The following is a 67,068-nucleotide window of genomic DNA, read 5'->3' as shown; positions in this document are numbered from 1 at the left end:
CATAACCACCTTGGATTTGACAAAGGGGTATTGGCAGATCCCCATGGCACAGGAAGCCAAGGAGAAGACGGCGTTTTCTACACCAGATGGATGTTTCCAGTATGTCCGGATGCCGTTTGGCCTACAGGGAGCTCCGGCGACCTTCCAGAGGGCTATGGATAGAATCCTTGCACCCCATAAGGCATACGCTGCTGCGTACCTGGATGATATCGTCATCTTTAGCCCGGATTGGGAGAGTCATTTGGAAAAGGTCCAAGCAGTGTTTGATGCTATAAGAGAGGCCGGTTTTACAATAAACCCGAAGAAGTGTGCCTTGGGTAAAGAAGAAGCTAAGTACCTTGGATACATAGTGGGTCGTGGAGAAATAAAACTCCAAATCAGTAAAGTGGAGGCAATTCAAACATGGCCAAAACCAGTTTCCAAGAAGCAAGTTAAAGCCTTCCTGGGTATCGTGGGATATTACAGGAGGTTCATCCCAAACTTCGCCACGATGGCTGCGCCTCTGACTGACCTGCTAAAAGGGACAAAATCAGTAATGGTTAAGTGGTCCGAAGAAACAGAGTCAGCCTTCCAAGGAATGAAAGAGGCTTTGTGTAAGCAACCCGTTCTGATGGCCCCAAACTTCAAAAAAGAGTTTATTATTCAGACAGATGCCTCAGATGGGGTGGGAGCAGTCCTTTCCCAGGAGCTACATGGGGAGGAGCATCCTGTCCTCTATCTGAGTAGGAAGTTGTCCTCGTCTGAAAAGAACTACTCAGTCGTTGAGAAGGAGTGCTTGGCCATAAAATGGGCGGTGGACACATTACGGTACTATCTGCTGGGGCGTAAATTTAGATTGATATCCGACCATGCCCCACTTAGGTGGATGAGGGAAACGAAGGGTAGAAATGCTAGGGTCACCCGTTGGTTCTTAGCCCTGCAGGACTTCTGTTTCCATGTGGAACATAGGGCCGGAAAGCTGCACGGTAATGCTGATGCCCTGTCAAGAATCCCTTATCTAGTGGGGGAAAGTGCCAAGCCCCATGGCTTTAGGCAGAGGGGGGAGGTATGTAGCATGGCTAAAGGGTGTCTAATCGACGGGAGATATGTGTCGCATAGATGGCTTGCCGCTGTGATGTAGCCATAGCTACCTATATGTCTGTCAGGACCTGTGGTGATGTCACAACCACATGCCTGATCATGTGATGGGTTCTGGGTGTGGTTAGACCTATAAAAGAAAGCCTAATACTTAACACAGTGGATATGTGTGGAGCTGCTAGGCTCCTGAGTGTGTTAAAGTTCCAGGTCTGAGCCTGGTGGACTGGACACTTTGTTTTTCCTTTTCCTGAACTAAAGGCTATTTGTTTGCTGTTATTTTGCCACATGGTTTATGATGTAATAAACCTATGAACTTTTTAAAGGAACGTGCCTCCTGAAGTGTCAGCCATCGCACCTGAGTGAGTGAAACTCCTACACTATCCACGTGCTTGAACACATATACCACCCTCAGCACACATTTCACCACACATACACCAACCTTGCCACATAAAAGTCGAAACACAAAAGTCACCTCTCAAAACTCGCCACGTGCAAAATTCGCCACATGTAAAACTCGCCACATGCAAAACTAGGCTCATGCAAAACTCGCCACACGTGCAAAACTCAATTCATGGAAAACTCGCCACAGGCAAAACTTGCACACGTGGAAAAATTGCCACATACACAAAAGTTGCAACACATGCAAAAGTTGCCTCACACAAAACTTGCACATACTCAAAATGTACAACAAATGTACCGTATAGGAAATACGGCAGCTGTCAGTTACATGACCTGTCTATTATGTGTATGCGTGAGCTAATATATACTGCCAGGGGGGAGGGCTTCCTGTTGGCTGGGGATTTATCAGGCTGCCAATATAGCTTACAAATACTGAGGTAAAAATACTGACCAAATAATGTGTGAACGAGGTCTAATACAGGAGTAGATGACACACAGATATATACCATATACAGGAGGAGATGACATACAGTTACATACTATATACAGGGGAGATGACACACAGGTATATACTATATACAGGAGGAGATGACATACAGGTATATACTATATACAGGAGGAGATGACATACAGGTATATACTTTATACAGGAGGAGATGACATACAGGTATGTACTACATACAGGAGGAGATGACACAGGTATATACTATATACAGGAGGAGATGACATACAGGTATATACTATATAAAAGAGGAGCTGACACATAAGTATATACAGGAGGAGATGACATACAGCAGGAATATACTATATACAGGGGAGATGATATACAGGCATATACTATATACAGGAGATGACATACAGGTATATGCTATATATAGGAGGAGATGACATACAGGTATATACTATATACAGAAGAGATGACCTACAGGTATATACTATACACAGGAGGAGATGACATACAGCAGGTATATACTATTTACAGGGGAGATGACATACAGGTATATACTATATACAGGGGAGATGACATACAGGTATATACTATATACAGGAGGAGATGACCTACAGGTACATACTATATACAGGAGATGACATACAGGTGTATACTACATATAAGAGAGATGACAAACATGTATATACTGAGGGGAAAATGTGAGGTGAAAATGAGAGGTGTGAGGTGAAAATGAAAAGGTGTGAGTGCAAAATGAGAGGAGTGAGGGAAAATAGTGGAGTGATCAGAAAATGACAGATGTGAGGTCGAAATGACAAGTGTTAGGGGGAATGAGAAGAGTGAGAGGGGAATGAGAGGAGTGAGGGGGAAAATAAGAGGAGTGAGGGGGAAAATGAGAGGTGGAGGGAGAAAATGAGAGATGTGAGGGGGGAAATGAAAGATGTGAGGGGGAAAATGAGAGGCGTGATGGGAAAATAAGAGAAGTGAGGTGCTATAACTAACCACAGACATTTACTATGCCCAGGCAATGCCGGGCTCTTCAGCCAGTATATACAGTATATACTAGCTGTTTCCAGCCAGCTAACGCTCGGCATGCTCATTGCTATCTAATTAATGCTGCTAGTGATTAAACTAAAGTAAATCATGACAACATTCAATAGCGCTTACGCAGGTGGTAAATTATCTTAAAATGAAGTTAATAACATTAATAATAATTAAAAATCAGAATAATACTAATACATTTTATTCACAGTGTAAAATCAAAAGCAAACTGGATTCATGTGGTAATGTGTGGGGACAGAGCCTCATGTGGTAATTTGTTGGGACGCAGCCTCATGTGGTAATGTGTGAGGACAGAGCTTCATGTGGTAATGTGTGGGGACGCAGCCTCATGTGGTAATGTGTGAGGACGGAGCCTCATGTGGTAATGTGTGGGGATGGAGCCTCGTGTGGTAATGTGGAGGGACGGAGCCTCGTAAAGTAATGTGTGGGGACAGAGCCTCGTGTGGTAATGTGTGGGGACAGAGCCTCGTGTGGTAATGTGTGGGTACGGAGCCTCGTGTGGTAATGTGGGGGGCGGGATTATGTGTGGTAATATGGTGGGGGGGCGGGATTATGTGTGGTAATGTGGTGGGGGGCGGGATTATGTGTGGTAATGTGGTGGGGGGCGGGATTATGTGTGGTAATGTGGTGGGGGGGTGGGATTATGTGTGGTAATGTGGTGGGGGGCGGGATTATGTTTGGTAATGTGGTGGGGGGCGGGATTATGTGTGGTAATGTGGTAGGGGGACGGGATTATGTGTGGTAATGTGGTGGGGGGATGGGATTATGTGTGGTAATGTGGTGGGGGGACGGGATTATGTGTGGTAATGTGGTGTGGGGGGCGGGATTATGTGTGGTAATGTGGTGGGGGGGCGGGATTATGTGTGGTAATGTGGTGGGGGGCGGGATTATGTGTGGTAATGTGGGGGGCGGGATTATGTGTGGTAATGTGGGGGGGCGGGATTATGTGTGGTAATGTGGTGGGGGGCAGGATTATGTGTGGCAATGTGGTGGGGGGGCGGGATTGTGTGGTAATGTGGTGGGGGGCGGGATTATGTGTGGTAATGTGGTGTGGGGGGCGGGATTATGTGTGGTAATGTGGTGGGGGATTATGTGTGGTAATGTGGGGTCGGGATTATGTGTGGTAATGTGGTGGGGGGTGGGATTATGTGTGGTAATGTGGTGGGGGCAGGATTATGTGTGGTAATGTGGTGGGGGGCGGGATTATGTGTGGTAATGTGGTGGGGGGCAGGATTATGTATGGCAATGTGGTGGGGGGGCGGGATTGTGTGTGGTAATGTCGTGGGGGGCGGGATTGTGTGTGGTAATGTGGAGAGATAACAGAAAAGCAGGTAATTCCATTGTCGGGTTCTTTAAAATCATTGCAGAAGCCGACAGGATATGACACATGATTTTTAGATGTCCCTGACTAATAATGTTAGTAGTGTGTGTGTGCAAAATGTTGGAACTGTAGGTGTTAAATTAAAGGAATAATTCACGGAAAAAAATGGTGTGGGCTCCCGCGCAATTTTCTCCGCCAGAGAGGGAAAGCCAGAGAGGGCAGATATTAATAGCCTAGAGAGGGACCATGGTTATTTTCCCCTCCCCTGGCTAAAAAAAATCTGCCCCCAGCCACACCAGAAAAGGCGCATCTGTAAGATGCGCCTATTCCAGCACTTAGCCTCTCTCCCCATTTCCCAGTAGTGGTGGCATATGGGGTAATAAGGGGTTAATGTCACCATGCTATTGTAAAGTGGGAAAGTTTCTGAACATTTTCCCATGCTGTCAGTTCACCACGGGTCAGGCGGGGAGTCTGCCAACCTCAGTGACTATCGCTGACGTCACTGAGGCTGCGCAGACTCCCCACCTGACCTGTGGTGAACTGACAGCGTGGGAAAATGTTCAGAAACTTTCCCATGCTACAGAGTTCATGTCCGATCAGGCGGGGAGGCTGTGCAGGCAGCTTTTAATTCATTCCGGCCGGCAGCACTAGCACTGCTCCCGGTTGTAAACTATTTAACCCCTTGAGATGGACTGCAGGGTGGGACTTGACTGTACAGTGGACAGGCATGGGATATTGTTGCTTTTTTATTTTGGATTTTTTTTTACAGAAGAATGAGGGCTTCGCTTGGATTGAGAGTGTAATAAAGATGTTAAACCTATGTGTTTCATTATTTCATTAAAAGACTTTATTCTTAATGGGTTTGTATTTTTATCCCTTTCATACTATTCAGTTAATAATAAATAGGTGTCTTATTGACACCTCTCCATTATTAACCAGGCTTAATGTCACCTTACATTAACAAGCTGACATTAACCCCTTATTACCCTATATGCCAATGCTACAGGGAAATGGGAAGAGAGAGGGTAAGTGCCGGAATAGGCGCATCTTCCAGATGTGCCTTTTCTGAGGTGGCTGGGGATAGATTTTTTTAGCCAGGGGGGGCAATAACCATGGCCCCTCTCTAGGCTATTAATATCTGCCCTCAGTCACTGGCTTTCTCTCTGTGGCGGAGAGCATTGCACGGGAGCCCACGCCAATTTTTTCCGTGAATTAATACTTTAATTTAACATCTACAGCTCCAAAATTTTACACACACACACACACACACACACACACACACACACACACACACACACACACACACACACACACACACACACACACACACACACTATTATTAGTGAGGGACATATAGAAATCTAACGGATATGCAATGGTTTACTGTATGTAAACCATGTCTCATATGCTGTCAGGTTCTGCAATGATTTTACAGAACCCAACAATTGAATTATCGGCTATTCTGCTAGCTAGCTCTCTATGAAATATAAAGATATATATATATATATATATGTCACTGACATATATACTGCATATATTGTAGCGTAGCTAAAGGTTGGATAGTCGACGGGAGGTATGTATCACAGAGAAGGCTTGTCGCTGTGATGTAACCCGGAGTGTTTTCTTTAATGCACATAAAGTAATAAGGCATTGTTTGGTATATTTGGGTCCGGGTTACGGGTAACTATGAGAGATGGGCGGGTCTGGCTACCCATATACCTCACCCCTGGGTAAGGGGCATAACCATGCCTATCTATGTTTGTTTCAGGACCTGTGGTGATGTCAGAACCACATGTCTAATCATGTGACAGGTACCTGGGTGTGGTTTCAGGCTACATAATGGAGGGGTGTTTGGCACATGCTGGTGAGTGTTTGGAAGTCTGTCAGAGTGGACACACTTCCATGTGTCTTGGCTGGACACTGCAGAGTGGCCTGTGTGTTAGACGGTTCCAAGTGGGGACAGACGTCCTGGAAGCACACAGAGACCATATTTAGGCTGGAGAGCCTACGTGCTGGACATGGCACAGCCTGTATGCCTACAGGTCTGAGAGAGAGCGGAGCTCTACTATGGACACTGACAGGGCCGGCGTCAGCACACAGCGTACCCGGGCAAGGGCCGGGGCCCTGGCGAGATGGGGGGGCCCATTTATGGTAGTAACGGTTGGTACACTCACACACTCCACACAGACGCACTTCCGTTATGCGCTCCTGGGGGGGCCCGCTGACGCTGTTCTGTTGTGTGACACAGTGTGACAGTCTCCCAGCCAGGACTCAGAGGTGCAGCACATCCATCTTCTACGCCCCGCTGCGCAGCTGCAGGAATACTCACCTCCGGGAGCGGGACCGTCACCATGGATACGCTCGCAGAGTCACTTCCGGGCCGTCTGTCCTGTCACTTCCGGTCGGGTGAGCGCTCAGAGAAGAGATCTGTCGTCCACGTCCTCCGCCGTCTGTCCAGGTGTCCAGCGGCAGTGCCAAGCAGAAAGACAAGCAGGAGGCAGCAGGAGCAGCACTGCAGTCAGGTGCACGGACGGTGCGACCCGGTCCCTGTCTTGCTGGGAGGGAGAGTGGATTGGTTGTCCCTGGCAGCCAATCATATTTTATTTTATGTCTTCCCAGTCGAGGTTTGACGATGTAAACTGGCACCTGATTGGCTGTTAGCCACTTCTTGTCTCTATGTCTGTGTTAGTACATGTGCTGGGACTTTTAGTTCCCCAGTAGCTTTAGTAAACAAACGTTCCTACTTTTGCAGCCACATGGACACCTATGGAGCTATTGCAGGAATAGATAGTCCCTTGTCAGCGTCGCTCTGTGTTACGTTGTAATGTTATGGCAGTACAGCGCTGCACATGATCGCATTATCACTGAGGCCAGTGATTGGCTGCAGCGGTATTGTTGGTTTTCGCTGCTGCAATGATGTGTGCGGTGGGGTTATTACATGAGTAGGGAGGGTTTTTCTCAATCTGTTTTTTATGTTTTTGCCTAAATTGATTATTTTTTCAAACAGTTAAAGGCAGTAATAAAGAGGGGTCCAACTGGCAGCCTGACTGCTGGTTCCTGCTACCTGAACCAGGGGCTGCACCCATCAGACCCCCAGCTCTGTGATATCAGCCGGGTACCCTGAAATACAGCGGCATTCCAGAGTGGTCATACATGTGACATGCTGCCTAGCCCAAGAGGCCAGTCCCTAGCGGCTTCTCTAAGCCCTGCTTCCCAGGACTATAAGCCTAGGGGAGTGGGCTCCTGGACTAGTTACCCGTGCGGCCTGTTATACGCCAGCTTTTACATGTATGTTCTCTGTGTCAGGTGAGAGCTCGGAGAAGAGATCTGTCGTCCACGTCCTCCACCGTGCAGGTGTCCAGCGGCAGTGCAGGCGCAGCGCCAAGCAGAAAGACGAGCAGGAGGCAGCAGGAGCAGCACTGCAGTCAGGTGCACGGACGGTGCGACCCGGTCCCTGTCTGTCCCTGTGTCCACAACGGAAGCAAGTAATGGCGAAGTGTGAGTCTTCCCAAGTTCCAAGTTCCTGGTGGTCCCAAGGCATTGCGGGGGCGATGCAGCCTGCTGTGAGCCTGGGAGTCACAGTGGATCATCATGCCTGGTCTCTGCTCTGTGCAACTTTTCTCTGTCTGGGACTTGTGCAGTGTGCAACAATATGGTATGTTAGCGATGGTGGGACTTGTGGTCCTAGACTGTCTGTATATACAAAATGGCTGGCTGAGTCATATACTAGGAACGTGGGCTGTGTTATACTACGTCACGGCCCGGGCCTGTGCTATATACTACGTGGGTGGCTGTGCTATATACTGTGTGGGTGGCTGTGCTATATACTGCGTGGGTGGCTGTGCTATATACTGCGTGGGTGGCTGTGCTATATACTGCATGGGCTGTGTTATATACTGCGTGGGCTGTTATATACTGCGTGGGCTGTGTTATATACTGCGTGCTGGGCTGTGCTATATACTGCGTGCCGGGCTGTGCTATATGCTGCGTGCCGGGCTGTGCTATATGCTGCGTGCCGGGCTGTGCTATATGCTGTGTGCCGGGCTGTGCTATACGCTGCGTGCTGGGCTGTGTTATACGCTGCGTGCCGGACTGTGTTATACGCTGCGTGGGCTGTGCTATATTTCTCTGCTGTATCTGCATCATGAATCGTGGTATGTGCTAGGGTACTGTCACACAGTGCCATTTTAATCGCTACGACGGTACGATTCGTGACGTTCTAGCGATATCCATACGATATCGCTGTGTCTGACACGCAGCAGCGATCAGGGACCCTGCTGAGAATCGTACGTCGTAGCAGATCGTATGGAACTTTCTTTCGTCGCTTGATCACCCGCTGACATCGCTGGATCGTTGTGTGTGACACCGATCCAGCGATGTGTTCGCTTGTAACCAGGGTAAACATCGGGTAACTAAGCGCAGGGCCGCGCTTAGTAACCCGATGTTTACCCTGGTTACCAGCGTAAACGTAAAAAAAACAAACAGTACATACTCACATTCCGGTGTCTGTCCTCCGGCGTCTCAGCTTCTCTGCACTGTGAGCGCCTGCCAGCCGGAAAGCGAGCACAGCGGTGACGTCTGACGTCACCGCTGTGCTTTCCGGCTATGGCGCTTACACAGTGGAGAGAAGCAGAACGCCGGGGGACAGACACCGGAATGTGAGTATGTATTGTTTGTTTTTTTTACGTTTACGCTGGTAACCAGGGTAAACATCGGGTTACTAAGCGCGGCCCTGCGCTTAGTAACCCGATGTTTACCCTGGTTACCCGGGGACTTAGGCATCGCTCCAGCTCCGTGATTGCACAGTGTGACCGCAGTCTACGACGCTGGAGCGATAATCATACGACGCTGCGACGTCACGAATCGTGCCGTCGTAGCGATCAAAATTGCACTGTGAGACAGTACCCTTAAAGAGGGGGCCCACTGAGACTCTTTCGCCCGGGGCCCTCAAAAACCTGGAGCCGGCCCTGGACACTGAGGACTTATCCATCTGATGTAAGACTGTTTACCTTTGTTTTGCTGACTTAAATGGTTTATGGAGTGAATAAACCTACATGAACGCAGAAGAGAATGTGCCTCCTGTTTCCTCCTACGCACCTGAGCGAGTGAACCCCTACAATATAAATATATATACTGTGTGTATATATATATATATACACACACCTATACTATGTGTAGACATTTATTTTATCTATTCTATTCTAACCTGTTAGTGTGATTTTACTGTACAACGCACTGAATTACCGGCTTTTCTATAGAACACTGGTGCGTATTTCTCGCAAGTCACACTGATGGTCCGTGTGGTTTGCGAGTTTTTCTCGCACCCATAGACTTTCATTGGCGATTCTCAGCCGATATACGGTGACGATTGCAGCATGCTGCGATTTCCCTCGCACGTATAATACGGCCGAGAAAACAACGGATGATGGGAGCTTCCCCATAGATTAACATTGGTCCGAGTGCTGTGCAATTTTTTGTCGCAAAGCACTCATCCGTATTCCTCTCTAGTGTGACTCCGGCCTAAGGAAAGGTATGACTTGCTGTGCACACATGACTTTAATTTGTGGGTAATGCCTGTTTTTGAAGTGATGTATCACTCCTGTTGCAGTTTTGTAAGAAGAGTGTGCAATATTCCTGAGTGGCTTGGAACTGCTCCCTTCCTCCCCCGCATCCATTATTTGTTTCTGTGCTGTCACTGTGTCAGCACTGGAAATGAGTGAAATTGAATTCTCAAATTTAAAAAAAATTGATGGATGGATATGTGAGAATGTGCAATATCCTCTCTCCTCCGATCCATGGGCCATTCTACATTTTATGTTCATTCATAAACTGCCATTCGATTTATCTGTAGTGTGATTTTTTTTTTTTCCTTTTTCACAATTGATTTTCTAATGAAAAAATTCTACTCTAGTTATGACTCTCACATGTCTCTCCTGCACAACGTGTTACATGGTGGCTTTCTGTTCTACCCTCTCTTGTAACCAAATCCCTGCTATTCCATTTACATTAAAGTATTTTTATTTATTTTTTTTGGGGGGAGGGAAATTTGTCGAGACTATGAATTAATCCCCTATTAGTTTTTAATGATACTGCATTCATGGCAATATTTTTTTTATTTTTAACAGTTTGTGGCTAGACGCTGGATCCCCTCTGGATGAAGACCTATACGATGAAGTTCGATTTATTTATTTTTTTTATTTACAAGTCTTGTTTGATTTTATATTTGTTCTTCCCCCTGAATACATAGTAAAGCGGAGGCTGTAAATAATTCTTTACTTGCAGTGGGGTATGATGCAAGACAAAGTGCAATTCCTGGGCCACCTGGTGGTGGAATCTGGGTATTGCAGGCTGCTAATTATTGCAATGTAGCCAGACTGATTGCAGGGAAGTTACTGTGCCTGTTTGTTTAATGATACAATAACGGGGTGCTCAACGCATGTGTAACATTAAGGTAAGCATGTCTCCTAACTTTGAAGAATAGAAAAGAGGGGACACAAATTGTGGTGCACGCCACCGTCGCCACGCACCCTCCCGAAATTATTTTACACCAAGTCCCTTCCCTCATCTCCCTCAGTCCTTTATATATTGTATGTGCCCATACAGATATTACTCCTAGTGAAGCACATTGGAGTGCCCACACAGTATTCTGCTCCCCCTCAGTGCCCACCTGAGATTAGAATGTCCCCACAGTACAATTCCGCTCCCACCACCCGTCACAAACAGTATGGTGCCTCCACAATGTCCTTCACATACAATATCATGCCCTCTACTGTGTCCCCACCCCAATATGAAGATGCCCTCCATACAAGCAAGCGTCCTGTCACATCTGTGCTGGTCTTTGCTGCCCTGTCATGTGACCTGAGTGTCATATGTCCTCATGGAACAGTGGAGCAGGGATGTGATGGCTCTCTGCTCCACCACTGTATTCAATGGTGCCTGTCTCCATAGGGTATAGATATAGTGGAAGTCCTGATATTATACCCCCTGACCCACCAGTTCACAAAATTAATTATTGTCTCTCTTAATCCAGGGTTGTTGGGAAGTAAGACTACCTTCCTACGATGAGTTTTGGGGATTTTTTTTATGCTGTATATTTTAAAAAAAAATTCAATTAACCTATTTAACTTAATGGGTGCAGACAATCTGTATCATCAAAAACTCATCATGGGAACGTAGCCTAAGAGGCAAGAAACACAAAGGAAGTCTGAGGTCTAATTCATGGGGAGAGTGTTTAAAGGGTTGTTTGGTCTAAAATAAGTCACTTTGTATGACTGCAGACTTTTGAAACCCCCCAAAACACGCACAGTGCGTTGCGATGATTCGTTGGCTTCTGAGCCGGGAACAGCGGCTGTGATGTATGCGATATACATGCTCCTGGGCAGAAGCCATCTAGTGGGCGTGGCCTTACCCCATACAAGGGTATGGAACGAGGCCAAGCCCACTGGACAGCGACACCCACCGGACTGCTTCTGTTCGGGCGTATGCAGGGGTGGATTAAGGGTAGCCAGGGCCCCAGGCTGTTCAGACACTATGGGCCCCCCGGTCAGGTGACGGGGTCATGTGATGGGGTCGTGTGATGGGGTCATGTGACGGGGTCATCATATACCTGAACCAGATTATTCCAGAAAAATAGTTGCTGCGTGAATCTATAACCTGTCAAACATCCATTGATCTAGTCAATTTACCCTTCAGTTAGGAAGGAAAAAAAACAAATAAAAAAACACAATACTATCACCATAAGTGCCAGTATTCACAGGAGATCTGTACTTAGTATGCAGTGTCTGTGTAGAGGTAATACAGTGATCACTGGTGACATTGTACACAGGACCTCTGTATATAGTATACAGTGTATAGTGTCAGTGTATAGGTAACACTGACTCACCAGTGACGTCTCTAGGTGAAGTCCTTCACCTTTCATCCAGCACAGACCGCCATCACTTCATCCAGCCAGGACTCGTCTCTGCAGGAAATAACAGAGTTATCTCGAGCTCCGCTTGCAGAACACATTACATAATTTTTCCCAACTTCTACATTACACCACATGAAGAAAAAGAGGCAACATAGTATCACTCTACACAGTAACAGGACCACCACCGCATTTAAAACAGTGTCCTCAAAAACTAAAATAAATACATCACTGCAGTAATAATATCCCTTAATTAGCCCCTATGGTAATAATAATATCCCCCATCCTGGCCCCATGTATCTCATTCCTGGGGTCAGGAATCCCCCATCCAGCCCTCATGAGTATCCATTCTGTCCCATATGATCTCCCCATCTTGCCTCATCAGTCTCCATCGTATACATCCTGCCCCATGATCCTGCACGATCTGTCTCCAATCCTGCCCCATGTCTTTCATTCTGCCCAGTGTCTCCAATCATGCCCCGTATCTACATTCTGCCCATGTTTCCATTGCTGCCCCATCTGTCTCCAGTCCTGCCCCTGGTGTGTCCAGCATCTCTGCCCCCAGTGTCCAGCATCTCTGCCCCCAATGTCCAGCATCTCTGCCCCCAATGTCCAGCATCCTGCCCCCAGTGTGTCCAGCATCCTGCCCCAGTGTGTTCAGCATAGTGCCCCCAGTGTGTCCAGCAATCTTCCCCAGTTTCTCCAGCATATTGCCCCCAGTGTGTCCAGCATTCTGTCCCAGTGTGTCCAGCATTCTGCCCCAGTGTGTCCAGCATATTGCCCCCAGTTTGTCCAGCATTCTGCCCCCAGTGTGTCCAATATATTGCCCCCAGTGTGTCCAGCATATTGCCCCCAGTGTGTCCAGCAATCTGCCCCAGTGTCTCCAGCATATTGCCCCCAGTGTGTCCAGCATTCTGCCCCAGTGTGTCCAGCATTCTGCCCCAGTGTGTCCAGCATATTGCCCCCCAGTGTCTTCAGCAATCTGCCCCAGTGTGTCCAGCATTCTGCCCCCAGTGTCCAGCATCTCTGCCCCCAATGTCCAGCATCTCTGCCCCCAATGTCCAGCATCCTGCCCCCAGTGTGTCCAGCATCCTGCCCCAGTGTGTTCAGCATAGTGCCCCCAGTGTGTCCAGCAATCTTCCCCAGTTTCTCCAGCATATTGCCCCCAGTGTGTCCAGCATTCTGTCCCAGTGTGTCCAGCATTCTGCCCCAGTGTGTCCAGCATATTGCCCCCAGTTTGTCCAGCATTCTGCCCCCAGTGTGTCCAATATATTGCCCCCAGTGTGTCCAGCATATTGCCCCCAGTGTGTCCAGCAATCTGCCCCAGTGTCTCCAGCATATTGCCCCCAGTGTGTCCAGCATTCTGCCCCAGTGTGTCCAGCATTCTGCCCCAGTGTGTCCAGCATATTGCCCCCCAGTGTCTTCAGCAATCTGCCCCAGTGTGTCCAGCATTCTGCCCCAGTGTGTCCAGCATTCTGCCCCAGTGTGTCCAGCATATTGTCCCCAGTGTGTCCAGCATATTGTCCCCAGTGTGTCCAGCATACTTCCCCCAGTGTGTCCAGCATTCTGCCCCAGTGTGTCCAGCATTCTGCCCCAGTGTGTCCAGCATATTGTCCCCAGTGTGTCCAGCATATTGTCCCCAGTGTGTCCAGCATACTGCCCCCAGTGTGTCCAGCATTCTGCCTCAGTGTGTCCAGCATATTGCCCTCAGTGTGTCCAGCATATTGCCCCCAGTGTGTCCAGCATCCTGCCCCCAGTGTGTCCAGCATCCTGCCCCCAGTGTGTCCAGCATATTGCCCCCATTGTTTCCAGCATTCTGCCCCCAGTGTGTCCAGCATATTGCCCCCAGTGTGTCCAGCATATTGCCCCCAGTGTGTCCAGCATCTCTGCCCCCAGTGTCCAGCATTCTGGCCCGGGCCCCCCAGATTGCCGTTCACAATAAAAAAAAGACAAAAAACCTAGTTCTCCTCACCTGTCCACACTCTTTCGGCGAAGCTCCCTCCAGCAGCGTGCACTGGCCGGCGACTGACAATGACATCAGACGCCGGCGACGTGCGTGCTGCGGCTGACCTCAGCTGCCAGCCTCCAATTGGCCCGCACATCAATAGTGTTAAACTGCCGCAGCACCGGTAGGGGACCGGTGAGTAGATGAGACGGGGCCTGATGCGGGCCCCCTCTGCTCACCGGGCCCATGCGCCAGTCAGGGCAGGAATGCCCTGATGGCGGCAGTCAATCTGAGCGGTAGCCCAGGGCCCCCCCCACACCACTGGGCCCTGGGCTACCGCCCAGATTGACCTCATTATAATCCGCCACTGGGGGTATGCAAATTGCATAAATTACCACCACTGTTCCCGGCTCAGAAACCAGTGAATCCTGGCAGCCCACAGGGCATGTTCTGGGGGGAATCATAAGTCTGCAGTCACACAGACCAGATAACCCCTTTTAAGATTCATTCAGTGACTATGAAATCTGCAGTGCATTGTCTATTTTTATTAAATGTGAGTTGTGCAGTCTACATAGCACTGAGAATATTCAAGAAAAAAGTATTCAAATATGAAATATTATAACGATCGTCATTCATTAGACCAGTTTTGCAGATTACAATTTTTTTTCCTCTCTACCTCTATTATAACATGCAAAAACACAGCCGTTCACTTTGAAGTATATATTGCCAAGAACTGCAGATCGGCCCTTATTACCTGCAACAGGATCTAAGCTGCAGTACCCAAGAAAGGCCACTGCACAGTGAACAGCGCTATGATTTTTGGCTCCGTTCAGTTTACACTCCGTCACCATCATAGACAATAACAGCTGATCGGTGGATGTGGCGGGCTACGGTTCCTTCCCCATATAGTTATGTACTGACGGTGACTGACCTAATGGTGGGCCATCACTATCTTAAGCCCTGAAATGCTTTTAAAAAATAGAATACAAATAAAGAGCAGCACTTAACCTTTAATTAGTGGCGTGGCGAGTTTGTTTTTGTCGTATCTCCACAAGTATGGAAAGTAGATGACCTTCTGTTTCAGAAGCTTCCTAGCTCGGGCGGCCCTCCCTACTCTGCATTGCGAGACGCAGCGTTGACTACACGGACCACAGCGAGGGGCGTGCAACTAATATTGTAAGTATTTTGGCGCAACTTACTGACCGTTAAAGTACTTTTCCAGTATGTAATTTTATGCTATTCATCAAAACAAAACAAGAGTAAGAAAACAAAAAAGTTCCCTTTTCATAGACCAGCTCAATCCCAGTGTAAACTATGCAGAGAATGTGCGGGCTGCGGACCTAAAACATGTCCAGTATGCGGCACCTAATGAAAGTCTACGCCATACCAATCTCACATATTCAATGTTTACACACATTTTAGCACCTACAGAGGCTGCTGTATTATTTTTTTTTGTCATCTATATTTCATACTAATTATATTCAGTAATCATCTTTTAAAGAGAACCTGTCAGGCCCCCCGTGCCCCTATAACCACCAGCAGTTGTGTCTACATAACTCTATACCCTGCCTAACAGTCCATTTATTACATTACACACATAAACAGATGTTTAGAAAAAGTATTTCTAAAGTCCGTTTATGATATGTAAATGAGGCCTTAGACTAGTCGAGAGGGCATTAGTGTCCCCACCAGACTAGTCGTCCCAGTTAGCATGTTATCAAAAACACAGAGGCGTGATGACATGAATTACAAGCGCTGGCATAATTTCCAGCGTTATACATCCCTTACGCATGGACGCAGCTTCTTTCCCTCATTGCATTGATCCTCTGAAGGAAGGTAGCGGTTCACTGCTGAAACGCGTAGTGGTTTGATAAAAGGTTTGTTTACCACTAATCCATTGCAGTGTGCTGCATAGCCATAGCGCTCCTTAAATTGACCACACACATATTTTTTCCCTAAAACGTTTACATTCCCCCTGAGGGATTGTGGCTGGAGCAGCTTGGAGCCATAGAGAGCATCTCCAGGCAATAGGACCTGAAGTGACGTCACATCCTGTGACGTGGCATCACATGACTGAATCTTGTTCCCATGTGACCAGACCAGGAAGCACAAGAGCGGTCCCGGAGCAACAGAGCAGGAGTGCACGGAGGTGCTCGCTACCGAATTTGTGCTGGGGTGCACAACCCTTCCAAGTGAGAGGCTAATCCCCCCCACCTTTCATTGAAATATCCCCATTAAACCACCTGGTGCTTCTCATGCTGCGCTCTTCCATGTTTATTGCTTTAGAGTAGTGTTGCTTGCCTTTGGAGGTTAGTAGGTCATTGGTGACTTTAATCAGGGCAGTTTCAGTTTAGTGATGTGGTTTAAAGCCAGAATGTAAGTGGTCGAAGAGGGAGCAGGAGGAGAGGTGTGAGGACAGTTCAAGATGGACATTTTGTTCAAGTATTTTTTAGGCATAGGGAGAAGTGATATGGGGCGATAGCTAGATACAGAGGATGGGTCAGGAGAGGCCTTTTTGAGGATAGGTGTGATTGAGGAATGTTTGAAGCATGAGGGAAAATACTACTTGTTAGTGACAGGTTGAAGAGATGGGTTAGGGTTGGGATGAAGACTGTGGTGAGGTTTGGGATGTGGGATGGTATCGAGTCAAGTGCACAGGTGGTGAGATGTCATCTTGAGAGTAGAGTGGAAAGTTGATCTTCTGTAATGGTGGAGAAGTTGGTTTTGGAGGACTGAGTAGTTATGAGAAGGGGCTGTGGGGTTTGTAGGCCAAAGCTTTCTCTGATGTTATCAATCTTCTGCTTGAAGAATGAGGCAAAGTCTTCAGCTGAGATGAGTGGAGAGGGAGGTGCTGGGGACGGAGTAGGGAATTGAAAGTGTTGAATAGCTGTTTAGAGTTGTGAGATAGGGAGGATTTGAAAGATAAGAAATAGGTTTGCTTTGTTGCAGCGAGTGTGGCCTTGAAAGTAGTGAGGGACTGTTTGAATGCAATGAAGCGCTCATTGGAGTTGGAACTTTTCCATCTCCGCTCAACAACCCTGGAAGCCCACCTCAGTTCTTTGGTGAGGCTGGTGTGCCAGGGTCGCCTGTTGATTTTGCTAGCTTTGGTATGTGTGAGAGAAGAATGAAACCCAATATTAATGAGAATAATTACAATTACTTTTTTCTGTGTTCTAAGTGACAATTATGAGAAAAAGGCTGAGACGCTACGCAGTAAGGTGAAAAAAGTCCTTTAATGTGATGCCATGAAAAGATACCCTTTCGATCCAGTTCTTCTGCAACCTGCTGACTGTCTCCTTACCTGTCTCTGCCTTGAAGCTTCTTGCGAAGACATAAAATCATTCTGCAATGTTCTGAAAAACTTCAAGGATCTGATTAAACCTGGGGGTCACGTACTAATCTTAAGTGTACTAGACGCTACTTTTTACTATGTTGGTGACCGGTACTTTTCTAGTATGACCGCAAGAAAGGAGGAGTTGGAGGAGGCATTTAGAGAAGAGGGATATGAGCTTGAAAAAGCCGTATATGCCGCTCGTAATGAAAAATCAAGGATGCATGTTTGTGACTATAAAGGCTACTATTATATCCATGCCCGAAAACCAAAATAGTGTGTGATCTTCCGGTGTTATTACAGGTGTCATAAATCCTTACTTACATTTACTTTGCATATCTGATATGTATCATGTAACACAACTGAGAACAGGAGCCCTTGTCTAATTCACCATATCACTGAAACTAAATTTAAATTCCAACTCTAGAGCATTCAACGAAATGTGAAAATCTAATTGTTGTTCTATTGCTCAATAATCTGTTTTCACATTTACATTACTTGCTTGCTGTAGTTTAACACCAAATAAGATGAAAAATATGGCAGATTGTGTGACGGCTTAATCTTTGAGCTTTAGCTGGATTTATTACTAAGATAATTCTCCTCTCTTCTGTAGTGTCTCTTTATAATTTAGCCATAATGCCTACATGCGCTACTGACTGTGCTAGGTGACAGTGTGTGTGTGTGCGTGTATGTATATGTATATATATATATATATATATATATATATATATATATATATATATATAATATCATGCCGTGCATACAGAATGTACCTGCCATATGAAGGAAGGATTCCGGACAGGAGTCATCAAACATTCACTTGCGAAAGCGCGAACAGAACGTGCAGAGCCACAGAGACCCTTGGGCCATGTACGCCTCTGCACTAATTTATTTTTTTCCTTCCTAGCTACAATCATGAGTAACTTTCTGAATAGTTATAGAAAAAAAAATTATACATTTTATCTAACTGATGGTTTTATAAAAATATTATAAATCCATCAGAGGTCCTGTTCCTGGTTCTGACAGCTCTACACTTCCCTTCTTTTTGTCAGTGCTAATGGCTCATTCAGACATCGTTTTTTTTTTTGTTTGTTTCTTTGTTTTTACATGCAGAAAAAAAATTAGGTTTATTAATGATTTTGTTGCGTTTTATCAGTTTATTGGATGAGACCAAAAAAAAACTTGTCGACCTTCTATCTAACAGGACATAAAAAATGGACAGCGCTCAGATGGCATTGCCTCGCATTGCAGATTTTGATCTGACACTCTGATCAATATCTGAGATGACTCCTTGATTATGCGTGGACCAGTTGATCAGCAAAAATAAGGTCGGCCATGCGAACAGCCCCAAAGACTGTACTAGGTACGAGTTCCATCCATGAAAAACACGAATAAAGCTAGTATGCGAAAAAAAACGGATGTCTAAATGAGGCCTAAGGCTAAGTTCACTCGAACCTCCAATGTATAAAATGATTGAAAAATCCTTTTGTTTTTTTAGCCATAGCCAAAATTGATCCATTAATGAAAAAAAATGCACAGTTTTATAACATTTGGTCCTAGTTTTGCCCGGGTGATATCAATTTATTTGTGTGTTTTTTTTTTATATATAGACAGCACTTGGACTGAAATATGGTTGTGTGAATCTGGTCTTAGTAGCACACAGGTGGTTGTATATATATTTCTACTATGTGAAGAGTGGTACAAGCATTCCACTGCAGTCTCAGGGAGGGCAGAAAAAAGTCGACCAATACGAATAAAAATAAGTGCAGGATAGAAGCTGTGCTGAAATGTCTAAAACAGCAGCATTGTCATTACACAGACCTCACATTCAGCCTTTATTCCTAATAGAAAAACTTCCACAACATAAAGAATCTGAAATCTGCATCTGAACAAACCTGCTGTGTATTCTTGAAGCGTTTGTCCATTATATTAGATATAATATTGTCACACTGGTCTCGGGTAGGGGTAGGGGACCTCAATCTGTCCCAGGGGTACTCTTGTAGGTAGGGAGGTCAGAGTCTCCTGCTAATCCCTGGTCTGACACCTCCCCACCCCATGGTACCTGGGACAGAAATGTAATGTGAACAAGATACAAAAGACAAAACAGGGATAGCAAAACCCTCTATCATACAAAAGCACTAAACAGCAATAGGGAGGATGATAGGGACAGGGAGAAATGAAATAAATGAGAACAGGAAACAAGAGATAACACACAGACAGCTCTCCAGCGACCAACGATGCCGAAGTCCCCGGGTAACCAGGGTAAACATCAGGTTACTAAGCGCAGGGCCGCGCTTAGTAACCCGATGTTTACCCTGGTTACCAGTGTAAATGTAAAAAAAACCAAACACTACATACTCACATTCCGGTGCCTGTCACGTCCCCCGGCGTCCGCTTCCCTGCACTGTGTAAGCGCTGGCCCTAAAGCAGAGCGGTGACGTCACCGCTGTGCTTTGCTTTACGGCCGGCACTGACACATTCAGTGCAGGAAGCTCTGAGCAGCAGCGCGGAAGCCGGGGGACGTGACAGACATCAGAAGGTGAGCATGTAGTGTTTTTTTTTTTTACTTTTACAATGGTAACCAGGGTAAATATCGGGTTACTAAGCGCAGCCCTGCGCTATCACAGCAGGATCCAGATCGCTGCTGCGTGTCAAACACAACGATATCGCTATCCAGGACGCTGCAACGTCAAGGATCGCTATCGTTATCATTGGAAAGTTGGTCAGTGTGAAGGTACCTTTAGCTTAAGCACACTGCACAGGAAGCTGAATCTCCAATAGCAACAACAAACTCATTCAGCACAGCATCTACTAAGAGCAAGGAAGAAGAGCTTTTCCCTTCACCCATGACCGCACACCTGAGAGAAGGATCCGCCCACCAAGGACAAGAAACCTACTGAAATAAAAGGGCGGTACCTCTCCCCCACATCAGTTGGTTTCCTGTCCTTGATGGGAACCTTGTGCTGGAATCGGCAGTTTCACAGAAGAGGATATTTTGTCTTACCCAGTCCTGTCGCAGTGCCAGAAGAGCAGGTGGTATGCCTGTGGACAAGCCTTCAGGATCATGGAAGTGCAGTCCACCAGTCCAGTGGGGGCTCTTGTGTGCGTGTGGGTCGCACAGACAAAGATATGGTACATGTCTTGGGCCGCCGCGATGCTCTCCCTTCTCTGCTCTCCCTGCTCTCAGCCTCTGTTTTCCCAGCAGGGATGCGCTTCTGAGGGTACTCTCCACTGACGGCACAGGTGCAAGGCACGCTGGGAATGGGCATGCCCAAGTGAAGTCAGAGGGGGCATGCCAGAAACGAGATGGAGGCGCCCTAGGCGAAACACCTTCCTGGATACGTTGGGATTCCACGCATCCTGATTTGGGCTGATCGTAGTGGGGAGGGGCTGTTACCGGGCCGAAGTAGGCGGAACCAAGGAGAGCATGGTGGATCCCCCTTAAAAACGAGGGGATAGCCACAACACAGTGCTTATGTTCGAGCTCTTACTCCATCATGTAGGATCAGAGATGACAGTAGCAGCCGACACTACCATCACCAGCTCACGAATAGCTTGGGCATAGTAAAAGCAGGAGTGGCAGCCGTCCCAGCCAGAGCAGTGGAAGGTCACGGGACTCCTCTGTGTCCAGGAGCAATGGTATATATTTCCCTGAACAGCCTCCAAATCCGGTGCCCTTAAAGTGACAGCGGGTGGTGAGTGATTGTCATGAATGTCACCAATTTTAATAGGGCCTTGCTCTTTGTTTAAATCACTAGGAACATAGGAAAGCTAGCTAGCAGTGGACTGACAGAGTCTCTGTTTAGACTGCATGCCAAAAATAATCAGGTAAGAGTTTCCAAAATAATTTCAGAGGTGATGGCCTACCTTTGCACTCGGAAGACCATTATCGTCCCTTACCTGTTTGACTTTCTTATAGTGGGAAGATCAGAAGACCACTGTGCCTCACAGCTAGTGGATGTGAGAATCATCCTAGAGGATCTTGGCTGGATGGTGAACACTCTCAAGTCAAGAATAAAACCAGAGAGGATACAGTCTTTCCTAGGCTTGGTTCTAAGTCCCAATCTGCAGACCTATCTCTTACCTGAAGACTAAATAGACAGACAGGATAGTGAAACTGGTCTTGACAGCAATAGATCAGCCAAAAAAGACCCTAAGGAAGGCAATGTCGCTGTTAGGATCCCTGACATCTTGCATCCCAGCAGTAAGATGGGCCCAATTCCACACGAGACAACTTCATTGGGAAAGTCTGCATGGAGATTGCTAAGAGGACATTTAGAAGGGAAGGTGGAACTTTCTTTAAGGGTCAGAAACTCCCTCTCTTGGTGGGCAGACAGAGTAAATTTGACATCAGGGGTCCAATGAGTAAGGCCGACAGACAACATACTCACAACAGATGCAAACAATTCAGATTGGGGGGCTGTCATAATTATAGGGGATAACTCAAGAGACTCTTTGAGTGGAACAAGACAACTACAGGACACAGTTTTATAAGTGGTAAAGGCTATATTATCACATGGTGATTCAAACAGGTGCAGAGAGAAACTCAAGTCCACAACACTTGGTGTAAGTATTAAACGCAGCTTAGCAGTCTATAGGAAACTTCAGAGGAAAATGCAATCAAGCAGAAAGTCTATGAAGCACAGTTATTCTTGAGGATACTTGACACGAATAAATCCTTGTTTTAGTCCAAACACAGATAGATATGCTTATAAGGCAGTTCAAATCATATCTTAGCTCAACCAGGGAGGCCTGGTTAATAGTCTCAGGTTTTTGCAGAGCAGCAAACGCTTACATGTCCAGCAAATGCAGATGGAAGTAAACACGAGCAGCAGATGAAGGAGGATTACTGGAACTGGTGTATGCAGCAGGAACTCAGAGCAGAGTAGCAGGATCACCACACAGGTTCACAGGAGCAGGTATATAGCCAGGGAGTAATCAGAGGTCAGGAGCTGGATGCAAGGCAGAATACTCTAGCACAGACTGAAGGCTGGGGTGGAGTTTTATAGCAGGAAGACACAGTGCACATGAGACCAAAGATGCCATCTTGGAAAAGGGCAGTAATGCACAAAAGGTAAAAAATGTTCAGAGTCCTGACAGGGGCACACTTGGGAAATCACACAATTCAGGGGACCTGGTCATCGAACCTGAAAGAGATATGTGCCATGGAAAGGCTCTAAGAGGCTTTCTTCCCTTAGTTCTGGGTCGCCATGTCTGAGTCATGTCGGACCACCTGGCAATGGTGGCATATATTAATCACCAAGGGGGAAACAAGGTCCCACTCCCTAATGATGGCAGCAAGCAGACTCTTCCAGCTGGCCGAACATCACTTTTTGTCCCTTACAGCACTCTATATTAGGGGAGTAGAGAATACCAAGGCAGACTTCCTGAGCCGCAGAAGGTTGAAACAGGGGGAATGGACTCTAAACTCCCAGGTCTTTCAGCAGAAAGTTCTCGCATGGGGGGCGGATGGATATAGATCTATTTGCCAACAAACAGAACAAGAAGGTGGAAAACTTCTGTTCGCTAAACCTAGGGGAAAACCCGTATATGGTAGATGCCCTTCAGATCCCCTAGAACTTCAGGATCGCCTTTGCCTTCCCCCTTTGACAGCAATGATTCCAACGGTCATTAGGAAGATTAGGGAGGATCAGGTAAGGGTGATTCTGATTGCTCCATTCTGACAGAAAAGACCCTGTAATGTAATGTGGGTGTAAGATCCATGGATCCTGCTGGAGATTCCAGACCTTCTCACCCAGGGTCCAGTATGCAACTCGCAATTGAAGGGCTTCCGTCAAGTAGTGTCTGTGTAATTTGAAAGGGCAATACTGAGTCAGAAAGAGTTTTAACCAGGGTTAGTCTCCATACTGTTAAAAGGTAGAAAGCCAATAACAAGGATTTAGGGCAGGATGTGGAAAACTTTTCTAGAATTTTCAGGACAGCCTTTAGGGGATGAGGCTCCAGTAGGTTCCATTCTAGAATTCCTGCAGTCAGGTGTGGAGATAGAATTAGCGACTAGTACCCTCAAGGTGAATGTTTTGGCCTGAGGCGCATTGTACAATTGTAAATTTGTGGCCAATAAATGGGTATCGCAATTCATGAAATCCTGTAGTAGACCCAGGCCTGACACAATCCCAAGATTTCCCCCCATGGGATCTAAACCTGGTACTAGAGGCATTAACCAAAGACCCATTCAAACCCCTACAAGAATTGTCAGCTAAATTCCTTATGTAAAACCATTATATTGGCCCGAAGGGTGATCGATATACAGGCCCTGTCCACATGCCCTCCATATACACAGATATATGAGGATAGGGTTATATTAAGTCCTGACCCTGCTTGCCTACTTAAGGTTCCCTTAAGTTCCATAGGAGCTAAAAAAGTATTCTGCCCTCCTTTTGAACTAACCCTAGGAATCCAGAGGAGGAAAGATTCCATAGGTTACATGTCAGAGGGACACTGTTAGAATACATATCTATGACCAATCAGTGGAGGAAAGCCCAGTCCCTGTTTGTAAGCTTTCAAGGTAGCAGAAAGGTGTACGGGGTATCCAAGGGTACCACTGCTAGATGGGTCAGGGAGGACCCTACTTTGTCCTACATTGCGAGTGGTGCATCGATTTCTGAAGACATCATGGCTCACTGCACCAGATTTGTGTCAACCTCCTGGGCAGAAAAAGAGGAGATACAGGGTACTCGAATCCGGGTCCCTTGGTTCTGAGGATGTCACGGTGGCCTGACCCGGTCCGTGGTCCTGCTAAGGGGCACCCAATAAAAGGTGTAGGTGTTGGTGTAGGTCGCAGTAAATAACGAGGACACAGGGTTGCAGTCTCTTTACCTCTTTACTGAAGGCTTCGGCATCCGCAATCCAGAGCACTGTTAACAGGGCTGGCTGAGACCGGACGGTCCGAAGGCACATCCAGAGTTCCCTTTGCAGGTGGAAATCAGTGCCTACCTACTAGCGCCTGGGTGTTGTAGTACTTCCCTGCTGAGCACCACGGGATAGTCCTCACAACTGTCGTGTGTGTTTCTGTTCTTTCTCTCCGTCCCCCAGATGATATGGATAGGACGCACCCGTATGACGGGGTAGGCCTGGAGTTATTTTATAGGGACCCTAGAGACGCCCCTATCCCACAATTGCCTCCGTTGTCTTCATTAGGTGATTTAGGTGAAGCAGCCAACCTATAATTAACTGCCCTGCCGTTGGTTTGAAGTAATGCGTAGAGTCCAATACTTCCTCGGCGTTCCGGCCACCGGCTACACGCCTCAATAGGATGTTGCCGATCTCGGGGCACGACTCCTACTGGTTCTATCGCCTTTGTGCTGTGATCTCGTTTCTCACTTCTCCACAATATACTTCGCTTCGTGTCCTTTCTTAAGATGCCGCCGCAATGAAGTGCAGGCGCGGCTCCGTAACAATCTGTCCTTTTCGCTAGGCCTCTGTCAGGATCCCACCCCTGACGGGACCCCCCTGGATCTTCCCAAACAACGCTCTTCTCTCACTAGATGTTACCTGGGCAAAACCCAGTCAGCTTCTCTCTAACTTCCTATCCAACCCCCAGTTTTACCAGAGTGTGAGGAGTGGCCTAATACATAGAACCCTTTGCTCCCCCTGGTGGCCAGAGTGTGAAGTGTAATGTGTGACTGTGATACCTGGTCAGGTGAACTCCTTTAGTGCCATCAGACGAACCATCACTCCCCCTTAGTGGCGGAGCGTCAGTACTGCAACGACCAGGACTCTGGGGCGCTGCACTATCAATTGATCAGATTTGTAAGGGTGCTACCTGGTCCTCACCATCTACCTTCTTTAGACACTACAGACTGAATCTGCCCTCCTCTGTTGTCTTAACCTTTGGTAGAAGGGTGCTGCAAGCGGTGGTCCCTCCCTAAGGTGTTCAATTCTCCAAAAATCTCTCAGGTGTGCTGTCATGGGTGAAGGGAAAACACCAAGGTTACTTACCAGTAGCTGGTTTGTCCAGGACCCATGACAGCACCTGTATATCGCCCCCCTTTTATCACCATATGGGTGTACATTATAAATTGGGTGATTTTGTGTTGTTGCGTTGGTTATGTATATATTTAATCTGGAGTTCCTCTCCTGCTCTGTAACCCAACTGATATGGGGGAGAGGTACCGCCTTTTTATTTCAGTAGGTTTCCTGTCCTTGGTGGGCGGTGGGCGAATTTCTCCCTCAGGTGTGCTGTCATGTGTTCTGGAAAAAACAGCTACCGGTAAGTAACCTTGGTGTTTCACTGGCAAGACAGAGAGGGTCTGGCCAGATTTTATAGGAAGAGTTAACAATAACGACCAGATCAGAAGTAGCTGAAATGAAGCTGCATGTTTCTGACCAACATAGAAAGGGTCGTTAACCTCTTCAGTTCCAAAGAAAACCAAATTAATTTAATATGGGATCTAACCACACAGGCTAAATGCAAGATCTGCTATTCTCAATACGCAGTGATCTTCTACACCCAGATCTCCCAGGTCGGTGTGACACATTCTTGACAAATATAATGAAAAGTTGAGTTAGTGTTGCGCTTTTAATTCTTTAAAAATACCTCTGCTTGCTGTGTTCAACAGTAATATTCTCATTTACATCCAGAAGTGAAAATGGGAGATCTATGTTTTGTTCCAATGTATATTATGTGCTTTAGACTTGTTTAAAATAAAAAAAAAATCAAAGGCTGACAACACCCTTAAGGCTTTACATAACTTACGTCAATTTGAAACCCAATATACGCGTGAAAACATACCAAAACATAGTGAACCCGAGGCTTCCTGTTTACATATATAGACATGTGACTACTGACGTCACCAGATCAGTGGGATAAATAAGGTAACATTTTACAGAAGTTACAGACCTACCACAAGAGCAGGAGACACGATGGACCCACCATTCACCAAACAGGAAACTTACATTGAGGAATTTAGCCCCATTGATTACTTCAGCACTTACTACGCTCCAGGAAAAGGGGTTCTTTTTGGAGAATGGACTGAATTTGTTTTACAAAACCTATATGAAACCTTCACTTCAGGTAAAATAATCTGTGTTATTGTTATTATAGATTAGATAGAACATTTTTCTCAATGCCACACCCATGGCTTTCAGGGAGCTGAGATATGTTGAACAGTTTTGAGGGTCTTCATGTTGTAGAGCTGCTCTATTTGCTAGAGCTTTTTTTATTTTCTAGGTAGCCACTATGAATCTCACCTAGACATCTAATCAGGGTTGGCATTAGGGGCAGGAAGACCAGGCAGCTGACTAGGGCCCCTGATCCTTCAGGGGCCCCCAGCCAGTGGCGTGCTGATAGCTATGAGACCCGGCACCACCCACCACCCATCACTCATTCAACTTATCGGCATTGTAGATGCCGATACAGTTGAAAGCAGTGATGACGGAGAGAGTGTCAGATGAGGCTCCCTCTCCTATTACTCCCCCTCTGCTTGTGAGTCAGCAGGTGCATGATGAAGTCACTTCATCGTGCGCCATGCTGTGCCAGCAGTGGAGCCAATGAGACTGGAGCAGCGTGAGGAACAAGGAGGAGAGGTGAGTATTGTGTGTGTAAATGTATGCATTATACTGTGTGTCTGCACTATACTGAGTGTTGGGAAAGAGCTGCACTACACTGTGCTGGGGGGAGCTGCACTATACTGTGTGTTGGGTAGCTGCACTATACTTTGTGTTGGGGAGCTGTACTATACTATGTGTTGGGGGAGCTGTACTATACTATGTGTTGGGGAGCTGCACTATACTATGTGTTGGGGAGCTGCACTGTACTGTGTGTGGGGGAGCTGCACTGTACTGTGTGTGGGGGGAGCTGCACTGTCTTGTGTGTGGAGGGTTGCATTATACTCTGTGTGGGGCTGCTGCACTATACTGTGTGTGGGGAGATGCATTATACTGTGTGTGGAGAGGGGCTGCATTATACTGTGTGTGGGTGGCTGCATTATACTGTGTGTGTGAACTGCACTATACTGTGTGTGGGGGCTGCACTATGCTGTGTGTGTGGGGGGCTGCATTATACTGTGTGTGTGGAGGGGGCTGCATTATACTGTGTGTGTGGCTGCAGTATACTCTGAGGGGTATAAGTTTAACAGGGATATATCAGATTATAACAATGACAAGGTCTATGCATGGAATAAAGATCCTTCCAAGAGGCCATTTAGGTCTATTTTGAAAAAAACATTTTGATCACAATTCACACCAGGAGCCAAATGGGAAGTCCATTTCTTTTTCATCGTCGGACTTCAATTCATGTGATAGTGGTTCTGACACCTCTGCACCTGGCACCAGTTTCAGACAGGAGCGTGACTATCAGTTTTCAAAAAATGCAGCAGGAGAAGGGGAGGTAGGAGAGCTAAGAGCAGAAGATTGGAGACGATACCCCATGAGGGAGTGGAAACGTCGGCATTATCACTAGATAAAAATCTTCAGAGCGTTATTGTTTTGACTCCGGCTGTTTTGTCATCTGCACAAATTGATGTTCTAGCCAAAGGATTAAACTTTGTTCCCTCACAGAACTTCAACTTACTACAGACTATTAGGGATGTTAATCATTTCACACGTTTGCTTACGGTTAAGAAACATTTTTTTGATGAGCATCATTATTTTTCACCTTCTAGTGAGACTGATACTGTTCATGAAGAAACTCATGATTCATCTTTTACAGTTGCTGAACAAGTTGCTTTATTAACCTTGTCTTCATTACAGGACATTGAGCAGTCTTCTGATAAACCAGCAGATGAAGATATTCGTGCTACTTCTTCTAATCCATCATATTATCTTGTACAATCGAGGGTTCCCTCCTTAGATCTTTTTCAATCTTTGGTTGAGAGAAATCTTAGGAGGTTACATGCTGATACACATGATAGCCCCGTTTATAGCAATTTTGATAAATCTCAGTCTGATTCTGTCAAAGACTTACAACACAATCCACACTTTACTATATATACGTCAATCTGACAAAGGAGGATGTGTTGTGCTTGACACGGATTTGTTTTGCACAATGGTTTTTTCTATTCTGAATGATATTAATACTTACTTGAGGTTGAGGTCTGATCCTATGATTGCATTTAAATCTGCATTGTCTGAGTGTTTAAACGAGGGCACCAGGCTTGGTGTTCTCGATTCTAAGCTCTATAAGTGGTTGTATCCTGAATTTCCTATTATTCCAATTTTTCATTGCCCAAGATTCATAAAGAAGTTTTGTCACCTCCCTTGAGACCTATAATAGCGGGCAATAGGTTCATTGAATGAGAATCTCAGTGAATGGATTGATGGTTACCTTCAGCCTCTTATAGCTAGAACCCCAGGTTATTTGAAGGACACCTCCATGGTTTGGAAGGTTTTTGATACTTTTACTTGGCATTCAGATTATTCTTTTGCAACATGTGATGCAATTAATTTGTACTCTTCTATTCCTCACACCACAGCCATGGTAGCTGTGAAATATCATTTGGATCAGTACAGTGCTTATTCATTATCTCTTAAGCAATTTATTTTACTGGCATTGGATTATTTACTTGGACATAATTTTTGTATGTTTCAGTCCAAATTTTTCCTTGTTCGAAATTCTCACCTTCACTTGCTATCCTTTTTATGGCTTGGTGGGAGGAAATTTATATTTTCTCTACTGATAATCTGTTTATTTTATCTTTAGTATGGTTTGGTAGATATGTGGATGATGTGCTCCTAGTTTGGAAAGGGAGTGCATCCACATATTCGGATTTTGTTTTGTATTTGAATACCAACAATTGCAATGTTCGGTTCACATGCAGCAATTTAACTATTGATATTCCCTTTTTGGATATTTTGTTACATGGTAACCCTATTAACAATAGGGTGGAGTCATCCCTTGATAGAAAAAAGATACTGCTGGTAATACTATCCTTCTAGCCTCTAGTTGACACCCTAGACACGTGATGAATGCTATCCACGAAGGGGAATTCATCAGAGCTAGAGGGATTTGTTCTAATGAGGATTTTTTTTGTCAGGGAAAGTAATGTTATCAAAAATAGATTGAAAGACAGAGGATATAATAGATCCAGGGTCAACAGAGCATTTGAGAAAGTGCACAATACTCCACGTGATACTTTTTTGTATGGCATAGGGAAAACACCAAAGTCAGTTTCTCCCTCTAATATTATTTTTTCCACTGCCTTTAGCAATCAGTTTCATATCGTCAAGGGCATTATTCAGAAATATCTACCAGTGGTAAATCAAGATGATCGCCTTCGTACGATTTAAGATGGCGGTTGTCAGCTGGTGGCTAAAAGAGGCAGATGACTTGGAGATATGCTATCGCCTAGTTTGATACGTAATACAGAATCATCTTGGCTTTCAGTCACGGCTTTTATAAATGCACTTTAAGCAGATGCAATGTGTGGCAGTATGCGGATAATAAAAAACGCACGTTCAGTTCTTCTGATGACCTGTCATATCCCATTAAAATTTATAAATTGTGAGACCAGTCACGTGATTTACTGTATATATTGCAAAACCTGCAATCTACAATATGTAGGTTATACTACACGTAAACTCAAAAAAAGAATAGCTGAACATATTGGTAATATTAGCACTGGCAATTCTGGTTACTCTGGGTCAGCCAAACATTTCAGCACATTGCATAGAGGGGATTTGTCTTATTTGTCTTTTTTGGGGATTGAAAAAGTTGATCATTCCATCCAGGGGGGTAATTGGCAGAAACAATTAGCTATAAGAGAAGCCCACTGGATATTGACCTTGGATACCAAATATCCCCGAGATATGAATTTTAAAAATGATTTGTTTTTCATCTATTAGTAATTATGTTTCAAAAAGAATATTCTGATATGTGCAGGGGTTGGTATTTTGTGAAGTATTATTGTAATTTCATTTTTTTCAAGAATTATTTGGTTGTAGTCATATGGTGGTACTATTTGAATTTTTTCTGAAAAAAGTTGAAAAAAATTATTTTTTTTTTCTTGGTATGTTTATGGGTTAACTATTGCACCACATTCATTGTCCTATGGTTGACACCTGTGTTGTTTGCAACTTCCTCTGCAGCATTGATTTGAGCTCCACCTATTGTTTTTGCTCATTCACTGCAAGCTGAGTATAAAATTTGTTTTGTTACACGTTATGTCAGTTGTCCTATGAATAAGGGTGTTGTATACACCAGAAACGCGTCAGGTTTCTGAGGTTTAATTTTTTATTAAGTTTTAAAGTTTTTTCTAATAAATAGTAAATTTTATTCTCCTGTTGGACGTGCCGGTGGATTTCCCTTTTCTTTTTTCTTTTGCTTGTGATCTCCAATGGGTGCAGCACCCTCAGGATGGATCCCGGCTGACATATGGACTTGAAATTGGCAACGTGGTGAGCTTTCTACACTTCCCCTCCCTCCTTCCCTCCTATATTATGCATTATACTGTGTGTGTCTGCACTATACTGTGTGTTGGGGAAGAGCTGCACTACACTGTGTGTTGGGGGAAGCTGCACTATACTATGTGTTGGGGAGAGCTGTACTACACTATGTGTTTGGGGAACTGTTCTATACTATGTGTTGGGGGAGCTGCACTATACAATGTGTTGGGGAGCTGCACTGTACTGTGTGTGGGGAGATGCATTATACTGTGTGTGGAGAACGGCTGCATTATACTGTGTGTGGAGAAGGGCTGCATTATACTGTGTGTGGGGGGCTGCATTATACTTTGTGTGGGGGAACTGCACTATATTGTGTGAGGGGGCTGCACTATACTGTGTGTGGGGGGGCTGCATTATACTGTGTGGGGGGCTGCATTATACTGTTGTGGAGGGGGCTGCATTATACTGTGTGTGTGGCTGCAGTATACTCTGAGTGGAGCTGCAGTATACTCTATCAAGGACCATGGGGAGTGCATTATACTATATGTACTATATGGGACCTGCATTATAATGTATCAAGGACTATCTGTCCTAATCATTCTTCCTCAGTCGGTGTAAAGAAACTCGGGAACAAGCATCAAACGACTTCATTATTGTCGATCCCGCTCAATTAACAGCCTGAACTCTGCACCTGTAAACACAGCCAAAATATTTGTGTTATGTGGAATATGTTAGCATTTGGGGATTCACTCTTTCTAAAACAGGCCCTGCTTATAATGGCACTACAGGGAGGTAGAAAACACCTATTCATATGTATTGGTCCATCACAATCGGTCATATAATATATTTTGTAATGACAGATGTTTTCACCTTTACCTTTTCTTCAAGTAGGTAAATTCATTCAATGGTACAGGTGCTTCTCACAAAATTAGAATATCATCAAAAAGTTAATGTATTTCAGTTCTTCAACATAAAAAGTGAAACTCATATATAGAGTCATTGCAAACATAGTGATCAATTTCAAGTGTTTATTTTTGTTAATGTTGATGATTATGGCTTGCAGCCAATGAAAACCAAAAGTCATTATCTCAGTAAATTAGAATACTTTATAACATCAGCTTGAAAAATCATTTTAAAATCTGAAATGTTGGCCTAATGAAACGTATGTTCAGTAAATGCACTCAGTACTTCTGTGTGTGGTGGCTCTTGAAGCAATGACTCCAGCAGCAGTCCACTCCTTGTGAATCTCCCTCAAATTTTTGAATGGCATTTTCTTAACAATCCTTTCAAGGTTGCTTGTGCACCTTTTTCTACCACACTTTTTCTGTCCACTCAACTTTCCATTTTAATATGCTTGGATACAGCACTCTGAATAGCCAGCTTCTTTAGCAATGACCTTTTGTGGCTTACCCTCCTTGTGAAGTGTGTCAATGACTTCTGGACATCTGTAAAGTCAGCAGTCTTCCCCATGATTGTAGAGCTACTGAAACAGACTAAGCGGGCTTTTTAAAAGCTTAGGAAGCCTTTACAAGTGTTTTTTGTTAATTATTCTGATTTCCTGAGATAATGACTTTTGGGTTTTCATTGGTTTTAAGCCATAATCATAAACATTAACAGAAATAAACACTTGAAACAGATCACTCTGTTTGTAATGAATCTATATAATATATGAGATTCACTTTTTGTAATGGAGAAATGAAATAAATTAACTTTTTGATGATATTGTAATTTTGTGAGAAGCACCTGCATATTGTGACATGATATCAAAACCATCAAAAATTATAACTTAAACCGCACCTCATATAGCCAGGGTCCTACAGGACACTATTTAGGATGTACGTCACAACCAGGGAGTTCATCCCGGAAAAAAGGCCATACCAAGTAGTAAAAAAGACAGCACCTCAAACGTTGGTGAAAAAAAATCACATTTTATTCTGCCTCCTGTGGCAACGTGGGGACATGTGTCTGCAGTTATATCATGTGTTTTTTTGTATATTAGAATCAGGGTTGATGTATTTTCTGGCGATGTGTTAGCGGGCAGTTTGGGGAAATATGGGGCTATTTTTAACTGTCTATATATGTATGGAGGTGTATTGTGTTCAGTTTCCATTGGTGCATGTCTAAGTGAGGGGAGGGGTTTGCACTATACAGTTTGGGTTGAAACCCTCCTGTACTGTGCTTGAGAAAGATCTGTTGGATCAAAACGTTGCCACAGGAGGAAGAATAATGTGATCTTTTTTTCACCAACGTTTGAGGCGCTGTCTTTTCTACTACTTGGTATAAAATCAAAACCGTCAGCAGACTGTCATCAACATCATAACCACCCAGTGGTAACATAAAGACACATATACGATAGACGTCTCCCAACAAAATATTGCAGAAAAAATTTGTTACAAACCTGGTCTTATTATGCCACATACAGTGCCTTGCGAAAGTATTCGGCCCCCTGGAACTTTTCAACCTTTTCCCACATATCATGCTTCAAACATAAAGATGCCAAATTTTTGGTGAAGAATCAACAACAAGTGGAACACAATTGTGAAGTTGAACAAAATTTTTTGGTTATTATTTTACATTTTTGTGGAAATTAAAAAACTGAAAAGTGGGGCGTGCAATATTATTCGGCCCCTTTAACTTAGTACTTTGTTGCGCCGCCTTTTGCTGTGATTACAGCTGCCAGTCGCTTGGGGTTTGTCTCCATCAGTTTTGTACATCGAGAGACTGAAATTCTTGCCCATTCTTCCTTGGCAAACAGCTCGAGCTCAGTGAGGTTTGATGGAGATCGTTTGTGAACAGCAGTTTTCAGCTCTTTCCACAGATTCTCGATTGGAATGAGGTCTGGACTTTGACTTGGCCATTCTAACACCTGGATACGTTTATTTGTGAACCATTCCATTTGTAAATTTAACCCCGTTACTCCCAAAGGTGGTTTACACGTTAATGACCATGCCAATTTTTACAATTCTGGTGAGTGTCATTTTATGATATAAAAACTCTGGGGTGCTTCAACGGATCCCACTGATTCTGACCTATTGTACCTCATGATAGTGGTAAAATTTCTTTGATATAACTCGCGTTTAATTGTGAAAAAAATGGAAATTTGTGGAAATTTGGAAAATTTTCAAATTTTGAATTCTTATGCCCTTAAATAAGAGAGATTTGTCACACAAAATAGTTAATAAATAGCATTTCACACATGTCTTTGCAGCAGTGCAATTTTTAAACAACATTTTTTTGTTAGGAAGCAATTTATCATTTTTCCAACAAAATTTACAACACCATTTTTTAGGGACCATATTACATTTAACCCCTTCCTGACATCCGACGTACTATCCCGTCGAGGTGGGGTGGGCCCGTATGACCGCCGACGGGATAGTACGTCATAGCCGATCGGCCGCGCTCACGGGGGGAGCGCGGCCGATCGCGGCCGGGTGTCGGCTGCATATCGCAGCTGACATCCGGCACTATGTGCCAGGAGCGGTCACGGACCGCTCCCGGCACATTAACCCCCGGCACACCGCGATCAAACATGATCGCGATGTGCCGGCGGTGCAGGGAAGCATCGCGCAGGGAGGGGGCTCCCTGCGGGCTTCCCTGAGCCCCCCGCAGCAACGCGATGTGATCGCGTTGCTGCGAGGGTCTTACCTCCCTCCCTGCCTGCTCCAGACCCGGATCCAAGATGGCCGCGGATCCGGGTCCTGCAGGGAGGGAGGTGGCTTCACAGACGCCTGCTCAGAGCAGGCACTGTGAAGCAGCCTGCACTTCTCCCAGATCGGTGATCTGTCAGAGTGCTATGCAAACTGGCAGATCACCGATCTGTATTGTCCCCCCCTGGTGCAAAGTAAAAAAGTAAAAAAAAAAATTTCCAAATGTGTAAAAAAAAATAAAAAAAAATATTCCAAAATAATGAAAAAAAAAATATATATATTATTCCCATAAATACATTTCTTTATCTAAATAAAAAAAAAAACAATAAAAGTACACATATTTAGTATCGCCGCGTCCGTAACGACCCCACCTATAAAACTGCCCCACTAGTTAACCCCTTCAGTAAACACCGTAAGAAAAAAAAAAAAAAAACGAGGCAAAAAACAATGCTTTATTACCATACCGCCGAACAAAAAGTGGAATAACACGCGATCAAAAAGACTGATATAAATATCCATGGTACCGCTGAAAACGTCATCTTGTCCCGCAAAAAACAAGCCGCCATACAGCATCATCAGCAAAAAAATAAAAAAGTTATAGTCCTGAGAAAAAAGCGATACCAAAATAATTATTTTTTCTATAAAATAGTTTTTATCGTATAAAAGCGCCAAAACATAAAAAAATGATATAAATGAGATATCGCTGTAATCGTACTGACCCGAAGAATAAAACTGCTTTATCAATTTTACCAAACGCGGAACGGTATAAACACCTCTCCCAAAAGAAATTCAGGAATTGCTGGTTTTTGGTCATTCTGCCTCACAAAAATCGGAATAAAAAGCGATCAAAAATGGTCACGTGTCCGAAAATGTTACCAATAAAAACGTCAACTCGTCCCGCAAAAAACAAGACCTCACATGACTCTGTGGAGCAAAATGTGGAAAAATTATAGCTCTCAAAATGTGGAGACGCAAAAACTTTTTTGCTATAAAAAGCGTCGCTGGTTTCACACTTGCGTTTTTGTCTGCAGCGTTTTTTGCACAAAAAAACGCATGCGTTTTTTCCCTATATTTAACATTGAAAACGCATGCGTTTTTTTTGTACACGTTTGGTCGCGTTTTCAAACGCATGCGGTTTTTTTCTGCATGCGTTAATTTTCAGAAATACAACCTGCAGTATTTTCTTGGTGTTTTTAAGCACATGCGTTTGTTTGCGTTAAAAACGCATGCATTTTTAATCGAAAAAAAACAGAAAACACACTGAAAAGCCACCCACCACCATCAAGGTGATAAAGGGATCCAAACCCTAACCCTAACTCTACCCCTAACCTCACCCCTAACCGTTTAATGAACATTTTCTGACAGTCATAGTGCCACGTATTTCAGTGCCACGTATTTCAGTGCCACGTATTTCAGTGCCACGTATTTCAGTGCCATGTATTTCAGGGCAACGTATCACGTATTTCAGTGCCACGTGTTTCAGTGCCACGTATTTCAGTGCCACGTATCACGTATTTCAGTGCCACGTATCACGTATTTCAGTGCCACATATTTTAGTACCACGTATTTCAGTTGCACGTGTTTCAGTGCCACGTATTTCAGTGCCACGTATTTCAGTGCCACGTATTTCAGTGCCACGTATTTCAGTGCCACGTATCACGTATTTCAGTGCCACGTATTTAAGTGCCACGTATCACATATTTCAGTGCCACGTATTTAAGTGCCACGTATTTCAGTGCCACGTATTTCAGTGCCACGTATTTCAGTGCCACGTATTTCAGTGCCACGTATCACGTATTTCAGTGCCACGTGTTTCAGTGCCACGTATTTAAGTGCCACGTATCACATATTTCAGTGCCACGTATTTAAGTGCCACGTATTTAAGTGCCACGTATTTAAGTGCCACGTATTTAAGTGCCACGTATTTCAGTGCCACGTATTTCAGTGCCACGTATTTCAGTGCCACGTATTTCAGTGCCACGTATTTCAGTGCCACGTATCACGTATTTCAGTGCCACGTGTTTCAGTGCCACGTATTTAAGTGCCACGTATTTCAGTGCCACGTATTTCAGTGCCACGTATTTCAGTGCCACGTATTTCAGTGCCACGTATTTCAGTGCCACGTATTTCAGTCACGTTTAGGGTTAGGGTTAGGGCTAGGGTTGGAGGTAAAGTTAGGGTTGGGGCTAAAGTTAGGGTTTGGATTACATTTACGTTTGGATTAGGGTTGGGATTAGAATTATGGGTGTGTCAGGGCTAGGGGTGTGGTTAGGGTTACCGTTGGGATTAGGGTTAAGGGTGTGTTTGGGTTAGGGTTTCAGGTAGAATTGGGGAGTTTCCACTGTCCAGGCACATCAGGGGCTCTCCAAGCGCGACATGGCGTCCAATCTCAATTCCAGCCAATTCTGCGTTGAAAAAGTAAAACAGTGCTCCTTCCCTTCCGAGCTCTCCCGTGCGCCCAAAAAGGGGTTTACCCCAACATATGTGTTATCAGCGTACTCGGGACAAATTGAACAACAACTTCTGGGGTCCAAGCTCTCTTGTTATCCTTAGGAAAATAAAAATTTGGGGGGCTAAAAATCATTTTTGTGGGAAAAAAAAGATGTTTTATTTTCACGGCTCTGCGTTATAAACTGTAGTGAAACACTTGGGGGTTCAAAGTTCTCACAACACATCTAGATAAGTTCCTTGGGAGGTCTAGTTTCCAATATGGGGTCACTTGTGGGGGGTTTGTACTGTTTGGGTACATCAGGGGCTCTGCAAATGCAACGTGACGCCTGCAGACCAATCCATTTAAGGCTGCATTCCAAATGGCGCTCCTTCCCTTCCGAGCTCTGTCATGCACCCAAACAGTGGTTCCCCCCCACATATGGGGTATCAGCGTACTCAGGACAAATTGGACAACAACTTTTGGGGTCCAATTTATCCTGTTACCCTTGTGAAAATACAAAACTGGGGGCTAAAAAATCATTTTTGTGAAAAAAAAAAAAGAATTTTTATTTTCACGGATTTGCGCTATAAACTTTATTGAAACACTTGGGGGTTCAAAGTTCTCAAAACACATCTAGATAAGTTCCTTGGGAGGTCTAGTTTCCAATATGGGGTCACTTGTGGGGGGTTTGTACTGTTTGGGTACATCAGGGGCTCTGCAAATGCAACGTGACGGCTGCTGACCAATCCATTTAAGTCTGCATTCCAAATGGCGCTCCTTCCCTTCCGAGCTCTGTCATGCGCCCAAACAGTGGTTCCCCCCCACATATGGGGTATCAGCGTACTCAGGACAAATTGGAAAACAAATTTTGGGGTCCAATTTATTCTGTTACCCTTGTAAAAATACAAAGCTGGGGGCTAAAAAATCATTTTTGAGAAAAAAAAAAAAATTATTTTCACGGCTCTGCGTTATAATCTGTAGTGAAACACTTGGGGGTTCAAAGCTCTCAAAACACATCTAGATAAGTTCCTTAGGGGGTCTACTTTCCAAAATGGTGTCACTTGTAGGGAGTTTCAATGTTTAGGCACATCAGGGGCTCTCCAAACGCAACATGGCGTCCCATCTCAATTCCAGTCAATTTTGCATTGAAAAGTCAAATGGCGCTCCTTCCCTTCCAAGCTCTGCCATGCGCCCAAACAATGGTTTACACCCACATATGGGGTATCAGCGTACTCAGGACAAATTGCACAACATTTTTTGGGGTCCAATTTCTTCTCTTACCCTTGGGAAAATAAAAAATTGGGGGCGAAAAGATCATTTTTGTGAAAAAATATGATTTTTTATTTTTACGGCTCTGCATTATAAACTTCTGTGAAGCACTTGGTGGGTCAAAGTGCTCACCACACATCTAGATAAGTTCCTTAGGGGGTCTACTTTCCAAAATGGTGTCACTTGTAGGGAGTTTCAATGTTTAGGCACATCAGGGGCTCTCCAAACGCAACATGGCGTCCCATCTCAATTCCAGTCAATTTTGCATTGAAAAGTCAAATGGCGCTCCTTCCCTTCCAAGCTCTGCCATGCGCCCAAACAATGGTTTACACCCACATATGGGGTATCAGCGTACTCAGGACAAATTGCACAACATTTTTTGGGGTCCAATTTCTTCTCTTACCCTTGGGAAAATAAAAAATTGGGGGCGAAAAGATCATTTTTGTGAAAAAATATGATTTTTTATTTTTACGGCTCTGCATTATAAACTTCTGTGAAGCACTTGGTGGGTCAAAGTGCTCACCACACATCTAGATAAGTTCCTTAGGGGGTCTACTTTCCAAAATGGTGTCACTTGTAGGGAGTTTCAATGTTTAGGCACATCAGGGGCTCTCCAAACGCAACATGGCGTCCCATCTCAATTCCAGTCAATTTTGCATTGAAAAGTCAAATGGCGCTCCTTCCCTTCCAAGCTCTGCCATGCGCCCAAACAATGGTTTACACCCACATATGGGGTATCAGCGTACTCAGGACAAATTGCACAACATTTTTTGGGGTCCAATTTCTTCTCTTACCCTTGGGAAAATAAAAAATTGGGGGCGAAAAGATCATTTTTGTGAAAAAATATGATTTTTTATTTTTACGGCTCTGCATTATAAACTTCTGTGAAGCACTTGGTGGGTCAAAGTGCTCACCACACATCTAGATAAGTTCCTTAGGGGGTCTACTTTCCAAAATGGTGTCACTTGTAGGGAGTTTCAATGTTTAGGCACATCAGGGGCTCTCCAAACGCAACATGGCGTCCCATCTCAATTCCAGTCAATTTTGCATTGAAAAGTCAAATGGCGCTCCTTCCCTTCCAAGCTCTGCCATGCGCCCAAACAATGGTTTACACCCACATATGGGGTATCAGCGTACTCAGGACAAATTGCACAACATTTTTTGGGGTCCAATTTCTTCTCTTACCCTTGGGAAAATAAAAAATTGGGGGCGAAAAGATCATTTTTGTGAAAAAATATGATTTTTTATTTTTACGGCTCTGCATTATAAACTTCTGTGAAGCACTTGGTGGGTCAAAGTGCTCACCACACATCTAGATAAGTTCCTTAGGGGGTCTACTTTCCAAAATGGTGTCACTTGTAGGGAGTTTCAATGTTTAGGCACATCAGGGGCTCTCCAAACGCAACATGGCGTCCCATCTCAATTCCAGTCAATTTTGCATTGAAAAGTCAAATGGCGCTCCTTTCCTTCCGAGCTCTGCCATACGCCCAAACAGTGGTTTACCCCCACATATGGGGTATCAGCGTACTCAGGACAAATTGTACAACAACTTTGGGGGTCCATTTTCTCCTGTTACCCTTGGTAAAATAAAACAAATTGGAGCTGAAATAAATTTTGTGTGAAAAAAAGTTAAATGTTCATTTTTATTTAAACATTCCAAAAATTCCTGTGAAACACCTGAAGGGTTAATAAACTTCTTGAATGTGGTTTTGAGCACCTTGAGGGGTGCAGTTTTTAGAATGGTGTCACACTTGAGTATTTTCTATCATATAGACCCCTCAAAATGACTTCAAATGAGATGTGGTCCCTAAAAAAAAATGGTGTTGTAAAAATGAGAAATTGCTGGTCAACTTTTAACCCTTATAACTCCGTCACAAAAAAAAATTTTGGTTCCAAAATTGTACTGATGTAAAGTAGACATGTGGGAAATGTTACTTATTAAGTATTTTGCGTGACATATGTCTGTGATTTAAGGGCATAAAAATTCAAAGTTGGAAAATTGCAAAATTTTCAAAATTTTCGCCAAATTTCCATTTTTTTCACAAATAAACGCAAGTTATATCGAATAAATTTTACCACTAACATGAAGTACAATATGTCACGAGAAAACAATGTCAGAATCGCCAAGATCCGTCAAAGCGTTCCAGAGTTATAGCCTCATAAAGGGACAGTGGTCAGAATTGTAAAAATTGGCCCGGTCATTAACGTGCAAACCACCCTTGGGGGTGAAGGGGTTAAAGTGACTTTGAGGGGTCTATATGACAGAAAAAAAATAAAGTGACATCATTCTAAAAACTGCACCCCTCAAAGTGCTCAAAACCACATTCAAGAAGTTTATTAACAATTCAGGTGCTTCACAGAAATTTTTGGAATTTGGAAAAAAAATGAACATTTAACTTTTTTTTCACACAAATTTTAATTTAGACCCACTTTTTATATTTTGCAAGGGTAACAAGAACAAATGGCCCCCAAAATTTGTTGTGCAATTTCTCCTGAGGATGCCGATATACCATATGTGGGGGAAAACCATTATTTGGGTGCATGGCAGAGCTCGGAATGGAAGGAGCACCATTTGACTCTTTGAATACAAAATTAGCGAACACCATGTCATGTTTGAAGGGACCCTGATGTGCCTAAACAGTGAAAATCCCCCACAAGTGGCACCATTTTAGAAACAGGACCCTTCAGGTAACTTATCTAGATGTAAGATGGGCACATTGAACCCCCAGGTGCTTCACAGAAGTTTATAATGTTGAGCCGTGACAAAAAAAATCACATTTTCCCCATAAAAAATGTTTTTTAGTTCCAAATTTTGCATTTTAATAAGGGTAACAGGAGAAATTGCACCATACAGTTTGTTGCGCAATTTCTCCTGATTACGCCAATAGCCCAGATGTGGGAGAAAACTACTGTTAAGAGCATGGCAGGGCTCAGAAGGGAAGGAGCACCATTTATTTTTTTTTACGTAAAATTTGCTGGAATCATTAGCGGATGCCATGTCCCATTTGGAGAGCCCCTGATGTGCCTAAACAGCAGAAACCTCCAACAAATAACCCCTTTTTGGAAACTAGACCCCTCAAGGAATATATTTAGATGTGTAGTGAGCACTTTGTACTCCCAGGTACTTCACAGACGTTTATAACGTTGAGCTGTGAAAATAAAAAAAAAATCACATTTTCTCACAAAAATGTTATTTTAGACCTGAGTATGTCAGTACCCCATATGTGGGGGAAAACTACTTTTGAAGCACAGTGCAAAGCTCAGAAGGGAAGAAGCGCCATATTGGAGTTCAGATTTTGCTGTCATGGTTTAAGAGTGCCATGCCATATTGGCAGAGGCCCTGAGGTGCCAGAACAACAGAAACACCTTATATGTGAACTCATTTTACAAACTACACTCCCAAATTAATTCATCTAGGGGTGCAGTGATCATATTGACACTACATATGCCTCACAGAATTTTAAACCATTGAGCAGTGAAGAATAAATTATTTTTACCACTAAAATGTTTTAGCCCCAAGTTTTTAATTTTTCTAAGGGCTGATGGAAGAAATTTTTACAACAAACTGAGGTCCATTTTTTCCTGAGCGCACCAGTACCCTACATGTAGTCGGGAAATACTTTTCAGGCACAGTGCAAATCTCAGAAGGGAAGGAGCTCCATATTGTAGTGCAGATTTTACTGTTATGGTTTGCGGGTGCCATGACCCACTGGGAGAGCCCCTAAGTTGCCAGCACAGCAGAACCGCCCATAAGTGACCACATTTTACAAACTACACCTCTCATCGAATTCATCTGAGGGTGCAGTGATCATATTGACACCATGGCTGTGTTGCAGAATTTTATACCATTGGGCAGTGAAGAAAAAATAATTAAATTTTTACCACAAAAATGTAGTTTTAACCCTAGATATTACATTTTCACACAAGAAATTGTAAAAAAAATGGAACCAAAATTTGTCCCTCAATTTCTACTGAACATGGCATCACCGCACAAGCCAGCTCCCTATACATAACTCTCAAATCCGCACATTACAACTTTTACAACTTTTTTCATCAGTTATATTCAATATTTCTAAATGTGTTTTATTTAGGAAATGTGAAAGGAGGCACACTCATCGACTTTGGAGCCGGGCCAACAATTTACCATCTGCTTTCCGCCTGTGAAGTGTTCGACAATATCATAACTTCTGATTTTCTTGAGCAAAACCGAACACAACTGAAGAAGTGGCTGCGAAAGGACTCTAAAGCTCTGGACTGGACTCATGTCATCAAATTTGTGTGTGAATTGGAAGGTAACAGGTATATAAAATAAAAACTATGGAAGGATATGTGGGGGTTCGGGTTGTACCCAACCCTAATATGACACCCGCTGCAGTCTTAGAAGCCATGTTGTGTCTTGGATGCCATATTATGAGGGTACTTATGAAGTTCTACTTTTAGGAAAGAAGAATATTTTTATACAATGGTTCCAGAATTAGATCCCATTTGGCAAAGCACAAAAAGCTTAAAGCTAAAAATGAATTACATGTTTCAAAGTGCAAGCCCCATGCTCACTTCCATATCTATAAGATCTTACTAGACCACCTATAATTAGAGATGAGCCATCTCCCCAGTGTTCGGGTTCGGTTCGGTTCGTCGAACAGGGACATGTTCGACGAAGTGTTCGTCGAACGTTAGACGAACACCGTCGAACCCCATTGAAATCAATGGCAGGCAAACACAAACACATACAAACACATGGAAAACACATAGAAAACACCTTAAAAGGTGTCCAAAAGCTGACAAACTGCTCAGAAGACACAACAAACACATGGAAAAGTCACAACTACATATAGTCATGCGAAAAGAAAAGAGGTGGAGGAGAAAAAGGAGGAGGAGACACAGATATAGGCATGTCATGCCCTTCTAAAATAAAGAAGGGCTGGAGTAAAAATCTAAACTCACTCTACCAACACCCAGACGTCTTGACAAAAAAATAAATATCTTTAGGTAGAATGGCGGCGGATCCATTCAGAACACTTTCCTCCCCCATTGGGAATTGTGGCAAAAAATGAAACCAATACATTCAGACTAATCCACCATTTGTCATATCCAAGGGGCAGGTCAGTAAACAACAACATCGACGAGGAACCAAGTACAGTACTATGTACTGTACCTTCTTTGACGAGGCAATCAGGCGGGTCAAGAAGTTGGTAAGGGGCACCCTAATGGCCAATACAGACATTGAGGGGGCGTTCCCGTTACTACCTGTGCCTCCGAATAGTGTCCTCCCATTGGGCTGCTTCTGTGAAGGAGCATACTACATAGATCGCTATTTGCCCATGGGGTGCTCCATATCCTGCTCACTATTTGAGGCGTTTAGTTGCTTCCTCGAATATGTCGTCATGGACATTTGTAAGGCGGCACATATTATCCATTACCTTGACGACTTCTTATGCCTGGGCCCAAAAGATTCGCCACAGTGTGAAAACACGCTGTAGTCCACCTGTGAGAGAGCTGGAGGGAGAGTGGACACCCCAGAGCCGAGGGGTTAGATTAAGAAAGAAAGAAGGCGGTGTAGCTTGCTTCATGGGTGGGGTACTCTGAGTAGCAGAAATTGCTACTAGGCCCAAAATGATTTCCAGGGGCCAGATGCCATTACAAAATAGTAGTTAGGTACACAGGCGGTGTAGCTTGCTTCATGGGTGAAGTACGCTGCTGAGTAGCACCAAATTCTAGTAGGCCCAAAAGGATTTCCTGGGCCAGATGCCGTTAAAAAATAGTACTTAGGTAAACAGGCGGAGTAGCTTGCTTCATGGGTGGGGTACTGTGCTGAGTAGCACAAAATGCTATTAGGTACAAAACGTTTTCCTGGGCTAGATGCAGTTAAAAATTAGTAATTAGATCAACAGGTGGTGTAGCTTGCTTCATGGGTGCGGTACTCTGCTGAGTAGCACTAAATTCTACTAGGCCCAAAAGGATTTCCTGGGCTAGATGCCGTTACAAAATAGTACTTAGCTAAACAGGCGGTGTAGCTTGCTTCATGGGTGAGGTACGCTGCTGAGTAGTACCAAATTCTACTAGGCCCAAAAGGATTTCCTGGGCTAGATGCCGTTACAAAATAGTAGTTAGGTAAACAGGCGGTGGAGCTTGCGTCATGGGTGGGGTACGCTGCTGAGTAGCACTAAATTATACTAGGCCCAAAAGGATTTCCTTGGCCAGATGCCGTTAAAAATAGTACTTAGGTTAAACAGGCGGTGGGTGGCTCGGCAACTCTGCTGACTAGCAGACACTGAAGCTTTGGAGCAGACCTCTGAATCCCAGGCCATAGTATGGGTAAACAACTCTGCAGACGACCCCACCCACCTGGAATTGACGATGGCAACGTCATGTAAAACTCAGCAAGGGGACTAAATAAAAGAGTCTCCATTTTTTCAAAAAATTCGGCCACAGACACCACTTAAGTGGCATCAATTTCGCCAGAGTTTTTTTTAAACGGTTGGTGAGATGATTTTCAAAAATCATCAAGCTTTTAGTCTCCCCAAGATGACACAGGGGTAGAAAAGTCCTTGCGGATCCAGGATTTGTTCATCTTGATGAACATTAGTCTGTCTACATTGTCACTGGACAGCCGCGTGCGCTTATCTGTCAGCACACCACCAGCAGCGCTGAACACACATTCAGAGAGAACACTGGCTGCGGGGCACAACAAGATCTCCAAGGCGTGAGTGGCGAGCTCAGGCCATTTTCCAAGATTGGAAGCCCAAAATGAGCAAGGGTCCAGTTCCACAGTCATGGCATCGATGTTAACTTGGAGATACTCTTGTACCATCCTCTCTAGGCGTTGGCTGTGCATCAGACTTCTTGTCTCCTGTGGCCTTGCAAAGGATGGTCTAAAAAAATCCACCAGATACGATGTTACTGTTACGGTTAGAATGATGACTCGATAGTCCCACGGTTGGCAAGTTAGAACTCAGAGATTGACTACGTGCACCACTGGTGTTTTGTGGAAAAGCAGATGTTAGATTCTGTAACAGTCTCTGCTGATACTGCTGCATGCGTGAATCCCTTTCTATGGCAGGAATTATTTCACCAAATTTGCTTTTGTACCGGGGATCTAAGAGTGTGGCAACCCAGTAGTCGGCATTACTTCGGATTCTGACAATCCGAGGGTCATGTTGCAGGTAGTGCAGCAAGAAGGCACTCATGTGTCTTGCGCATCCAGGAGGACCAAGTCCTTGTTGTCTTGGTGGTGGTGAGGTGAGAATCATGCTTCCTTCGTCTGCCCTCTCCCCCCAACCTCGCACAACAGAAATTTGATCAAGGTTTCCCTCATCTGATGAGTCTTCCATGCCCAGCACCAGTTCGTCCTCCACTTCTTCCTCGCCTCCTGCACCTTCCTCAACAGTTTGGCTGCTACCATGCGCCCTTGGTAATCCCTCTCCCCCAGCCTCCAATGTCAGCCGCCTTGGTGCTGCCAACCTTCTTGACCTTGGAGATATGATCCCTTCCGCATTCGACTCCTCCTGTTCCTCCTCCTCCTCTTGTTCCACCACCTGACTCCGAACACTGTGTAAGTGTGCTCCAGCATGTAAATCACCGGAATGGTCATGCTGATAATGGCATAGTCAGCACTAAACATCTTTGCATTCCTGCAGCGTGATTTGCCCCACCTCTTGAGCTTGTTGGCCCAGGCTATACGTCATAACGTATTGCACCAGGGCTCGTCGGACAGTGCAGACACTGCTCCTAGGCCCAAAACTATTAACTGGATTAGATGCAGTAAAAATAGAGATACACAGGCGGTGCAGTTAGTTTCACAGGTGGGCTACTCTGCTGACGTGCAAACACTGCTCCTAGGCCCTAAACTATTAACTGGATTAGATGCAGTAAAAATTGAGATACACAGGCGGTATAGTTTGTTTCACAGGTGGACTACTCTGCTGACATGCAGACACTGCTCCTAGGCCCTAAACTATTAACTGGATTAGATGCAGTAAAAATTGAGATACACAATGTAACAATTTAATAACCTGGGTCATTAAAAATAAGGCAACACCTGGCACATGTCATTCTCTTCCTCCACCATCAGTCTCTGCCGGTGCTTTTTCAGTGACGGAAGGCCTGGCATGGAGTGAAGATGAAGGCAGAGGACAATGCGTGCCGTGGAGAAAAGAGGCCGTAGGGGGCTGCGTCAATGGTATAAGTGAGAATCCAAGTATTTTTTTAAATTCAAGGAAAATTCAATTCACATTGAACCAATTTGCTTATCTTTAACAATTATGTACACATTTTACTTTTTGTTGATTTTTTCTTTTCTTTTTTTTGTTTCTATTTTAATTCAGCATTTTAACACAGAGGGGTTTTTTCGTTTTGTTTATTAAGATTCTTAACCCTTTTTAAACTTTTTATTTCCATCACTGAACTGGATAAACAAAGCTTCATACTAGTAAGGTATTCGCTCAAATCAGTCCAGAAATGGAAAAAGAAAGTTATTTTAAATTTTTTATTTATATACATTAATATGGGATTAAATCTAATTTTTCTGTGTTCTAATGGAAAATTATGAGAAAATGCCATGGACAATAGTGGCTCTACATTGTGAGAGAAATCAGCCAAATTTTTCAATTCATAGAACACTTTTAAGACAGTATAAAAATAAACTTTTAGTAGAAAAAAAAATATATATATATATATTACTAACAATATATTAATGAAAGTTAATATAAAAGGAGAAAAAAGAAAATCAAACATATAAACAATGGAGCAATGCATTCTTGAATATTCTTTTATGAAAGCAAACGTGTATTAATATGGGATTAAATACAATTTAATTTTTCTGTGTTCTAAGGGAGAATTATGAGAAAAAGGCTGAGACGCTCCGCAGTAAGGTGAAAGAAGTCCTTCAATGTGATGCCTTGAAAAGAAACCCATTCGATCCCATTGTTCTGCAACCTGCTGACTGTCTCCTTACCTGTCTCTGCCTTGAAGCTCCTTGTGAAGACATAAAATCATTCTGTAATGTTCTGAAAAACTTCAGTGATCTGATTAAACCTGGGGGTCACTTACTAATCTTAAGTGTACTAGATGCTACTTTTTACTATGTTGGTGACCGGTACTTTTCTAGTATGACCACAAGAAAGGAGGAGTTGGAGGAGGCGTTTAGAGAGGCGGGATATGAGATTGAAAAAGCCGTATATGCTCCTCGGAACGAAAAATCAAGGATGGATATTTGTGACTATAAAGGCTACTATTATATTCATGCCCGAAAACCAAACTAACGTTCACTTTTATGCTCCATAAACATAAGATGTGTTACATTTATACATACAACATATGCAAAAGAGATATAGGAAGGAACCTCTCAATTGCATTGTCTTGCCAGATTTATCGTTCACCTCTCGAGCATTCAAGAAATCCTCACGATCCGATCCTTCTATTTTTCTATAGGCCAATGAGAACAATTTGATTTCTGTTTTGCGTTAATTGCATGTCGTAGTTTAGTAGCAAATAAACAAGTTTGACATTTTATCATGGATAATCTTTGTCATGTTCATCATCTGTATCTTTTTCACTCTTCAGCCACATAGAGATATTGCACCTTCAATAATGACCAGTACTGTCTGTGTTCTATACAGTGACAAGGACCCACCGGTAACATTGACTTGGGGGGGGCTACTGTTCAGCTTCATGCAAATATTATATTACCCTCTTTAACAAATTTACTTCTGTTTCTGAATAAAAATAAACTAGGTAGTTGGGTTGAATGAGTAATGAAATACTTTGTCATGGGGATGCCATGGGGTTGCACAAACTCCTGAACTTATTAGAACTGCTTCACCATCCTATTAAACAGTTCAGGTTTTCCTTGCTTGGTCAAGGCAAGGGTTAATCAGTTCAGTTGTTCTCTTGGAGCTCTCCATCCTGACTTGCCTCAGCTGTTCTGTGTTGGCCACTCCAATCTGGTATATATGATGCCACTGGCACTGGGGAATTGGCAGTGATAGTTTTTCCACTTCCTGGTTTGGAGCTGAAGGAGAAGTTCAGTGTTTGGAGTAGGAAGTTGGAGAGATTTTCTGAATATTGCTGCATGGAGTGTGATTGCGTGTTTATCATTTTCGTCTCCCATTTCGTCTCTCCTTCCAATTTCTCCCTGTTGTTTTGTGAGTGTATTTGTATGGTTGTAGTTTTCTTGTATCAATGTCTATTTACCCCTGACTGTCTGGTTAGTGTTTTCCTATACACTTCGGCTTCACATTTCCCTGGGTGGGGAAGGGAACAGATAAGGGTTAAGACAGGAGCATCGCAAGGTACAAGACCCCAGCTTTTCCACCATAATCCGAAGGACAGGGATAGCCTAGTGCGCCCCTAGTTTGAGGGATCGTATAGGTGCTCACAGTCCCTGGTCACTACATGACATCCTGCTTTTGTCTGTACAAAGTGAATTAATGTATTAGCCAATTACTGCTCATGTTGGGAGTAAGTGACTTACCCTTGCATAGGGGCCCACTGGTGGTTTCTTCTGTTCTTCGGTGGGCCTGTCCAAGCCTGGTGCTACATATATACTAAGACACTGACTCGATGGTCCTATTGGTAATCTATAAAAAGACGACATTAAAAAAGTTCTGATGATGTGGCATATTATGATGGGATTTATTTCCTATAATTTTAGTTTTACAGCTTTTACACAAACCTGCTAAATATTAAAACCCACTGACAATAATGAATAGCATTGATTACCTTACAATGACAAGGGTGAGGATATATCGGACAGCTAGGGAGCAATCAGTTTAAAGGGGATATCCCTGCCATCTTATCAGATATTGGAGCCGATTCCTGCGAATCCTGGAATCAACAATTTCCTGCACCACAAATTGTTCTTGCCCATCAATCACCTCGGGCTGCGGAGGTGGCACAACACGTTCCTGGAAGGTATTACGAGATACAGGCTTTAGTAAAGATACATGAAAAACTGGATGTACCTTCATAGTCCTAGGCAGCTTCAGCCAGCAAGCCACAGAGCTCACAATACCGTTGATCTTGAAAGGGCCATTGAATTTCTGTCCAAGTTTTTGTGAAGGAATGTTTAACTTCAGATTCTTAGTTGATAACCACACGGAATCTCCTACCTTGAACATGGGTGCAGGTTTACGGAATCTATCAGCCGATCTCTTATGACGTTCTTGAGCTGTGGTCAGGGATTCCTTCAGAACCTCCAGATTTTGCCTCATCGCAGTCATCCTTTCCTCCACTGCCGGAACTGGAGAATTAATTGGAGACCTAGGTAAGATATATGGATGATAACCCAGATTGGCAAAGAAAGGTGTAAATTTAGTGGAGGCGCTCTGAGAATTGTTATATGAAAATTCGGCTAACGTCAGTAACTCCAACCAATCATCCTGGAGATGGCTGACATAGCATCTTAGATATTGTTCCAGCGTCTGGTTGGTACGCTCAGTCTGACCATTTGTCTGGGGATGGTAAGCGGAAGAGAGACAGACATTAACATTGAGTGCAGAGCAATACCCCTTCCAGAATCTTGAAGTGAAATGTACTCCACGGTCAGAGATGATCTCATCCGGAACCCCATGCAACCGAAAGACATTCTGTACAACCAAGTTCGCTGTATCTTTAGCTGAGGGGAGGCCGGTGCATGGAACAAAATGAGCAGCTTTAGTCAGGCGATCAACTACCACCATGATTGTATTCATGCCCCCCGATGTAGGCAGCTCCACAATAAAGTCCATTGATATAGACCCCCAAGGGCGGGACGGAACAGGTAATGGTTGTAGAAGACCCATAGGTGCCACATGAGTCTTGTAACGAGCACATACCTCACAAGAGAGAACATAGTCCTTGGTATCCTTCAGGCAAGTTGGCCACCAGAAGAATCGGCTCAGGAACTCTTGTGTCTTCTGTACCCCCCTGTGACCAGCCAACTTGGAGTCATGTACCAACTTGAGGATCTGCAGACGGACGACCTCAGGGACGTAGATACGTCGATCTCTGAACCACATGCCACCCTTAAAGACAAGATTAATATCCACAGGTGGGTTGGCCAGAAATACATCACCGTCATAGGCCTCCCTGCACTCCTTCCACAAGTCCTGATCGTGGATAACTCCGATGAAATTGGCATCAGATAGAAAGGTCTTGCACGGGGCTCCAGGTATGGATTCCGCAGCATGGATTCGGGATAAAGCATCAGCCTTCCCATTATGAGAACCTGGACGGTACGAGATAACAAAGTTAAACTAATTTAAAAATAAGTTCCAATGAGCCTGACGAGGAGAAAGACATCTAGCGGATCTAAGGAACTCTAAATTACGATGGTCAGTTAGCACTATGATCTGTTGTGCAGCTCCTTGCAGATGATGCCTCCATTCTTTGAAAGCCGCAATAATAGCCAGCAATTCCTTGTCTCCCACGTCGTAATTCTTCTCTGCTGAGGTTAGTCTATGGGAAAAGAAAGCACAAGGATGTAGCAGACCCTTGTCTCCAGTTCTTTGGGAGAGAATAGCCCCCAAAGCATTATCAGAAGCGTCCACCTCCACAATGAAAGAAAGTGTTGGATCTGGGTGTATCAACAACGGTGCTGATGTGAAACAGATCTTAAGCCGATCAAAAGCTTCTTGAGCCTGTGATGACCACTTAAAGGGCTTTTCCTTCTTTGTCAAGGAAGTAATGGGACGGACAATATCAGAAAAATTTCGAATAAAACGTCTGTAGAAATTTGCAAACCAATAAAACGTTGCACCTCCTTAACGTTCTTGGGTACCGGCCAGTCAAGGATAGCCTGAATCTTACCAGATTCCATGTTCAGCCCCTGGGGAGAGATGATATAACCTAAGAACTGTATCTCAGAACGATGGAACTCGCATTTCTCCGGCTTAATATACAGATGGTTCTCTTTCAGACGTCTTAAAACAGTTTTGACATGTTCTTCATGTTCCTGTAGAGAGTCAGAAAAGATTAGTATATCGTCCAAATAGATCACCACAAAGTGGTCCAACAAATCTCTGAAAATGTCATTAGGAAGGTGTTGAAACGTTGCAGGGGCGTTACAAAGCCCGAAGGGCATCACAAGATATTCAGTGTCCATATCGGCATCTGAATGCTGTCTTCCACTCATCCCCTGGACGAATACGCACCAAATTATAAGCCCCACGAAGATCCAGTTTAGAGAACACCTTAGCATGGCAGACTCTTTCCAGTAATTCAGGAATCAGAGGCAAAAGGTAACGGTTTCTTACGGTTACCTTATTGAGTTCCCGATAGTCAACACAGGGTCTCAGGGTCCCATCCTTCTTTTTTACAAAAAATATAAGTGCCCCTGCTAGTGAGGAAGAAGGACGTATGAAGCCTTTAGCCAGATTTTCATCAATATACTCCTTTAAGGCTTGGAGCTCAGGTGCCGCCAAAGGGTATACGTTACCAAAAGGAATAGCTGCCCCAGGAAGCAGCTCAATGGGACAGTCATAATGCCTGTGTGGAGGAAGCTGATCTGCATTCTTCTTGTCACAGAGGTCAGAGAACGCTTTATATGCTGGAGGTAAAGTAAACACCTGTACATGTGGTTCTGTAGCCGTGGACTCAGGGACAGCTTCTGTTAACGCTGAGTTGCTCCTTGTTGGAAAGATAATCTCCTTGATCTTCCAGTTGATAATTGGGTTCTGAGAACGCAACCAAGGAATGCCTAAAATCACAGGAAAATGAGGAGAAGAAATTAGCAAGAAAGAAAGTTGCTCCTGATGATTAGGCTCCAACAAAATTTCAAGGGGTATGGTCTCCTGATCCACAGGCCCAGAGATTAAAGGTGACCCATCCACTGTTTCCATGGTAATTGGAGAGGCCCTTTGCTGAATTTCAATACCATGTTCCTTGGCAAATGCAATATCCATGAAATTGCCACCTGCCCCAGAGTCAATCATAGCTGCACTGGAAATCCACAGTCCTGAACACAGGATCTTAATAGGGAGAGAACAGTGAGCGTTCTTTTCCTTAAGCTCCTTGGGGGGTGAAGTCATAGAAAGTGAATGGAATACAGTGTTTAAAGGCAGGCTACATTCAGAGATGTCAGACTCATCATCACAGTTGTCATACTCCCCTACTGCTGCTAGCACCTTGTTAGGCTGTCTAGGACACTTAGGACAATTGATCAAGAAGTGGTCAGACTGGCCACAGTAGAAACATAGACTTTCACGAAGACGATGCTCCCGGTGCTCATTGATCTCGCGCCTCTGAACGAAATCAATTTGCATGTGCACCTCCTCCACCTCCCGAGATGTTTTAGCTGCAGGCTCTTTGGAAGGAAGGGAAAAGTTAGAAATATGGTTATATGCAGCAAACTTCTCCTGCCTACGCTCAGTAAGGCGAATGTTAATGGGCACACAATGCTGTATAAATGTCTCTAGCTCTTGTGGTGACTCAGAGCGAGCTAGTTCATCTTTTACAATACTAGACAGACCCCTTTTAAAAATAGGCAATTGTGCATAACTGTCCCAATTGGTATCTACCGCTAATCTCCTGAATTCAGTAGCATACTCAATAACAGAACGTTTAGCCTGGCGTAAAGACAATAAAGCAGATTCAGCAGTTGCACGGCGATTAGGATCATCAAACATTAATGCCATAGTGGCCAAGAAATCATCCAAGTTATTTAACCGTGGGTCACGAGACTCAATCATCGGATTTGCCCAGGCGAGCGCTCGTGCGGTCCACAGCATTATTACACACAATACTTTGGATCTATCATTAGGAAAACGGTCAGCATGCACATCAAAATATAGCATACATTGATTCACAAAGCCACGAAATTTGTCGCGATCACCATTAAATCTGAATGGGGGCAACTTAGGTGGGCAAGCTGGTGGCGGTTGCCCAGAGGGTAAAGTCGCTTGCGCAGCTATTTGCGATCTTATGTCCTGAAATGCCAGTCCATACTGGGACTCTATGCCAGCAAGTTTGTTTTCCTGGGCTGCCATGCGGGTGTTTAAGACCTGCAAAGTCTGTCCAAACACTTGTTGATTGTGTTCAAAGCTTCCAAACTTCTTTTGCAGACCTTCCACATCTTTCTGCAGTGATCTAATTATGGAAAGCACCTGCTCTAATCTGCTTTCTGCAGTCATTGTTCCAGCAGTCTCCTCTTTTCTGGCTAGATTATCCTGTAATAATTATTATAGGGTAGGGTTGAGCGACTTTTCCTTTTTTAGGATCGAGTCGGGTTTTGCAAAACCCGACTTTGTCAAAAGTCGAGTCGAGTGAAATCGGCCGATTATCGCGCAAAGTCGGGGATTGACAGAAACACGAAACCCAATGTAAGTCAATGGGGAAGCAAAGTCGGCAGTGAGTGGAGGACAGGAAAACACCTACAGTGCCCATTTTAATGTCAAAAACATAAATTTGTGTCACTTAAGCTTGTGAATCTTAATTTACCTTATAATAATAATTAGGCATTGAAAATTGGGGGTCATTTGGCTAAAGTTGTGGGGGGGGGGGTAGGGCTGGCTCAAGTTTTTCGTGGGCCCAGGAAACGCGGACTACGTCATGGTGGTGGAGCAGGGAGAGGTCAGTATTTCAACTTTGCAAGTGCTGTGATCCTGAGCAAGCAGCGGGGGCCCACTCGTTCGCATTGGCACTGGCACAGGGCCCCTCAAAGTACAGCGTTGTGTTTGACGGCAGGAGCGCCTCCCACCGGCAGAGACACTTTTGCGTACTATGAGGGGCCCTGTGACAGTGACGTCGCCAACGAGTATGCCCTCCCCACCTGATGAAGGAACCTGCCCTTTCATCTGCACCTTCCTCTTTGTCCCCGTGTAAGGTGGTATAGTGTTGTGAATTCCGTTCTCGAGCTCCCTCCTGTGGTCATGAATGGTACTTCGGTGAGTTCTGTCTGTGGACTCCCTCTGGTGGCTGTGAGTGGAGCTGCTGGTTCTGAGATTCCTTACCCAGCTGCTCTCGTTTAGGGCTAGGCTGGATTCTCTATTTAACTCCACTCAGATCGTTACTCCATGCCAGCTGTCAATGTTCTAGTACTGGTTCAGAGCTCTCCTGGATCTTTCTAAGGACTTGTCTACTCCAGCATAAGCTAAGTTCCTGCTTGTACATTTGTTACATATGGTTTTTCTTGCTAGTTCTAGTCCAGCTTGCTATCATGAAACTGCCTGGCTAGCTGGAAGCTCTGGGGGTGCAGAGTGGCACCACCGCACCGTGAGTCGGTGCGGGGGTATTTTTTGCACACTCTGCGTGGTTTTTGTAGTTTGTTGTGTTGACCGCAAAGATCCCTTTTCTATCCTCAATCTGTTTAGTTAGACTGGCCTCCCTTTGCTAAAACCTATTTCATCCTGTGCTTGTGATTTCCTCTTAACTCACAGTCAATACTTGTGGGGGGCTGCTTTTACCTTTGGGGAAATTTCTCTGAGGCAAGTGAGGCTGTTTCCTTTATTTAGGGGTAGTTAGCTCTTAGGCTGTGAAGAGGCATCTAGGCAGAGTCAGGCACGCTCCACGGCTATTTCTAGTTGTGTTGATAGGAGTAGGGTTTGCGGTCAGCAGAGTTCCCATTTCCCCAGAGCTCGTCCCGATTCCGTGTTTAACTATCAGGTCATTTCTGGTGCACCTAACCACCAGGTCCATAACAGTACAGCTGGCCCACAAAGTGTTAATGCATCTCAATAGAGGGAAAAGAGAAGTTCTGAGACCATTTTTTTTTTCTCTGCAGTGTGTTCTGCCTTTCTTTTCCCCTTAAACTCTGGGTGGTTCAGAACTCTGGTGTGGATATGGACATTCAAGGTCTGTCCTCTAGTGTAGATCAACTCGCTGCAAGGGTACAAAACATTCAAGATTATGTAGTTCAGAATCCTATGTTGGAGCCTAGAATTCCAATTCCTGATTTGTTTTGTGGGGATAGATCTAAATTTCTGAATTTCAAAAACAATTGTAAACTGTTTCTTGCTCTGAAACCCCGCTCTTCTGGTGACCCTATTCAGCAAGTAAGAATCATTATTTCTTTTTTGCCATGGCTGCAGGTCCATAATCCAGTATTGGATTGGAAATCAATGTCAGTGTCCAGTTGGGGTTGTCAAGGGGTACATGGGGATGTTCCATTGTTGTCAATTTCCTCCTCTACTCCTTCTGAAGTCCCTGAGTTTTTGTCAGATTACCGGGATGTATTTGATGAGCCCAAGTCTAATACCCTACCTCCTCATAGGGATTGTGATTGTGCTATTAATTTGATTCCTGGTAGCAGGTTCCCTAAGGGACGGCTTTTCAATTTGTCTGTGTCAGAACACGCCGCTATGCGGAGTTATATAAAGGAGTCCTTGGAGAAAGGGCATATTCGCCCGTCGTCATCACCATTGGGAGCAGGGTTCTTTTTTGTGGCCAAGAAGGATGGTTCTTTGAGACCTTGTATAGATTACCGCCTTCTTAATAAAATCACAGTCAAATTTCAGTACCCTTTGCCTCTACTGTCTGATTTATTTGCTCGGATTAAGGGGGCTAGTTGGTTCACCAAGATAGACCTTCGAGGGGCGTATAATCTTGTGCGTATTAAACAGGGCGATTAATGGAAAACAGCATTTAATACGCCCGAGGGCCATTTTGAGTACCTGGTGATGCCATTCGGCCTTTCTAATGCTCCCTCTGTGTTTCAGTCCTTTATGCATGATATCTTCCGAAAGTATCTGGATAGATTCATGATCGTATATTTGGATGATATTTTGGTCTTTTCGGATGATTGGGAGTCCCATGTGAAGCAGGTCAGAATGGTGTTCCAGGTCCTTCGTGCTAATTCCTTGTTTGTGAAGGGATCTAAGTGTCTCTTTGGAGTTCAGAAGGTTTCCTTTTTGGGCTTCATTTTTTCCCCTTCTACTATCGAGATGGATCCTGTTAAAGTCCAGGCTATTTATGATTGGACTCAGCCTACATCTGTGAAGAGCCTTCAGAAATTTCTGGGCTTTGCCAATTTTTACCGTCGCTTCATCGCTAATTTTTCTAGTGTTGTTAAACCGTTGACTGATTTGACCAAGAAGGGTGCTGATGTGGTGAATTGGTCCTCTGCGGCCGTTGAGGCTTTTCAGGAGTTGAAACGTCGTTTCTCTTCGGCTCCTGTGTTGTGTCAGCCAGATGTTTCGCTCCCTTTTCAGGTTGAGGTTGATGCTTCTGAAATTGGAGCAGGGGCTGTTTTGTCTCAGAGAAGTTCTGATTGCTCTGTAATGAAGCCATGCGCTTTCTTTTCGAGAAAGTTTTCGCCTGCTGAGCGTAATTATGATGTTGGCAATCGGGAGTTGTTGGCTATGAAGTGGGCGTTCGAGGAGTGGCGACATTGGCTTGAAGAAGCCAAGCATCGCGTGGTGGTCTTGACAGATCACAAGAATCTGACTTATCTCGAGTCTGCCAAGCGGTTGAATCCTAGACAGGCTCGTTGGTCGCTGTTTTTCTCCCGTTTCAATTTTGTGGTTTCGTACCTTCCGGGTTCTAAGAATGTGAAGGCTGATGCCCTTTCAAGGAGTTTTGTGCCTGATTCTCCTGGGGTTCCTGAGCCGGCTGGTATTCTCAGAGAGGGGGTAGTTCTGTCTGCCATCTCCCCTGATTTGCGGCGGGTGCTGCAGGAGTTCCAGGCTGATAGACCTGACCGTTGTCCAGCGGAGAAACTGTTTGTCCCTGATAGATGGACTAATAGAGTTATCTCTGAGGTTCATTGTTCGGTGTTGGCTGGTCATCCTGGGATTTTTGGTACCACAGATTTGGTGGCTAGGTCCTTTTGGTGGCCTTCCTTGTCGCGGGATGTGCGTTCTTTTGTGCAGTCTTGTGGGACTTGTGCTCGGGCTAAGCCCTGCTGTTCTCGTGCCAGTGGGTTACTTTTGCCCTTGCCGGTCCCGAAAAGGCCCTGGACGCATGTTTCCATGGATTTTATTTCAGATCTTCCTGTTTCTCAAAGGATGTCGGTCATCTGGGTGGTTTGTGATCGCTTCTCTAAAATGGTCCATTTGGTACCCTTGCCTAAATTGCCTTCTTCCTCTGATTTGGTTCCATTATTTTTCCAACATGTGGTTCGTTTGCATGGCATTCCGGAGAACATCGTGTCTGACAGAGGTTCACAGTTTGTTTCAAGGTTTTGGCGGTCCTTTTGTGCTAAGATGGGCATTGATTTGTCTTTTTCTTCTGCTTTCCATCCTCAGACAAATGGCCAAACCGAACGAACCAATCAGACTTTGGAAACTTATCTGAGATGCTTTGTTTCTGCGGATCAGGATGATTGGGTGACCTTCTTGTTATTGGCTGAGTTCGCCCTTAATAATCGGGCCAGTTCGGCTACTTTGGTTTCGCCCTGGCCCGAGCACAAGTCCCACAGGACTGCACAAAAGAACGCACATCCCGTGACAAGGAAGGCCACCAAAAGGACCTAGCCACCAAATCTCTGGTACCAAAAATTCCAGGATGACCAGCCAACACCGAGCAATGAACCTCAGAAATAACTCTGCTCGTCCATCTATCAGGGACAAACAGTTTCTCCGCTGGACAATGGTCAGGTCTATCAGCCTGAAACTCCTGCCGCACCCGCCGCAAATCAGGGGAGATGGCAGACAGAATTACCCCCTCTTTGAGAATACCAGCCGCCTCAGGAACTCCCGGAGAGTCAGGCACAAAACTCCTAGAAAGGGCATCAGCCTTCACATTCTTAGAACCCGGAAGGAATGAGACCACAAAAGCGAAACGGGAGAAAAACAGCGACCATCGAGCCTGTCTAGGATTCAACCGCTTGGCAGTCTCAAGATAAGTCAGATTCTTGTGATCCGTCAAGACCACCATGCGGTGCTTGGCTCCCTCAAGCCAATGTCGCCACTCCTCGAATGCCCACTTCATAGCCAGCAACTCCCGATTGCCAACATCATAATTACGCTCAGCAGGCGAAAACTTTCTAGAAAAGAAGGCACATGGCTTCATCACAGAGCCATCAGAACTTCTTTGAGACAAAACAGCCCCTGCTCCAATCTCAGAAGCATCAACTTCGACCTGAAAAGGGAGCGAAACATCTGACTGACGCAACACAGGGGCCGAAGAAAAACGACGTTTCAGCTCCTGAAAAGCCTCAACAGCCGCAGAGGACCAATTCACCACATCAGCACCTTTCTTTGTCAAATCAGTCAAAGGTTTAACCACACTAGAAAAATTAGCGATGAAGCGACGGTAAAAATTAGCAAAGCCCAGGAATTTCTGAAGGCTGTTCACAGATGTAGGTTGAGTCCAATCATAAATGGCCTGAACTTTAACAGGATCCATCTCGATAGTAGAAGGGGAAAAAATGAAGCCCAAAAAGGAAACCTTCTGAACTCCGAAGAGACATTTAGACCCCTTCACAAACAAGGAATTAGCACGAAGGACCTGGAATACCATTCTGACCTGCTTCACATGAGACTCCCAATCATCCGAAAAGACCAAAATATCATCCAAATATACAATCATGAATCTATCCAGATACTTTCGGAAAATGTCATGCATAAAGGACTGAAACACAGATGGAGCATTAGAAAGCCCGAATGGCATTACCAGGTACTCAAAATGACCCTCGGGCGTATTAAATGCTGTTTTCCATTCATCGCCCTGTTTAATACGCACAAGGTTATACGCCCCTCGAAGATCTATCTTGGTGAACCAACTAGCCCCCTTAATCCGAGCAAACAAATCAGACAGCAGAGGCAAAGGGTACTGAAATTTGACCGTGATTTTATTGAGAAGGCGGTAATCTATACAGGGTCTCAGAGAACCATCCTTCTTGGCCACAAAAAAGAACCCTGCTCCCAACGGTGATGAAGACGGGCGAATATGCCCTTTCTCCAAGGACTCCTTTATATAACTCCGCATAGCGGCGTGCTCTGGCACAGACAAATTGAAAAGTCGGCCCTTAGGAAACTTACTACCAGGAATCAAATTTATAGCACAATCACAATCCCTATGAGGGGGTAACACACTGGATTTGGGCTCATCAAATACATCCTGGTAATCCGACAGACCTCAGGGACTTCAGAAGGAGTGGAAGAAGAAATTGACACCAGCGGAACATCACCATGTACCCCTTGACAACCCCAACTAGACACAGACATTGATTTCCAATCCAATACTGGATTATGAACCTGTAGCCATGGCAAACCCAACACGACCACATCATGCAAATTATGCAACACCAAAAAGCGAATATCTTCCTGCTGATGTGCAGGAGCCATGCACATGGTCAACTGAGTCCAGTACTGAGGTTTATTCTTGGCCAACTGTGTAGCATCAATTCCCCTTAATGGAATAGGATACTGTAAAGGCTCCAAGAAAAAACCACAGCGCCTGGCAAACTCCAAGTCCATCAAATTCAGGGCAGCACCCGAATCCACAAATGCCATAATCGAGTAGGATGACAAAGAGCAAATCAGAGTAACAGACAAAAGAAATTTAGGCTGTACAGTACCAATGGTGACAGACCTAGCGAACCGCTTAGTGCGCTTAGGACAATCAGAGATAGCATGAGTGGGGTCACCACTGTAAAAACACAGCCCATTCTGACGTCTGTGTTCTTGCCGTTCAGTTCTGGTCAAAGTTCTATCACATTGCATAAGCTCAGGCCTCTGCTCAGAGGACACCGCCAAATGGTGCACAACCTTGCGCTCGCGCAAACGCCGATCAATTTGAATGGCCAAGGACATTGATTCATTCAGACCAGCAGGCGTGGGGAACCCCACCATAACATCCTTAAGGGCTTCAGAAAGACCCTTTCTAAAAATTGCTGCCAGGGCACACTCATTCCATTGAGTAAGCACAGACCATTTTCTAAACTTCTGACAATATACCTCCGCTTCATCCTGACCCTGACACAAAGCCAGCAAGATTTTCTCTGCATAATCCACTGAATTCGGTTCATCATAAAGCAATCCAAGCGCCAGAAAAAACGCATCTACATTAAGCAATGCAGGATCCCCTGGCGCAAGGGAGAATGCCCGGTCTTGAGGGTCGCCACGCAACAAAGAAATAACAATTTTTACTTGCTGAATGGGGTCACCAGAGGAGCGGAGTTTCAAAGCAAGAAACAATCTACAATTATTTTTGAAATTCAGAAACTTAGATCTATCCCCAGAAAACAAATCAGGAATTGGAATTCTAGGCTCTAACATCGGATTCTGAACTACATAATCTTGAATGCTTTGTACCCTTGCAGTGAGATGATCCACACAAGAGGACAGACCTTGAATATCCATATCTACACCTGAGCCCTGAACCACCCAGAGGTTAAGGGGAAAAGAGAGACAAAACACACTGCAAAGAAAAAAAAATGGGTTCAGAACTTCTCTTATCCCTCTTTTGAGAGGCATTAACACTTTGTTGGCCAGCTGTACTGTTATGGACCTGGTGGTTAGGAGCACCCGAAATGACCTGATGAGTAAAATAGAAATTGGGACTAGCTCTGGGGAATTGGGAACTCTGCTGACCGCACACCCTACTCCTATCGCACACACTAGAAATAGCCGTGGAGCATACCTAACTCTCCCTAGACACCTCTTCACAGCCTAAGAGGCTAAGAGGGGCCCCTCACCGTTCTTATATACCAGGTAATGTGCATCTTTTGTTTGGTAACACCGTGATAAGTGGCTGATCTTTAATGATCTAATTTGCATTTGCAGTATGCTACATTTTTTACCTATCAGCCTGATATATTAGTATTGGATGTGTCCTTAATGATTCTATTTATGCACGCACTGTATTATTTTTGGTCATCTACATAGTATTATATGGTGTGTTTTTGCGGTGGGTGGTACCCTATAGCCCTATGTGTATTACTGGTACTGCCATATAGTGCTTCATTGTCCCCATATATATTTCTTCCATTGTTCCTGTTCCTTATGTATAATGTTTTAATTCATATTTAATAAACATATATTTTTTTATGGGACCTATTGACTGTGGTTTTTCTGTGGAGTTTAGGATTTCTGTTTTGCAGTTGTCCCTATTCTGTCCTAACATGCACACATTGGATATTGATTGGTGTATTTATTTGTACGTATTGTAATTTTGCTCCCCGTGTGTGTAATATGTATGCCAAAACTCTATTATCTAAAATAAAAAAGTAGGCTCTATGCAGGTTTAAATAGGTTACAGGGGTACACAGGCAGCATTGGTGTGGTCAGCGGAGGACGATTGCAAGGAGGGACCGCAGACAGACTAACTAGGCCTAAAATAAAAAAGTAGGCTCTATGCAGGTTTAAATAGGTTACAGGGGTACACAGGCAGCATTGGTGTGGTCAGCGGAGGACAATTGGAAGGAGTGGCGCAGACTTACTAGGCCTAAAATAAAAAAGGAGGCTCTATGCAGGTTTAAATAGGTTACAGGGGTACACAGGCAGCATTGGTGTTGTCAGCGGAGGACGATTGCAAGGAGGGACCGCAGACAGACTTACTAGGCCTAAAATATAAAAGTAGGCTCTATGCAGGTTTAAATAGGTTACAGGGGTACAAAGGCAGCATTGGTGTGGTCAGCGGAGGACGATTGCAAGGAGTGACCGCAGACAGACTTACTAGGCCTATAATAAAAAAGTAGGCTCTATGCAGGTTTAAATAGGTTAGAGGGGTACACAGGCAGCATTGGTGTGGTCAGCGGAGGACAATTGCAATGAGGGGCAGACACAGTTAGTAGGGCCAAAAAAGTAATAGGCAAAATGCAGTTAAAAATAGGTTACAGGAGTACGCAGGCAGCCTAGCTTTGTTCAGTGGAGGACAACTGTAAGGAGTGTCTGACACAGTTAGTAGGCCAAAATAATAAAGTGAGGCTAATGTCTGGCAAAAAAAAAAAATTCACAAATAAACAGGTGGCATTCCTAGGTACAGGGGTGGGCTCCTGTGCTGACTTGCAGACAGTGGTAGTTGGCGCAAAGTATTAACTGGTGTAAATGTAGGACAGGGCCCCTGAATATTTTTACTAGCATCAATCATGTCAACAAATTGGTATTGGCAGTGCCATTGAAGGATTTAACAGCACAGACTAAACAGTGGTGGAGCAGTGAGAGGTAATTTTGCAAGTGGTAGAGCACTGTTTGAGCTGGGGGGGGGACACTCTCGTGGGCGGCAGTACTGGCCCAGGGCCCCTCATGTTACGACGGTGTGCCTGACGTTGGGTGTGCACCACCACCGCCAGAGACACTTCATTGTACTATAAGGGACCCTGTGCCAGTGCCGTCGCCCAAAATTGGGACACCCACCTGTTCAGCCAAATGGCACTCGCACGGGTGCTTGCGCCAAGTGGTGACCACGGCCCCGTGGGGGGAGTCAGCCCATTTAGGGAGGTATAAAAATGGCCTATGGTGGACATACAGCAGCTGCAAAATGGAGAAATTGGAGCAGTCAGTAAGACGAGTCCAAAAGCAAGAACTTTTTACAGGAAATCTAGGTGTCAGCAGGGAAAGGTGGGGCAAAATACGGTAATTAGAAATCCATGATTGGTTCATTTTAATGAAGGTTAGATCATCAACATTTTGGGTAGCCAGACGGGTCCTTTTTTCGGTCACTTTTGAACCAGCAGCACTGAATACTCTTTCTGATAGCACACTAGCAGCTGGGCAAGCAAGCTCCTGTAAAGCATATTCTGCCAATTCAGGCCAGGTGTCTATTTTGGATGCCCAGTATTCAAATGGGAATGACGTGTGAGGGAGAACATCGATAAGGGAGGAAAAATAGCTAGTAACCATACTGGACAAATGTTGTCTCCTGTCACTTTGAATTGATGCTGCAGTACCTGTCGTGTCTGCGGTCATTGCAAAATTACTCCACAACCTGTTCATAAAACCCCTCTGTCCAATTCCACTTCTGATTTGTGCACCTCTAACACCTCTGCCATGTTGCCCCCTGCAGCTCGTGTGAGAACCATCACCGCCGCTGTGTGCTGGGAATGCCTGAACCAAGCGGTCTACAAGAGTTGCTTGTTTGGTAGCCAATATTTGCTCAAGGTTCTCATGTGGCATGATATTTTGCAATTTCCCTTTATAGCGTGGATCCAGGAGGCAGGCCAACCAGTAATCGTCATCAGTCATCATTTTGATAATGCGGGGGTCCCTTTTTAGGATACGCAAGGCATAATCCGCCCTGTGGGCCAATGTTCCAGGTGTCAATTCACTGCTTGTGCTGGGTTGAGGAGCACTTTCTGGCAAATCAACATCACTTGTCTCCCTCAAAAACCCTGTACCTGACCTTGCAACGCCACCAGTTTCTATTGCCCCCTGAGAAGCTTCCTCCCATAAATATTCATCCCCATCATCCTCCTCGCCCTCCTCCTCTTCGTCCGCCACCTCGTCCAGGAGACTTCCCTGAGCAGACAATGGCTGACTGTCATCAAGGCTTCCCTCGTCCTCGGCTGCAGATGCCTGCTCCTTTATGAGCATCAAACTTTGCATCAGCAGACGCATTAGGGGGATGCTCATGCTTATGATGGCGTCGTCTGCACTAACCAGGCATGTGCATTCCTCAAAACAGTGAAGGACTTGACACAGGTCTTGTAGCTTCGACCACTGCACACCTGACAACTCCATGTCTGCCATCCAACTGCCTGCCCGTGTATGTGTATCCTCCCACAAATACATAACAGCATGCCTCTGTTCGCACAGCCTCTGAAGCATGTGCAGTGTGGAGTTCCACCTTGTTGCAACGTCGATTATTAGGCGGTGCTGGGGAAGCTTCAAAGATCGCTGATGGTTCTGCATACGGCTGGAGTGTACGGGCGAACGGCGGATGTGCGAGCAAAGTCTTCGCACCTTCAGGAGCAGGGCGGGTAACCCCGGATAACTTTTCAGGAAGCACTGCACCACCAGGTTCAAGGTGTGAGCCAGGCATGGAATGTGTTTCAGTTGTGAAAGGGCTATGGCAGCCATAAAATTCCTTCCATTATCACTGACTACCTTGCCTGCCTCAAGATGTTCACTGCCCAGCTATGACTGAGTTTCTTGCTGCAAGAACTCGGACAGAACTTCCGCGGTGTGTCTGTTGTCGCCCAAACACTTCATTTCCACCACAGCCTGCTGACGCTTACCACTATCTGTTCCATAATGGGACACCTCGTGTGCAACACTGGCAGCTGCAGATGGAGTGGTCGTGCGACTGCGGTCTGTGGATGAGCTCTCGCTTCTGCTGGAGGACGAGGAGGAGGAGGGGTGGCGAACGCCTACAGCCAACTGTTTCCTAGACCGTGGGCTAGGCAGAACTGTCCCAATATGGCTGTCCCCTGTGGACCCTGCATCCACCACATTATCCCAGTGTGCCGTGATGGACACGTAACATCCCTGGCCATGCCTACTGGTCCAAGCATCTGTTGTGAGGTGCACCTTTCTACTGACAGATTGCCTGAGTGCATGGACAATGCGGTCTTTGACATGCTGGTGGAGGGCTGGGATGGCTTTTCTCGCAAAGAAGTGTCGACTGGGTAGGTCATAGCATGGCACTGCGTAGGCCATCAGGGCTTTGAAAGCTTCGCTTTCAACTAACCGGTAGGGCATCATCTCTAACGAGATTAGTCTAGCAAAGTGGGCGTTCAAACCCTGTGTACGCGGATGAGAGGATGAGTACTTCCTTTTCCTAACGAGAGTCTCTTGTAGGGTGAGCTGGACTGGAGAGCTGCATATGGTGGAACTAGCGGGGGTGGGGGTGGACATGGCAGACTGAGAGAGGGTTGGTGATGGTATTCTTGCTGTTGGCCTACATACAGTGTTTCCTACCAAGAACCTGGTGATTCCCTGACTGCTTTGGCCTTGCGACGATACCTCCACATTTGCTGCAGGTGGTGTCGTAAACGGTGGGCTTACAGTGAGGGAAAGAATGTAGCGTTGCTGACTAGCTTCATTGTGAGCGGGTGCAACAACATTACGGGATGTTAGGTAGTTAGTCCAGGCTTGCAAGTGCATGGTGGTTAAATGTTTACGCATGCAAGTTGTATTTAAATTTTTGACATTCTGACCTCTGCTAAAGGTCTTTGAGCATTTCTTACAGATCACTTTGCACTGATCATTCGGATCTTGGTTAAAAAATTGCCAGACTGCACTCTTCCTACTATCAAATACCTTATACCTTTTCAGACATTGCACACTGTGCTACTTGAACCGGATGGCCACGCTGTCCTACAACCGTTTTTGGTTTTGACACACGTTTTTGGCCAGATACGGGCCTGCCAGATGAAAGCTGTTGCAATGTTGATGCCTGCTGCAGCTCCTCCTCCTCCACTTCAGAGCTACTGCCAGCAGCACCCTGTTTCCCCAATGGCTGCCAATCAGGGTCAACAACTGGGTCATCTATCACCTCCTCTTCTATGTCCTGTGCACCTTCCTCTGTGTCACTGTGTAAGCCAGTGCTATAGCGTTCGGGACGGGGCACCATAGTCTCATCAGGGTCCGATTCTGGCTCAGTACACTGCGAGGGCAATGTTGTGATCTGAGTCAATGGAACAGCATAATAATCTAGCTGTGGCTGTGCATCTGTGCACTCCATGTCCAATTCATCTTGTAATGGGCATGGCCTGTTAACAATTTCCCTTTCTAACCCAGGCACGGTATGTGTAAAGAGCTCCATGGAGTAACCTGTTGTGTCGCCTGACGCATCCTTCACTGTTGTTCTGGGTGAAGGACACAAGGAAGCGACTTGTTCCTGACTGGGAGCATCCACTGACGATGAGCTGCTTTTAAATTTTGCACTTTCCGAAGAGGAGGTGAAAGAGCTAGAGGCAGAGTCAGCAAGGAAAGCCAAAACTTTTTCCTGCTGCTCCGGCTTTAAAAGCGGTTTTCCTACTCCAGAAAAGGGAGTGTTTGAGGCCTTGTGAAGCCAGACGATGACGCTGGCTCAACAACTCGAGACTTAGGTGCTATATTGCTTTTCCCATGACCATCTGATGCTCCACGACCACCACCACTACCATCATTACCAGCTGGCAATGACCGCCCACGGCCACGACCTCTTCCACCAGACTTCCTCATTCTTGGGAAAATGTAACCAAACTAACAACCGTTATATGGTACTGTAAAACAAGGTAGAAGGTGAATGTAAACTTGTTGTGAATTTAAATCTCCCTTTCTATATGTGTGGGAGACTGCTGCAAAATTCAGGCCCACTGTATTACACTACACAGTTTGAGTGGCAGAAAGTGACTGGCAGATATTCACCACAAACAGGACTGACGCAGATGCACTCAGTGGCAATATAAATCTCCCTTTTTTATGTGTGGGAGAATGCAGGAAAAAATCAGGCCCACTGTATTACACTACACAGTTTGAGTGGCAGAAAGTGACTGGCAGATATACGCCACAAACAGGACTGACGCAGATGCACTCAGTGGCAATATAAATCTCCCTTTTTTATGTGTGGGAGAATGCAGGAAAAAATCAGGCCCACTGTATTACACTATACAGTTTGATTGGCAGAAAGTGGCTGGCAGATATGTCAAAAAATACAAGGGCTGTAGTAGAATTTCAATCTCCCTACAATGATCAAAGGACAAGTATGGCAGCAATAAAAAGGACTGCTGCACACAAGAGTGTGGACAAAGAAACAAGAGAACTGTGCAGAAAGAAGCAACAGGATTTTTGCTTTGAAAAAAGCAGTTGGTTTGCACAGTGGCGTACAAACAGCAATGCAGCTATCAGGGAGCCTTATAAGCTACAGAGCTGATGCACAGAAATCTAGCCTCCACTGTCCCTGCAAAGAAAAGGTGGTGTTGGACAGTGGAAATCGCTACAGCACAAGCGGTTTGGGGGTTTATATTTCCTCCCTAACAATATCCCTGCTTCAGACGAAGCTACAGCAACCTCTCCCTATGCTCATATAGGCAGCAGTAAGATGGCGGTCGGCGTGCACGCCCCTTTATAGCCCCTGTGACGCTGCAGAAAGCAAGCCAATCACTGTCATG

General features: G+C 44.8%; 1 protein-coding gene across 1 annotated transcript; it reads left to right on the top strand.

Annotated features, from left to right (window-relative positions):
* The first annotated feature begins 26,334 nt into the window (after nt 1–26,334).
* Nucleotides 26,335–47,468, top strand: LOC143764415 (indolethylamine N-methyltransferase-like). The gene is made up of 3 exons (XM_077249948.1): nt 26,335–26,523; nt 42,269–42,476; nt 47,008–47,468. The coding sequence occupies exons 1-3, from the start codon at nt 26,373–26,375 to the stop codon at nt 47,435–47,437; spliced, it is 789 nt and encodes a 262-aa protein (XP_077106063.1). The 5' UTR covers nt 26,335–26,372; the 3' UTR covers nt 47,438–47,468.
* The last annotated feature ends 19,600 nt before the right edge of the window (nt 47,469–67,068 follow it).

This window comes from Ranitomeya variabilis, chromosome 4 (assembly GCF_051348905.1).
Source record: "Ranitomeya variabilis isolate aRanVar5 chromosome 4, aRanVar5.hap1, whole genome shotgun sequence".
Lineage (NCBI taxonomy): Eukaryota > Metazoa > Chordata > Amphibia > Anura > Dendrobatidae > Ranitomeya > Ranitomeya variabilis.
The sequence above is the reverse complement of the archived record's forward strand: the minus strand, read 5'-3'. Positions and strand labels throughout refer to the sequence as shown.

Excerpts from the sequence above, each read along its gene's own strand:
- LOC143764415 (XM_077249948.1), top strand. The coding sequence starts at position 26,373 with ATGGACCCACCATTCACCAAACAGGAAACTTACATTGAGGAATTTAGC. Across the intron at positions 26,524-42,268 it reads ATATGAAACCTTCACTTCAG|GAAATGTGAAAGGAGGCACA; the intron begins GTAAAATAATCT and ends TGTTTTATTTAG. Across the intron at positions 42,477-47,007 it reads TGTGAATTGGAAGGTAACAG|GGAGAATTATGAGAAAAAGG; the intron begins GTATATAAAATA and ends CTGTGTTCTAAG.